Source organism: Platichthys flesus, chromosome 4, assembly GCF_949316205.1.
Source record: "Platichthys flesus chromosome 4, fPlaFle2.1, whole genome shotgun sequence".
Taxonomy (NCBI): domain Eukaryota; kingdom Metazoa; phylum Chordata; class Actinopteri; order Pleuronectiformes; family Pleuronectidae; genus Platichthys; species Platichthys flesus.
The window spans coordinates 17,697,652-17,769,387 of record NC_084948.1 but is presented as its reverse complement, the minus strand read 5'-3'; the positions used below and the strand labels follow the sequence as shown (position 1 = coordinate 17,769,387).

Below are 71,736 nucleotides of genomic sequence, written 5' to 3'. Positions count from 1 at the left end.
CCCTCAGTGTGGCCCCTTCTGGCTTTATGCCTATCAGGTCATAGTCAGGGTAAAGTAAACACACATTGCTGTTCCTATTGGTGGGGGAAGTGGCGTTGTGCCACCATTTTTAAAGCAGCCAAAGAATAAGGGATTTCCGGTAGTGTCGCTTTAGCCAGAGCTCGCTTAAATGTCACAAATTTAGCAAATATTTCATAGTGGAAGGTCCCACAAGTTAGTAGCATACAGCTGATTAAACATGCAGAAGCAGAAACACAAAGTGTTTAATGTCATTGAAAATACACAAGAGGAGGGACAAAATAAAATGCATGTTTTCAAGAAAATCTGAAATAGAAATAACCCCCCAACCCTGCTATAGGGGATGGCGACAGGGTTTCCTTGAACAAAAGACACATGAGTTAGGAAAGAGCACCAGTACAAATCATTTAGTGCCTTCATTTTGTGATTTTCTTCCCAATCTTTCTGTTTTGTCGCTCCTAATATTGTATTTGTGGTATTTACATGTGCAAGCAACTGTATTAATAAACAGCACGTTTTATCTTGAGGAGAGGCTGCATATGACATACATTGTATTTTCAACTTGACAGCAGAGATGTAGTCAACAAGGATGAATGAGCTGTAGTGGGAGCACTCAACTGTCAATCTGTACTCATACACAAGAGCTTTGTCCAGGAGAGTGGGGAGGGGTATGGAGGGGATCTGTACTTGTGCTTCTATTGTCTATCTTTGTAAAGACTGGTTTGAGTTATAGATCTGATAGATTAGCCAGCCTTTTGGCTGTCCTCAAAACTTCACAGGTGTATTGGAGTGTTAGGACTTTGTTTTAAGGATCAAATTAGAATTTGGGGGGAAAGAAAAATCTCACAATAAAACAGTTGTTTCGCACTGTCAGCAGGTTTTAAGTCTAAATGATGATAAAAAAATTAGAATATGATGAAGGTGACTTTGTGCCGGTCCTCACTTTGTGCCTCACTGTGACTCACCTTTAATGGACTGTTTAAGGGTTAAGACTTGGTTTTAGGGTTAGGGTTAGAATAAGGTATCGTTTTAGGTATTTGTTTTGGAGGGTTAGGGTACGGGTAAGGGGCTAGTGAATGCATTATGCCAATGAGTGTCCTCACTAAGATAGAAGGACAAACTTGTGTGTGTGTATGTGTGTTTGTGTTTGTGTTAGGCCAACTCCAGAGAGAATATATCAAGGCGAGAATGACTTTCAACTGAAATGTATATGAGATTCAAATTTCATTCTCTTTTTCCTCCATACTCGTTCTACCCGCTCTCATATCCTCCCCTTTCTTTGTCTTCTGGGAGCTTTAGTCAGCTAAGCTCAGATGTAAAAAAGATGTTCTTCTCTCCCTGTCTTTCTCTCACATACGCAGACAAACAAACAAACAAACACATTTTAGTCAAAGGGGCAGGTGGATGTGGGTGTGACTAGTGGTCAAGTGAGTCAGGTTTCTATTTTGACACAGGTGATGAGAAGAAGCTTCCTGTCAGCCACAGCAGCTTGTTACCTTACTTCAAATGATAATGTATCCTCGTGATTTTTTACATTCTTGACAAGAGTTAGATGGGGAGATTGAAACCTCCTATATATGTCCATTAAATTATGAGGCTCAAAAACTCATGTCTAAGAATGAAAGCCCAGTATCTGTTCAACAACATCATGTTTTACCAGCACCTCTCAGCCTCTCTAATTTCTCAGAGATGTAAAAAAAGACGTGGTATATTTAAGGGGTTATGAGTATTTCTTGGTTATGACTCCTGGATGGCATGTCATCATCATGAAATGAGTGTGGACACCAAAACCTTCTGTGAAAATGCTGGATATAAATCCAACAATAGTCGGCTTAGACCAAATCCAAATATAACTTATTCCTCTCTGAAAACTATTAAAAACACATCAGTGAGTCACACAGTCCAGTCACTGGACGCCATGTTCCCTGATTAACATGAACACTGGCACTCCAGCTACTTTAATTCCATCCGACACATATCACCCTGCTACAATGAGATCTCATAAGTCGCAATCACATACATGTGGGCCTGTTGAAATATTTAGATACATGAAAGTAAAAATTATCCATTCATTTTTAAAGATGTGTATCTTTGGTGAATGAATGTATGAATGGACCTGGAGATGGCAGCAGTAAAAGGCTATGAAATCCACACACAATAGCAAACAAACTTTGAGAATTTAAGTATATGGATAGATTCATCGCAAAAATGTGTAACCTCGGCCAATAGTGGTCTCAAAATAAAAACAGTAACAAAACACCTTGAAGCAGCGAGGGATCATGGGAGTTGTTGTCTTTACAAACTTGAGCTGTAGGCTTGTTGAGTCACTTGTTCTACTGTTTATTTGCACATTGCTGGGAGAGTTTCAGTGACAAAACGAGGAGCAAAAGAATAATCAGGATCCATTACAAGTTACCAATACACCAGTGGAAGGAAAAGGCATCCTGCTAGCTAACTGGCTAGCTGTGTGTTTTTCCTTACAATACAATCGTGGATTTCACTCGATTCGACCACTGTTGGAAACATTTTGAATGATGTAAGTGCAACCTCATCAAAATGTGTCTATTTTGTCCGCTTTAATGAAAGATTGTTACATGTTACATCTTTACATGTGTTTTGAGGAATGATATTCATGCACATAGCACAGAATGTAAAGAGTGTGCCAATCGCTCAGAGAGGGGTGACTAAGAAGGAGAGGAGAAAGGTGGAGAATTTCTCCCAAGATGTGTTTAAAACTCACATTGCTGTTTTCAAACATGTCTCCAGTGAGAAAGAGTGAGAGGAACAGAAAACTTGCATTGCCCTGGGCATTGTAAAACAATGGCTACGCTATGCACATCAACAAAACAGACAGGAAGAAAAAAAAAAAAGACTGCACTTTCAAAATACCGTACAGAAAGTGAGAGCTGAGCGGAGAAAATAAGTAGGTGAGGGAAGAATAGGAAGAGGGCAGGCACACTGGAAATAGCAGAAAAGGGAAGGAAAAATAATGATGCAAAACAAGAAGTGGTCAGGTGGTTCTGATAAGGGCTTGAGAGGAATAAATGTCAAGTCAAGCAGCAAGAGAACCTTCGGAGGCGGCGGTAAAGGAGAGAGTGAGAGTGCATTTGAGATGCAAACTAAACCAAATTAGGGATCATCAAGGACAAATCTGAAACTGTCTATTATGGATACAAGCTGCCCAATCATTTTGATGCAGGGCCAGCATAGAAACATAATGAAAAAATAAAAACGAGTGGCAAAATAACCTTTACACATGTTATACTGGCTCCCATATGAACTATTGGTTTGTGTGTGTGTGTGGGGGGGGGGGGGGGGTGGATGTCTGTGTGTTGTGTGTGCTGCTATGCCGGCATATGTCTTGTGGGAGTCCTCAGGGCATCTTATACATCCCTGAGAGCCCATTGATTAGTTCTTAATAAAGCATAGAGATACCATTGCTCACAGGGGAGGTCAGAGAGGGCTCATAGACACACACACACACATACACATACACATACACATACACATACACATACACATACACACACACACACACACACACACACACACACACACACACACACACACACACACACACACACACACACACACACACACACACACAAACACACTCACACACTCACACACACACACACCTTATTATAGGTCACTTACAACATACAGGTTTTCATTCATTTCTAGGAGATTTACTCTTAACCCTGAACTTAACCTAACACTAAAAATCACTTATTTCTCCAATTGGGATCATACTTTTGTACTACATCGACTGGCCCTTAGCCTTAAAGCTGACGTAAGCGACTTTAATCCACTACACACTTCTTTCAAATTCTGCTCATATCTCCTTGCAGTCCTCGAGCTGTATACGTGCCGTGCGTGTGATGGAAACAGATACAGTTTAAATATACAGGCCTAGTTTTGTACTTGGGTAAGAAAGAAAGGTGGATGCGGTGGACCCGCACCGCACAGCACTGTTCCACCGTCAGCACCAAGGGGCAGAGTGGGTTGAAGGGGCAATGGGAGCAAGATGGAGGCCTCTGAACTAAGAACCCAAATTCTTGTGTAAGTGTAAAACTGTCCCTTGGAATATGTTGTGCTTGAGAGTGACTATCCTGAGCGTGCAGCCCCGTTCCAACCATAGAATTTTTTATTAATAAATTTGAGGAACAAAGTAATATAATCATCCACAGACAGCGAAATAACCTAAAGACCTGCATGAGCATCGGTGAGGTGTTTAGTTCACCTTGACAATTTTGCTTGTGCATGAATGTGGCGGGTGGAGCTTCTAAGAGACCGATGAAAGGAGGTGTGTATTTGTTTTTGTCTTTAGTTTAAATATCAACACCCTGAATCACCTGCCTCACCGCCTTTGACAGACACAATCACGCCTCCACAAAGACACACAAAGGTAGCGACTCGGTTTAGATTGTGTGGGGTGGGAGCATGAAAGCAGAATCGGGTAAATGTAGGAAAAACTGCCTCCGAAATTCATTTAAATAAAAAGACCGGAAAAAGGGGAGAGGAAATTTAAGCAGAACTCAAATAAAAAGGGGAGCACAGGTAATTTGTGCCAATCTGTTTCACCTGTCCTCAGCTCACTTCCCTACTGAGTTATTCTACTTCCATCCCTCTGTCCTTCTTTCACTTTGAGGCTCCCTATCTTTCCCTTGCCGTGTCTGCCTTTGTCCATTGTGCGCTGAGTGTCAGAGCTCTGTTGGCTGTCTCCATCCTGTCTTTGATTAGCTGTGATCTATGGACCCGTTGAAAGAAATGAATAAGGAAAAGTGGGTGAAAGATGGACAAAGAGAGGTAAGAGGCAGAGCACCGGCGGCTGATGGATATGAATGTCGTCGGATAAGGAAACATCCCAGAGAGAGAAGAAGCGACAGCAAGGGAGAGAGCGAAGGGAGAGAGACTGATGCATTTGCATCTCTCCTTCGTTTCATTTGCTGCAGTTTTCATCCATTTTGTTCCTGTTTCCTCAGCCCTCTTCCTTTTCCTCCTCCTTCTCCTCCTTTCAGGCCGTTTCTCCTCGGCTACCCTCCATTCTTCCCTAGCATGTACTGTACATCTTCAGGTCACGGGTCATTAAGTCGGCTCCAGAGGGGATGTGTTGGAACAGGATATCTCTCATATTACCCTGCCCCCACCACGCCACTAAAACACAAATATGCACAAACACATGCATGGCTGCGACCACACTAACACACACAGACGCTCCAGTCTGTTTCTTTCTCTCTGTTTATTAGTGAAAGGTTTCGACCTGTTGGTCAACCTCTAAGCCTGGAATGATAAAATCCTAGTCCTCAAATTCATTATTTGCTTGACATTGCAGTGTCTGCGATGCTACTTGTCGAAAGCTAAATATGTCTGTGTTGTAGTTATCAATTAATCTGCAGTTTTTTTAAAAGATATATTAATGAACAACAATTAATCACAATTTACCTAAGCTTGATATGAAGCTTTCAAATTACCTCTTTTTGTTCTACAAAAAGCCAAAGATATTCAGTTTTCATGAATAATAATAACTTTGCTGCATAAGGCTGGTTTTAATTCGTTATGTATTTTGGGTGACATATTCATCCACAGCACATTGATGTTTACTCTAAAAAGTTGCAATTTAAAAATTATAAAACTGAGGAAACTGAGTAAAATTGAGGAAACACATTTTTCAAGGGTGCTTACAATTTAATATACATGATGTATAATATAATAAAACCAAAGTATGGTGGACAGTTTATCTGGATCAACTGACTGAAAGCTAAAGCTATTTTAATTTCACAAAACAATTTCACATTTCAGCTCGAGCACATGTGACAAACAGTGTCAGACTCTAACAGATGCATTGCTGCAAATTCACACGCACACAAATCAATGCACACACATACAAAAGTGCATACACACACACCACACACACACACACACACACACAGACACACAGACACACCTCATGGATGCTGTGCACTGTCAAACAATATTAGATTGCAAGGCGGTGTCAGTGGGATAATTAGAATAACACATCCACTGTATTCTTCATTATGTGTGTCATCTTCACTTACTGGCTCTGCTTCCTCGCTGGCAACACCTCCCGCCCCCCCTGCACACACCCACCCCCGACACACAGACTCAATCCTACCCCGCCCTACAAGTGACGTGCTTTTTTAGGCAAGTCATGATCCCCATTAGTGATGGCCTCAAGTATAGATCTGATTGTCTGAACCCCCGTCATGTATTTTCCCTAATTAGTTCCTAGGGCTGGGGGGAGGAGGGGGAGGACTGAGCAGTGATACACAAAGTTGAGGCACAGCCTTAGCATTTGAGGAAGTGGGTGTTGGCGAGGAGATCACGGTGGGTGATGAGTAATGCTCTGACGTTGGTTCCGCATTTGGCAAAATATCTGACGGCGATTCTGTCTGCTGGCATGTACTGACAATACCACTGTAAGTGTACATGCAGGAGGAAACGACGAGGCAGGTATTCATTTCGCTTTGAGGTGCTGACGCACTGCCGCGCTGCAAACACAGCAGGCAAAGCTCTTATGCACAAATCACAGAGAAAATGCAGTATTAGAAAAGGAAAATGAAATCAATCAAAAGCGTGTGGTCATCAACAAAACAGAAGCACAGACTCAACTTCGCATGCATGCACTCGCGCACCTTGGCCGCATGTGGTTAATGAATAACTAACTAGCAGAGAGGAAAGGGAGCCATCTTCTCTGAGTAAGGCCAAATGAATTCGCTGAAGCACTATGCAAATGTTCCCTGGGCTAACGAGACTGCCTGCATGATTGGAGTGCCATTGAAATTCTCCTCGTGCACAGCCTTCTCTCACTTTCCACCTCCCTTCCTTCTTCAATATCCCTCCATCTCTCCCACGATTTCAATCTCTACACAGAACATCCATGTTCCTGTGCATGTGTATATGCAGTGTGTGTGTGTGTGTGTGTCTGTCTGTCAGTCAGTCATATGTCGTGGACATTTGTGTCTCAGGGGACCTTGAAAGCTACAAATCATCAACACTCAAATCGTCCACACAAATAAACATTGCGGCCCTATCAGGGCCTGGACAGAAGTGAATGCCCCTGTGTCTTACTCTCTGTCTGTATCTGTGTGTCACACACACACACACACACACAGACAGAGCGGTCCGCTCAAACAGAGCGAGCTCAGAGTCGCTCTGCACCTGTTCTCTCTGTAAAACATCCAAACACGAGTGCTGAATAAATAACCCAACCTAACACGCATCACTGCCAGGTTCACACAAACTCGCACAAACCACAGCCCATAAACACACATCAATAAGTAAACACCACCCATTTCCCCTGCACGGCCACCCCCTGCCCCCCTCTCTCACTCGAGGTACAACCTCCCACCGTCCCAAAGACAAACACACATTGATGCGCATGATGTGTGTAATGGTTAATGGTCAAATACTACCAGAGATGAATAAAAAACTCGAAAGGAGAAAGAGAGATGGAGGAGAGAGTGTAGGTGGAGGGGCATTAAGCACTTGTCAGATGCATCTTTAATGGCAGGACACAGCGGCTTTAGAGCCCCATGGCCTCCTCTTCCTCCCTGGGGTGCTGGGGACAGCAAGAAAGCCACGCAGACACACCTCTCTCTTTGTCCATCTTCCCATCCTCTCACATGTCCTCATATACCTACCCACCTCATTCCATCATCCTTTCCATCCTATGCCCACTTTGCCATCTGCATAATTCAGCATGTCATGCTTTTGCGCCACTTTGTCTTTCTTTTTCTGCCTATTCTGCCATTTTTTGGGGGGCCTGTCCGTTGTTCACTTTCAGGTTTGATGGAGTGGAAGGAAAAAGACGATGCTTTGTCACTTCACCGTCGCCTAATAAGTGCCTCCAGGAAAGGAGGCTGAGAGAGGGATGAAGTTAAGAGAAGAGTGGATAAACAGAGGGGTCTGGCGAGAGTGTAGGGCCTCTGCAGAGTGGCGACAAAATGGAGACTGGGACAGAAGCTGCAGCAGCTGTGGTGACGCTACACTTCACAGAGAGAGAGAGAGAGAGATAGAGGGAGAGAGGGAGTGAGAAAGAGAAAGGGAGGCAGTGTGTGTGAAAGAGAAAGGGGGATTAAACAAGCTCAGTCAATGAATTAAAAAATAAGGACGTCACATGTTTTCCACTCCCTCTTTTCCCTTAATTCTCATCATATGAACTAATCAGTGACTCAATTATTAGATCACTGATCAATAAATCCATCCACCTATCACTTTGTATCATTCTAATGTATTGTGCTCCAATTGCCGAAGCGCCTTCATGTGATGTAGCAGAGGATTGTGAGTCATCCACTGTCTGTCCATAGAAACTTTTTACAAAGTTGTGATTGAAATTGTTAAAATCTATTTTGTATTATTTTATTAAAATGTAAATAATATTATAATAATGTCAATGTTTTCCATAACATGTAATGAAGCATGACATTCAGTTGTCCCCAGTTTATTATCTTTAACCACAGCATGTTATGTGAATCACAGCAGAATTATGTTTGTGTCTATGGAATCTAAGAAAAAAAACATAACGTACAATTAACAGTGAAGATTTTTTTTCTCATTCATGTCAAGCTGAGACAAAATTAGACACAATGTAAAGCAACCATAGGGAGAGATTGATTGATGCATAACATCAATGCATCTGCAATAGCATCATCAGCCATGTATTGGTGTTGCATATTCATAAAGTGTAACCAAAAGACACACTCACCATGAAATTATGAACTTATAAAACTGCAATCAAATAAAGAAGGATGCAAAGATGCAGATATGTACTCTGTGTGTGTTTGTCTGTGTGTGTATGTGTGTGTTTGTGTGTGTGTGTGTGTGTGTCAGAGTTGAGCCGTGCTGATGCACTAATAAAAATCAGGCAGCGATGCATCCTCACACCTTCCTCATTCCGCCCGCCGGTTCGCACCCGTCACCATGGCGACCAGATAAAACTCACACTGTTTTAAGCTCCAGCTGGAGGAGGAGATGGATACCAACAAAGTGACATGCACACGCATGCACACACACAGCCACGAACACACACAGATGAAGTTCCTTCATACACATCCGTCAGCGGAGCATCCTCTTTCAGTTCCCTAACTGACAAGCAAACAAATGCTAATTCTCTAACCGACAGCAACACCAGCAAACCATCAATTAGAGGGAGAGACATGGCGAGATAGAGAGATAGCAGGAGAAGGGGAGGTATGACATGGGAGTAGAAAACCAGGAGAGCCAGTCAAAACACAAAGCTCTCCCCTGTTTGACTGTCTGTCTCTCTCTCCGTCGAACCCCCCCCCCCCCCCCCCCCTTACTGTCGCTCCTTGAACGCAAACAGATCAGGCTGTCAAATAGTGACACGACACCCAGGCAGGGTCGTCTCGCAGCGAGGCCAGCTGTCAGCAAGCACCCTCCTGCCTCTTCATCAGAGCCCATTCAAACTCAGCTTTATTGACCAACACGGCCGTCGGTATGACATGTGTCATCCTGTCAAGCCAATACCTTGGCATGCACTGTCCCTAATAAATGCAGAACCACTAGAGCATCTCCAGTGCCGTCGAAAGAGATGGAGCTGTGCATGCCACCAGCAGCTGATAGGTAAAGTGGTTGGATGGATGGATGGATGAATAGGTGGATGAAGTGTGTGGAGTTTAGTGTGGTGGGAGGGGATGGACACGTGCACTCTGCAGTCCGCGTGTATACGTCTAAGTGAGGCCATGGTTCTGACACAGGCCACCAGTCTGTACCAGGGAGGGAGAGAGAAGAGAGGAGGGTTGGAGCCAAAGACGGATGGAAAGAAGAGGAGCACTGTGTAACTAATAAGACCTATTCATCAGCACTGCGGAGAGGAAAGAGAGAGAGAGAAAACAGAGAGGGAGAGAGAGGATGAAAAAAGATCTCAAACATTCTCAAATGCAAATCCAGACGTTGCGGTGCAATTAATGGTATCATCGAATAACCTGACGATCATTTAATTAATTAATCCATTAATTGTATCTTTAAAATATCATATCAATAATGCCAGATATTTCTGTTCTTGTAAACCCCAAAATATTTATTTTAGCCGATTCTTAGTACTTATCCCATACCAGTACATTTAAAATTAGAGTTACTTAATATGCTTCCACCAACTCTGTATGGAATTGATGATCGTTATCATTGTCGTAAGACCTGGTTCAGGTTATTGACAAACAATTAAATTCAGCGATAGGATGACATAGAACTTCTTTTATTATCTAAATAACTTAAGAAAACACTAAAGAAATCTAGAAATACAGAACTATTACTTCCTTTTAACAACTGTCTAAGTGCGGCTGCAGTTTATAAAAATGAAAGACCTTTTAGGTTTTAAACTTAACAGTAACAGTTTAAATTGGTGCAAAAGCAACTGAATAAATTCGAGTGCCACCCCTTGAAACTTGGAACTTTTCAGTGTGAAACGTTATCAAATTGCTGAAATTGGTTAACGCTGCACTACTGGAAATCACTCCTTTTTCCCTGCTCTGACAACAGTGGCAGCAAAGCACAACTGCTGCTTCAGGGCCGCTGCGAAGAAATAGAAAAAATGTTTTCTGGAAAAAAGTAAATTGCTGTTTTATCTGGGTAAACTATTAGAGTTTCAAGAAATGGAAGTGGATCGGTACATAGATTTGCATGCCTGGCATTTTCAGCATTATCTGAGGCCTTTCTGATGCTATTATCTCTATTTACAACTATATTAAACAGAGAAAAGCAGCAAATCCTCACACTGGAGAAGCTGAGAAATGTTGGGACACTTAATAATAAAAATAAATTATTAATTGATTATTATTTTTCTCCTTATAACCAATTATCATCTAACAACAGTGTTAAACAATATATTTCAGAATAAACAATTAGAATAGATAAATGTAGTCAAAATCAAAATTACTTTTTAAATCTTTACCTTATTCTTACATAAAATGATTACTAAGCATATTCTGTAAACAAACTTTATTGCATTATAGACCCAGGGTTAAAAATATCAGAAAGCCTTTTGAATTAAAGCTCATCATAAACTGATGAGCTTAGAAAGCTACTCATGTAAATGTGTGTGTGGGCTCATTCTAACACACACGCTAGTTCATATGTGCATGTTTTACCCAACGTGTCCAACAGCTGATCAATAACATACTCCCACTGAGCTCTTACCACACAGCCATGATACAGTGACTTGTACACACACACACACACACACACACACACTCTGATGCACAGAGCTATCAGTCAAACAGACTGGCTCGGTCTCACCACTCTCACACTGAGGGATCCGTGACAAGAGCGAGGGGAATCCAACAGCAAGCTTTATCGATCCAGACTGGAAACCCCCCTCAGGCCACACACATACACAACCACACGCGTATGCACGCACGCACACACACATGCACAAACACTACAGCTGTGCTGGATCAATGAGTGCTCCCGTGTGAAGGACAGAGCCATACAAAGGCACACAAATGCAGACGCACGAACACTATTGAGAGAGATGAAAGGGCTGCTCGGTATCAGAGAGCGAGATAAGGGGCAGAGGGCGCAGTACGTATCATCTGACCTAAACAGTCTCATCTGACACCCTGCAATTTGCCATCGCTCCGCGGAGCAAATGTTAACACTGCACAAGCCAGCGCACACACACAGATATGCACAACACACATAAACACCAATACACAGACATGCATCAGCATGTAGGAGTCTCACTTTCAAACGGATATTATCATTCTTCAGGGAAACAGCGAATGATTTGAAAGGAGGAGAACAGCTCCAGACACAGAAGAGCCCTCAAGGTGTGGCTGCTCTCTTTTGGGCGACTGTGATGAGCAGTTAAACAGATCTATCACTCATCAAATTAGATCCCCCCCAAGCCCACCCACACACACACACGTTTGTACTTCTATCTTAGTGAGGATACTCATTGAAATAATACAACCCCTTGGCCCTTTCCCTAACCTTAAGGATTCAAAGTAAATGCCTTACCCCAGCCCTAACTCTAACCTAAACCCAATTGTAACCAAACCCTAAAATCAAGTCTTAACCCTCAACCAGTCCAGTGAAAAAGTGAGGAACGATCCAAATGTCCTCACTTTTTATGGTCTATGCTTAACATGGTCCTCACAAAGATATGGATACAGGAACACACACTTACTCACTCACACCGCACATGTCTACTAATGTCTGATTTATCCCTGTAACGCAGCTATTAACCACAGTGGTGTCAGTTGGTGAGTGAAGAGCCATGTGCCAGGCAAAGGCCATATCATCAGACTTGAATGATTGGACCTTTTTTTTAAAACCTTCCTCCATCTTCTCTCAGTGACAAAGCAGGGGACGCCGGTGACACCAATAAATTGATTAGTGTCGATTAAAGGCTGTCAACAAATGGGGCAAATGAGGAGGAAATCTCCATTACGATAAGATTGGAAAGAAAAACACATTTCTTTGAAGACACTGACAGGGCTCGGGTTATTTGTGGTTTGGGACAAAAACAGGAGACGTTTCTCATTTCTCTCGGGGCAAATGCTACAGAGTCCGCTGAGATATCGGAATGACATTAGATCATTTTGCTTTCCAAATAAAACCTGCATGGTGGTGCGAATGGGAGTTTGAAAAGAGAGAACATTTCAGCAAGAGATGCAGTACGGCAAAAGGAAAGTGTCTGAATTTTCCTACCTGGGATGATGGAGACAGTATCTTTCTCCCAAGACACCACACTGACGTACTCCTGGACAGCTGAGGGGATGAGGCACTTGAACACAGCAACATTACCCCGCATGGAGCGCTGGTCGGCCACACGGACTGTGTAGGGCTCCCTGAACACTGGTGTGTGGAGGACAGAGATAAAGTTAGTTGATGGAGGGATGTTTGTTGGTGGGATGTTACAGAAAAGGGATTATCATTCTTAGCAAACTCAGATCTTTAGTTTTCAACAATGACAAAGTGATTAGAGTGCAAATTACTAACAATAGCTTTGAGTGATGAAAGTAGAGCGGCAAGTGATGACTACTTTTGATCAAGTCATTGTCTGAGAATAATCAAAAATGTCTATCACAGTCTCCCAGAGCACAAGTCTTCAAATTGCTTATTTTGTCAGGCCAACAATGCAAAACCCAAAGATATTCATTTGATATTGATGGAAAACATTGAAAAGCATCACATCTTCACATTGATAGAGCTGGGAACTGCTAATGTTCAGCTTTTTAAGACCTTTAGAACACCAAACCATTGGCAGGTTGCTATGGAGAAACGTGTGTACATTAAAACATCTTCCTATCTAGAGCTCAAAGTGACAAGTTTTATGTTTTATTCAAACAACAGTTCACAGCCCAAAGATATTCAGATTTTAACAATATTAAAGAAAACATGTAATTGTTACTGGAGCCAACAAATATTTGGCCATTTTGCTTATCAATGGTTTTCAAATTTGTTGCCAGCTAATTGATTTGTTGACTCATTATTTCAGCAGCCGAGGTTTCTGCAGTGATTTTTATTGCCATAATGAATGAAAATTAGGACAAATTTCAAGTGCGACAGATATGAAGTATTATGAGAGTCCCAGAATGACTTACATGGAGACAGTGAAATATGTGTATGAATGAAAAAAATAACTCAAACTTAATTGAAACAGAGGTAGCATTAAATTAATGTTAACATAGTCAGGATAACATATTTAAGACTTTTTATGGTCTGTATCTCAGATTTTTTCTTCATTGCACATTGTGACACATTACAGTTAACATCCTTGGGTCCTGTCTAATCTGTGGTAAAAGCAGGGGCAGGTCTTGTAAACAAACTCGTCTGGTATTGTGTCCCACCATGTTAGGCCAGCGTTTCTCTCTTCAGCCGCAGATTTGACTATGAGAAGGACCGACTTGGAGCCGCATTGAAGAGGATCCGCAGTGAGTGGCCCTCGGCCTTTAAAGAACAACGCCACAGATGCTATGAGACAGCGAGGAGCGGAGGGTTGCTCACGGCCGACGGAACTGTCACATGCAGGCGCCAGGCAGCACAAAACATAGCCCCTGCACATGGCAGGCCGAGCACTAGGCTGCGTGTCTGTGCCAGCGTACAATAGGATGGTGGTGATTAAGACGGGCTTAATGATGAAAACAGTAGCCTGTAGCTAACCAAATTATCTCTCCAGTTAACTCTGTCACATCTAGATTAGTGAGAGATGTGAAATTCTGAATCGGAGCATGAATTTTCATTACATAAATGAAGTAAAGTGAAATTAAATTAATGGATTATTTTGGTGGGGAGGAGAGACAGGAAGTTCCAGGGCAATGTTAGCTGGACTGAATGAACAGGGACGTTCTAAAGTGGGGCTCCCGCGACAGCCTGATTTGGTTTTCATAAAGGGATGTTGCCAAATGTTTCCCCAGTAACTCCGACTCGGACAAAAATGTGTCTACTTTACAGGATCAGACGACGAAAAAGAAGGGAAGACAATTACAGAAATCAGATGGGATCTCGGGCTGATGTTTCTGGCAAGACAATCTAACACAATGCATCAACCAGGCTTCCCTTGGAAATGAGGACAGTAATAGCTTAACAATGTAAAACACACACAAACACACACACACACACACAACACAGGGAATGGCCCCACCCTCCCGTGTGCTCACTCTCTCCCCCAGCTCTCCAGTGATATAATTAACGCCTAGCCTGAAGGCCAGTTTCCTTGGTCATTAATAATGCTTTATGCCAGCCGCCACTGTCACTGGAACCCAGTGGAACCAAAGCACAGTGTCCTTGTCCAATTGGTGGGACTTTCACCTTAAAGTTCGGGGTCTAATCTCCCTAGTCTTTGTCTGATTCCGTCCATTGCTTTATCATTGTTCTACTTTTTCTGAGCTCACTGAACCTTGAACCGGTCTTCCTTCTTTGCTGGCTTGTGAAGGACTTAAGATCGGAGTAGAGGCGGAACAATTCCGTTCGAAATTGTCGATATTTATCCTTGGATACCGTATATGTGACCATGGCCTTTAATTGGGTCATGGTGCTAATTTGTATCCCAGCTAAATTCATGGCTGCAGTGAGATATCCTCTGGAGAGCACATCACATTGGTCACCTGACACACAGGCCGCTAATAGGAGCCGAAGCCTCATTTGTAAACACATCAGAGCTAAAGGACAAAATTATTCCGATCAAGTCTTCATTTCAATTCTTCATTTAAACGGCTGCTGCTTCTCATTGATGCCATCTTCCTGCAGATCAATAGCCGGGATCGACTGAGTAGCCTCGGCTGTTGTGGCCGAGCCAATTCTCTCAATCATTTATTTACTCTTTGATTGACCCTGCTGCCACTTCTCAATAGCAGGGGGAAATCCCCAGTGCCCACTGAGCCTCTCGGAGAGAGCTTAAAATCCGCTTGACAGCTTGTAAATGTTTGGTGCAATGATGACTATCGTTACACGTCAGTTCAGCGCAGGTTCGAATCCAGTCAAGGTCATGTCAGGTTTGTTCATCCCGTGCTTTGACCCCCAGCTTGTCCTGCACTTGCGATAACCTCCTCTAGCCACTCCTCTCCTCATTAAAACCAGTCAAATAAGCCCTGTGTGGCAACATGCCCCGGTACACAACCCTGTTACTGGCTCCAATAAGAGGCAACTGTTGTGATAGCATTGTCATTTAACACACGTTCCTCTTCCAAGATATGAAAGACACAGGGGGAGAAAAAAAACATTACATATTCATTCTCCTAAGCCTGGTGACAGGATGCAAATCGTAACCCAACTGATTTGTGTGTAAATTGCACTCCCCCTCATCGCATGCGCAGCAGAATCATTAGGATGTTACTGATGCCTGACTATATGCAGCCTGGTTGCCTAGGAACGAGCTAAAACATGGGTCTGGTGCACTGGGTGCACTGGGAGGCAAGTCCTGTATCACTGTCGCTTCAATAATTAACGACGGGGAAACCAAATACTGCATTTACTTATTCATAAAGCGAGCGGCAAAAACACAAGAGAAGGAGAAAGAGAGAAGGAGCTAAAATAATGAAAGACACAAATACTGAGTGGATGTAGGTTTCGTTATTGAATGGATTAGAAAAGCAGTCGATGTGTATCAGGTTCAAGGAACATACAGTACTTATTGGACCAGTGAGGAAATGTCAGAGAAGGGACGAGGAGGGCAGATTGAGGGAAAGGATCTAAGCGCCTGCTGTCTTGGCCCGAGCACACACTGGTTTGTGTGTTGTAGTCAGGACAAAGGGGAGATGAGGTGTCATGGAACAGGTGTCCTCATTTAATTTCATGAAATTGCTGTAAGGAGGTGTTGGGTGCCCCAAACAAAAGGTTTCAGGCGGATCGCTTGCGACAAAGTGATAATGATGACTAGCTGCGTGTGTGAGAAATGTGTGCTTTCATTTTTAGGGTTAAGTCACACACTTGTTATAGAGAAGAGGAGAAGAGGATAAAATATAGTAAATCCTCATTCCTGAAGCAATAGAAGCTGCAGAACTGCTGAAGGATATGTTACACTAACAGAGAGCTGTGTTTAAAGGCAGGGATGTCAAACTCAATCACTAAAGGTGTTATTTAAAAAACACTTATTTACCCAATGTGATGGTTCTGTTCATCAAAAATAAATGTTTACAAGTAAACAAAATATGATTAGAGTTGAAATTGACATGACGAAAGTCCAGTGCATCATGTCTTTTTTCTTGTATAACATATTGCTTCTTAAGGTCTACAAATGGTTTCATGCAATCAAAACATATAACTGATTTGCTGATGAAAAATCTATATCATATCTTTTTTTTCTTCTATTTATGACTACACTAACATTTTCCCATTAAACCAGTATCCTAGTGACAGGGCACTTAAATGGGGAGCAGATACGTATTATTAGTTATTATTATAAGTTTGGAAGAGCACATGCAGTACGTGTCTGTGTACAAAGCATGTCATAATTGTACATGTTAAAGAACAAACTACTACATTTGTTTGGTTGGGCCCATTTTGGGGAAGATAAAGGATAATGTTAAATATTCCAATGAAAGCTGTTTCTTGGTAAAGGACAGTAAGTGTGATACTTGTAAGAAAACATATTAAGAATTAGGTGGAAGAAAGAGCTTATACTTGTAGCAATATTAATATACAAAACAGACATCTTTGACTATGTGCACATAGTTCTGGTAAATGGATAGAATTAGTAATAGAATAAGCAAAAGAAAATTCTTCAGAACGTGTTTTAGATTCTTCTTTTTTTTTCGATCCTCCAAGCATCAATTGGATTCAATTAAATTCAATATAATGTAAGAGGGGACTCTTGACGTTTCAGTCTATCTATCTATCTATCTATCACTCAACTCAAGTTTGCTGGTTAACCTGATACACAACAGTAGCCGTTAGACTCCTAAAATAGTTATTGTAAAAACATAATCATTATTCAATGTCTGTTTGGTTGTCGGTCAAATCTCATTCAGAATTTTTTTATATATATATAGGCACAATAGATCCACAATAGCTGGAGGAAGATGTTAATACAGAAAACTGGATGAGTTGCACTGAGAGAGCCCAACAAAAACATGCAGGGGAAAAAAACGCAGCCCACATAGTGATTTTCATAAATGTAGAGCTATCCAGACAGGTGCTAGTGCTATTATTGGACCGCAATCAGCATGCATGGGAGAGGGTGAGAAAGAGGGGGAGGGATTGAGAGAGATGTGAAGATGTGAAGGGAGAGAGATGGATAGAGAGATAGAGAGAGAGATTGAGAGACAGAGAGAGAGAGAAGAGAGAATAGGGAGACGGATGGCGGTGGGGGGTAGGGGGTGTGGCAGATTTTTTTTGGGGGGGTGTCACACTGCGAACTGTCGGCTGTCATCATTCTCCTGTGCCACCTGAGACGGGGCATGCCACACCCTAGTGCTCACGCCTCTGTCGCCCATGGCAACCGCAGGGTTGTGTATGTGTGTGTGAGCGTGTGTGTGTGAGCATGTGTGTGTGATGTGTAGAGCTCTGGAGGTAATGAGGTGCACACACATGCACGTGAGCCCTGGCTGTGGAGCTGTGGAGTTGTGGTTGCCTCAGCATTTAATTGATTAATTGTTGTAATTATTTGGGAGGGAAGGTCGAGCCAACACTGAGGCTGGCTGGAAGGTCACTCTCACGCTGGAGGGACTGTCTCCCTCTGGGGACCTCACAGGCCATATGGGTGTGTTTGTGTGTGCGCTGGTGAGGAAAGAATCCAGCAGCATTTTTGGAAAATCATTTTGTTCACATATTTGTGTGTGTGCGTGTGTGTGGGTAGGGAAGTGCTGACTGTTTCTCCTTACAGGATTGATCAACACAGTCAAGATATCTGCCTGGCTATTCCCAAGACCTGAAAATCCACTTTGTTCCTGATTCTGTTCACATCTTTCCATGTCTGAAGCTGACTCTCCAAATTCTTTTTTTGCCAAACACCCTGACAAAGAGCTGGCAACTAAACACCGAGAGCCAGCTTGATGAAAATGGCTCTGTGTGTGTGTGTGTCTGTGTGTGTGTGTGTGTGTAGTTAGGGGACTTTCCAGTCCATGGACAGATGGAGAGACTGGGAGACAGGAGGCTTGCTGGCATGAGCTACGCGCAGGCTGGTGTGCATGATATAGTGTGTGTGTGTGTGTGTGTGTGTGTGTGTGTGTGTGTGTGTGTGTGTGTGTGTGTGTGTGTGTGAGGTTGTTTGTGCGTCTGAGTCACGCATATGCATGTGAACAGTGCGAACATACATGCGTGCGTGTCTGTCGTATACACGTGTACCCGGTGTGTATCACATTAGGTCATGTGCGTGTGTTTATGATATGTGTGTGTGTGTGTGTATGTGAGAGCAGTAACACCTTCTCTCGGTGTGTTCAGCGCCTCTCTCCAGCTTTGACCTTGGCACTGAGTGCGGACAGGTCACCATGCCAACTGTCTACATGGCCGTGTGTCTTCCAGAGGATTTTTAATCTGGGCGGTCGAGACGTGTCCCTCCGAGACGCTTCACCCCCGCTGAGAGAAGTTGATGGTGTAGTATGAGAATATGACAGCTGTTTGGGTCGCCATATTTACAATATTTACACATGCCGGGCCATAGCTAGATAATACTGTTATATAGTATAAATAGTATATTATACAGACATCGTGGAGTGAAATATTTGGGATTGACCAGGAAGTGATTATTTTAGGTTTAACCTTTGTGCTTGCACCAATTGTACACATGAAGATCAGTTCACCTGTCTCAAGAAGTTATAATCAGTATCTGTAATGTATAGGGATAGAATAAATCTGAAAATATAACACAACTGATGTCATCAGGGTTAAAGTCTTTGCAACAAACTGGAGACATGGATTGTCAAAAGATCTGTGCTTTATTCCTGGAGTGGGGGTCTAATGAAAGGCAGTATTGTGTCGCTGTAGGATCCAAGTGTTTTTTTAGGCATTAATCATTCCACGGTTAAAAAGGTTTGGGTATCTCAGCCTCAGATGCGCTGATTTTGGCCATTATTTTTTATTTTTTATTTTTTATTTTAATGTACCTGTCGTCAGCCCCCAGTCTGAATAAGAGGTCCAATGCTAAATTACAGGGCACCCTTAAAGACTGTGCTAGTCTATGAATTAGTTAATACCATTGCAGAAAAATGTGAGGAATCCAGAAAAGGCACCGGTGTCCCACCTTATTTGTTGTGACACAATTTTAGATTGTTGTGAGTTGGTAAAACTACATTTATACACACTTTATATGAAGGGTAATATCAACAGAATAAATGTAATTGGGGTGCTGTGTTGTCCGAAGGGATAAGGTGCCAAAAATGATAAAAAATTGTAGATCAGACTAAAGACTGGTAGTCAGACATACGCTGGTATTCAAAGTGTTGAAATGCTAAGTTGGAAGAACAAAGTCAGTCCTCTGGAGACTCAACTATACCTTTGACGTTGTCTGAGTTTACATAGTGTCCAGCACTCACCTGCTTTGATGTGGATGCTGGGACTTCGGATCTTTCCTGCCTGGTTCTCAGCAGTGCAGAAGTACTCGTTGTCGTGGATAATGCTGTTATAGGCGGAGGGAGAGAAGGAGTAGAGCTGGAGGGTGCCGTTGGCATGCACGTGGCGGATATGGGGCACATCGTAAATGTCGTCTCCGGCGGCCAGGTACCAGCGCAGGACGGCATGGGGGGCGCCGCCCGCAGGGCAGGGCAGGGACACCCCCACCGAGCTGGAGAAGGTCACCCGCTGCAGGGAGGCGTTCACAAAGTACAGCCGTGTAGAGACAACATCCTCACTGTTGACTGTTGGGATGAGAGAAAGGGAGACAGGGTTGGTTGAGTGGCCCGTTCATGTCAGGCAGGTATGAGAAGAGAGCATGTGCTCCATCACAAAGCATTGGAGAAATCTGCCTCAATAGGTAAGAAAATGGGACCAAAATGTTGATCCCACCACCACCGCCTTCATTTTTTTCCCCTTGGCATCGTTCGTGAGGCAGAAAGATAAAGTGATAGTAAACTGCTACATGTCTCAGGCCTACTGAAGGCCTGTCACATCCCTGTCTGAAGGCCTTCATGTGGGGAACAGGCCAGTTTGCTGTGTAGAACCACGCTGTATGTTTTGGCACATATGAGGTGCTGCTGCCAGATAAGTAGTCCTAGGGGAGTCTGACCACCACATATCCTCTCTCTCAAAGAAAGCTCCCTCTCCGATTAGGGTTTCCAGGCATCTTTAAGAAGTGTGTTTTTCTGTGTGTGTGTGTGTGTGAGTGTGGGTGGGGATGGGGGGTAAGGAGGGGGCAAGGGTGCAAAGAAGTGCTGAGCTCATCTTGGCTGGAGGCCAGGGGAAGAGGCTGTGCCCCAAGCCAGAGAATTTTCTTCTCAGACAATGATACTTAATTAATCCCTTTTCCTGGATTGTGTCAACAATGCCTGGATTAGCTCAATCTCTTTAATTCTCCCTGCACTGGGGAGGAAATAGGGTGTTGGCTAAAGCACATCAATGGAGATATAAAGACACTATCAGACGTCATTTAGGCTCTTTCTACAGATCCTCTACATCAATGGGTGTCATTAGCAGGCAGCTATAAAATGAAACACACAATCCCATTGGCTGTCTTTATAAAACTCTGAATACACAGCATGGAGTTGGAAAATGGTTAATTGTTCTTTGAATCTGTTCTATCCAGTGTAAATAGTGACATGCAATGACAAAATTACCTTAATAAAATGGCATTAATGGGAAATGCAAGGATTAGGGATCAAATCCAAACTGTCATGGGTTGATTTCCACTCTATTCATATATCTGCTTCCCTCTATCTACCCACTTTCCCCAGAATCCACTTTTCCTGCCACACATAGAGACAGTCAATGTTATGCGATTGGAATTTGTATGCCAGACGTAGAGAGTTAAACCCACATAATCCCCTCTCACATTTAACACACACGTCGTCTATCCACCCTGGAATCGCACTGCCGTGGGAGGCCAGTGTCCGACTCCCCTGCATGTTCTTCTCCGTGTGTGGGTGTGGAGCGAAGGCAGTGATCGGGGAGCCGGGCAGTGGTGCAATACTACAGGATACGGGTGGCTGGTTGAGGTAAAGGTGCTTTGGATGCAATGAGTTTGTCCGTGAGAGGTAAGGGCAAAGGAGGTGGAGGGGTTAACGTTAAATGACTGCATCCGTTCTAGATGTCAAACAGAGCCAACACCGGGGCCGAGGTGTGCGGGAAAAGCGCTGTGATCGCTGCTCGGGTGCACGTGCACACTGTAAGTACATGTGTGTGCGAGGGCGGCGGCGATGCTGAGGAGGAAGAAAGTTATTGTTCTCCTGCCTACCAGCTAAAACTGGAGCAGATCCTCAGAGTTCAAACATCCAAATTCAGGTCAAGTTCAATCCATCCTACCATCCGAATCCATGTCAATCTCGCTCACAGGCTGTGAGGCAGACTGATCTGCATTTTCAGCACCGAGGAGAGCGCCACACGCACACAGACACACGCGCAGTGTTTCCATATCGAGCAAATAAAAAGGAAACTATAATGTGATGACTGTGACCCTCTTCTGTCTGATGATAAATGCTGTTATTCAAAGAATGTTTTAACGTAAAAAGGACATTTTGTTCCTGTTTAAGCCGTCACTAAAGGAATATTATCACTGTATAAGACTTTGTGATCAGAATATCATCATGTCAATAAGATCATGACTTATGTTTATATTAATGTCTTGGTCACTACATATTTCTGTTATTGGATGGAGCGACCAATGAAACCCGACATCCTCCAGGATCAATTTAGTATTTCTGATTCTGATGTCGTCACAAAATAATTTTGTGGTTCAGACTAGTGAACATTTTTGGATGAGGTTTCTTGATGGAAGAGTGTGATGGTATTTCATCACAGAGGAAACAGTGGTTGCACTGGATCTGTGGCTGCTTGTGTGAATGCACTGAAGACCAAGTGATCCTGGAACTGCATTCAGACTGCTACAGTTTGGAGTGGCAGCAGACGGATCTGCATGCCACTTATTTTATTATTATTAGCTATTTATTCAAACTTTTCTGCACACAGGATTAAAAACAAACATGACAATTTGTCATCTGATTTATGTTCAGATATCCTCCTAAATACAAATATGTGGACATGTTGAAACTATCTGAGTCTTTACCACTGCAGAAGTACACCTGTTTGACCAGAGGCGCCCAACCTCTCTGCTTGTGTCCCAATTATATGAATATTTAAATATCAACTTTTCTAGATATTCAGAATGGGATTAGAAGAAAGTCTAAATAAATATAAATGATTTTATAGCATGAATATTTCTTTCCTGTTTTTCCTGAGCCTCACATTTGCTTCCTGACAGTTAGGTTGGGAACCGCTGTTTTCACTCTACACCTGAGTCATTTGCTGGTAAATAAACACTCTTTAAATTGTTGTTGTGACGTAATCAGAAATGGTCTCTAACTAAAAATTCAAAACAGCTCAGGTGCAACAGCTCAAACTCAGAGGGGGTCGATCCTGCAGGGGCAAATTAGTGCCTCTGGAAAGCAGCAGCAGCTTATGATGCGATGGCTAATCGCATTGTCCTACAGAACAAATTCAGGTCACCGAGTACACAAACACACACACACACACACACACATGCACACTCATGCACGCAAAGATGTTTGTAAACAGCCACACGGAGGCAAACTCGAGGCCACTACATGCACATGGGTTGCGGCCTGTAGCGAAAGACACCATCGTGTGTGTGGTCACAGTCGTGGTTCAGAGTTTTGTCACTTGACATCAGGGGTTCACGGGCTGCAGCTGTCGCTGATGTGCGATATGACACAGACATAAAGTTCCTGGTTTCCTGCTTCTCTTCAGTTTTGACCTCTGCAGGGTTTCTGACAGTTGAAATGGTTAACGAGAAAACAAATCTAATTAATTATAACTATCTGAAAATGTAGTAAGTTGCATTAACATGTCTGAATGAGGCCATAAAGAACCCAGACCTTTCATGAAATTTGTATAAAATGTGCAGACGACCACAGGGAAACTGAAACAAACAATGCTATCAGTCAAATATTATCATAAACTGCCAATATTTTCTGTGAAGCAAAATATAAAAACAAGGCGAACATTAACCTAGTTTTTCCTCTTTATTTGGGCAACATCTAACCTCAGATGGTTATCTGAGTCCTGTCATAGCCCCAGGCTGCCTTTGCACCCGTTTCTCCAGCAGAGAAATAAGGAGCAGAGGAGCAGCACTCATCCGCTCATGAAGAGTATTTTGATTCCCTTCTTTCAGCCTGAATACGTTGATTACGATGAAGAAGGTCAAAGTGATTTTGGGTGAAACGCTCACAAACATTTTTCCTGTCAGGTTGAATCCTTTTTCCATTTGTTCATTGTTTCCTCTTCTTTTCTTAACCTTTACTATTCTTTTTGCCTGCGTTTCTTTTCTTGTTTTTCTTTTTACTCAAATCATTCTTTGAGATACAGTCAAATACATTTGCACCTTTTCTTCCTATTTTGGCAATGGATATGAAAATGGAGTATGAATATGTATGCTGGAGGAGCATGGATATTGCCTATGGTGAACCGCTATGCATAATGCAGCTTTTTTCTGTCTCATCTACATTCATTCAGACACACACACACACACATACACACTGAGATTCATACCAATACGTGCATAGAAAAACAGGGCTATAAATCCCTCTCCTTCTCCCTCCCGCTCTCACTCTCTCTCTCTCCATGAAACACACACACAGACATAGAAACACACACACATAGACACACAAAGTCAAATAAATACATTTCAGATTGCACATATACATTCATAATAGCAAGTAGATTTCCTATTCGGCGAACCATGTAGCACTACAGATAACAGCACACAAAACACATTCAGGCCAAATAACAGCTGAAGCATTGAAGTCAATGGGAATACAGTCTTTGTAGTGATGCTACAAAAAAAATGAAAAGACATAATGGGCAAAAGATATGATCGTGTTTGATAGAGGGGGGGGGGGGGGCTGCTCATTTACTATACAATGACTCCAGATTGAGATATGCATTAGGGTTGTATGACAATATGTTTCTGCTTTTGTGTGCAGTCAGAGAGGAAATAATTTTCTAACATGGTGTCATATCACTGGAGTGGAGGAAGAAAAGACCGCATGGCATGATACTAGGGACGTGAATACATGCATGCACACGCACACACACACACACATACATACGTGCGGGAAGTTGGGGGTAGGAGGGGGTAAACAACCCCTATGCACAGTTTATGCAGTGTCAGTAAAATATTAGGCAGCCATTTCAGCATCTGAAAATTCACATCTCCCACTTCAGAAAGATGATTTCCGCTGTTGAAGTGAGTGTCAGATTTGAAGAGATTTTTTTCCGTCTTCTATTCTCCCTCAGAGACAGGGCCATAAATTGTTTGATAGTAAGCAGAGCAGGAGAGAGAGATAGAGAGAGAGGAAGAGGAGCGCATGCAGTGAAAGAGAAAGATGATTGTGAGATGCTGAAGTATGATTGTGCGCTTGTTTGATTTTGTTTTTGTTTTGTCATCCAAGAAGCAGACATCAATCTTTCCCTCTCTGCCTAATGGAGAGGTCACTGGGGCGACCGGACACCACTGTTGTGCATAAAAACCTGTTGAGTGAACGGTCAAAACCAACTTGTGTTTCTTTGTGTGTGTGTGTGTGTGTGTGTGTGTGTGTGTGTGTGTGTGTGTGTGTGTGTGTGTGTGTGTGTGTGTGTGTGTGTGTGTTTGTGTTTGTGTTTGTGTTTGTGTTTCAGCTTGGTGCCATTACAATGCTGTTGCTATGGACCGTACAGCTGTGTATGACATCTGAGCCTTTGGGATTGTTTTATTGTGAGTGCTTCTTGACATCTGAATGGACTCAGTGCAAGATTATCCTCCAACCAAGTCCTGTCATGCACCCTGTGAACTTAAACAATCTGTTTTCACTCAAGAGAAATTATCAAATCAGCCTGTATGCAGAGATGTTTCATTTAATGCGCCCTCGAGGCAAAACCACAGCTGACAATATTATCTAACACCCATTGGCCGACGTGTTTCAAGACAAACAAAATGTTCAGACTGGTTGCGAGACCGGATGACTCGATCAGATGGACGAGTTTATGCTACACCGCCTAACTGCCAAACGCAGAGCGCCAATAACACCCCGACGACGAAAACAGGCTTTGCTCGCCGGAGCACAGCGAGGGAGGCGAAGTTAACGCGAGGGGTGACATGTAGCCATTATACTGCGGGGCTGTCTCTCTCCGAGACAACTGACGGGCTGCGCAGGCACAGTGGGACACAGTGGGAGCCGGGGAAGTAGGGTTTGCCTTTCAGTGCGTTTACTTTTTTTTGTATTATTCTCGTGCGTAATTTGAGCTGTGCGTCATGGGTACGAGGAAGAGGAACTGCAACCAAATCAATGTTCTCAACTCTTTGCAACAGTGTTTTATGATCAAAAACAATTAAAGGAAGTGTTTCAAAAAAGATAGAAGTCCTGTTTACAGTCCTTCACTGGCACGACTTGGTCTATATGTATAATTACGCATGTACCCTCTCTCATTCCATGTTCTGGATATTCATTGATCGCTTTTACTTTTCACAAAACAAACCAAAATAATGAAGTTTGAACTACATAGGCTATGTCCTCTCCATCTTCAAATGAGAACAAAATCCACAACATGTAATTAAAGTGAGAAAGAAAACTCCGGAGTTGCTGCCATAGACGTCCTCCATGCATGCGCAACCGAAGCCTTAACCCAGACGCAACAACTCATCGTGCGGGTGCAGCCGAGTAGCCACCAGAGTCTGACTCATACCGCAATTACTGGGCTCCCCCCTCCACGCACTTCTCCTCCAGTCGCTATCTGTTTTGATTCACAATTTACACACAGCCCGTGGTCTGCAACATCTCCGCGGATCACACGCACAGGTCTCGGGAAAACAAAGGGCTCCCTTGTAAAGGAATGAGAACTCTGAACTGTGACACGCAGGTGATCAGACGAGATGCAAACACACACACACACACACACACTCACACACACACACGCGCGCACACACACATACACAGACAGACACCACACTGCACATACTTTACACAATATTCTTTACTGGAATCAGGAAAGAAAGGTGACATAACATAACCTGCACGCACAATAAATTCATACAAATCAAAGCTTTTTCCATCAGATGCACAAATATAGAGCATGCATATGAAGCAGTGTTTTACATCCGTGCAGAATCAACACTATAATCAGTTGAATGTGTATTGCAGGAAAACTGGATAAAACCGGAATCACATTAATTGATGAAATAATTATAGGAAGAGGTCTCACTCCACCTCCTTCACTCCACCACCACATTCCCTTGAAATTTTGCACATTCACTGATTAAAGCTCCTTAAATTCAACGATGAATCGCGTTTCCCCTTTTCCTCGCCGATGGTGAAAATACGTATTAATCATAATAATTATTAAATCCTTTTCCAATTTCTCAGGGCCTGCACGTTCTGGCCTGACGGGCCTTATAAAAGCCTGTATTCCCCACACAGTCCTCAGCTGAGTTTGTCTCAATTTTATTTCCATAAAATGACAACCAACCTCCCAAATCATGACAAAGAGGAATGGGTGTATTCTCCCCCTCCTCTCTCTCTATCTATTCATCTATCTATCCATCTATCCATCCCTGTGCTCCCCCCTCCTCTTCACACTCCATGGGTGCAGGTGTGCTGATACGCAGCCAAACCAACGCAACAAACGCTCAGTAATGACTGAATGAATCTCGAATTAACGATTAAAAAAAATGATGAAAACGACATGCTCTTAAAGAAATGCAATGGTGTGATGGGAAATATATTTCCATGCTGAATCATAAAAAGAGAGAAGCAGAGGACTGTGTGCCATTCTGGGAGGCGCGGCCGAGCCAGGAAAATACGCAGTACTAATGCATATGCATGTATGATAATAAAGCCATCTTTCGCACCGTTAAAACAAAGTTTATCAAAAAATGATATGGATCTAGGATACACATCTGCCACACGAGGCAACAGATCACAGCTGGTTCGAGCAAAACGACTGGAACATGGCGCTGAAAAGAAACGGAAAATGGAAGTTTGTTTTCCACTGCGTTATCTACATCTCTCCCATCTCAAGCACTCTTTCCGCTCCAGTGGCTGTTTGCAGCCCCCAGCCCTCCTCCCCCCTCAGACACACACACACATACACAGACACACACGCGGGCACTCACACTCACAGTACATCTCGTTCAGTCACGGGACAGGACGATGTACAGTGTGTATAATCGAAATAGAGCCTGTAATCCAATTACATACAACAATAAGAGCGCAGAAGTCCTCGCCGCAGCTGCAGCCTGGCAGAGGGCACTGCCAAAGCCAATGATGGAGAGCAGGACCATGAAACACACGTTCTGCCCACAATCGTAAACAAATGATTAGGATTATTTCAAATCGACTGTCAGAAAAGGCTCATAATCAGGCATTTAGCTTACAGCACGGTGCGTAAAAGAAAACGTGTAAATTTGAAGTGGGGATTTAAAATATTGCCTCTTTTTATTTCTTTAGTGGAGTGACAGAAATCCATATATAACAAATTGAACATTTAAGCCTTTTCATTAAAAGAGAAATAACAGAATCTTCCACTCCCATCTGCAGCATTTAGAGCGAAGCCAATCAGTGGAATCTGGTGCCACAGAAAATGGTGGATGAATAATTAGACCAGGGATGATAACAACTGAGTGTGCATGCACTGACACTCTGTGCGTTTTATCAAGGAAGGGAAATAAAGGGATATCAATGGCCTCGTCTTTCAAATGTCCAACCGGGGCACATTATCCACAAATTAAAGGCCAGCGCTCAATACCCCCCCCCCCAGCATCAGTTCACACGTATCTCATAAAATGCATTGACCCTTGTTGCCTCACAGCAGCGCGCACTCTTTCAACACACGCACAAACAGGCGTTCTAACACCATTTAAACGTGGCCTTCCACATATAATTAACTGACATATGAGGCTTAAACCAAATACCCCCCCCCCCCAAAAAAAACATCCTTGTCACGCACACGCATATGCACGCGCGCACAAACACACAATGGCATCTTGTTTGTTTTGAGGGGCCAAAGAACGAGAGTCAGCGAATATACATTAAACTCCAGTGACTCTCTTGGACTTTTGCGCGTAAACATCCGACAGCTGTGGCCAGCACCAGCGCGCGAGGTCGCCCCGTTCCTCCGTGCGCGCGCGCCTGCAGATCCTTATCTACCTCTCCTCCTATTCAACAGCCTCCATATTCACGACACCTCCACATATTCATCATGCAAAATGCAAATGCCGTTGTCTTTTTCCATCTCCACGGTTTTTAGTTTGGAGTTCTGTGCCGTTTTCTCCGTGCGCATCCAAATTAAGTGCATATTGATTTTTTTTTTTATGCTCGTGATAAGCCCCTTCATCATTTTTAAATCATATCATCAGCTCATCATGATGACACAGACGGAAGATGAATGCGAGCACTCCTTCAGGAGGAGGAAGACGAGGGCAGACCAGGGAAAGGATCCTCTCCAAACATTAAGAAAAAGTTGTCAGTGCTCCTCCAAAGGTGATTCAGAGTTTGATCCCACGTCCCTGTCCCTCCTTCGTCAATGTGCCCAGCTCCATCCATCAACATTCATCCACCTGAGAGGATGATCATGATAAAGACGCACAGCCAACTTCAGATGGCAGTGACGGTAGACGGGCATGCAGATAAGCAAACACTCAGAGACATGGATATCCAACCTACCTTCTTGCAAAGAATACAGCAGAAGTAAAGTTACAAGCCACATGCCATTAAAAGCAGTTATATTTCACAGGAATGTTGTGCAGTCCCCGAGAAGAGTGCACGGCGCGGCGGGTCGGCCAGGCGAGGCTCCGTGCTGGACTGGTTCTGCTGATGCTCCCCGGCGGTCTCTCCAGCCCTGGTCCCACACTCTCCGACGCCGAGCAACGAGCCGCGGAGCAAGTACCGCCTCTGCTGCCCGCTCTCTCCTCCCCTTACCGGGACAGGCTGCCGTCGCCCCACCCACCCCCCAGTATCCTAGTGATGCGCCGTGATGGAGAGGTGAGCCATACGCGGGACCAAACGAAACGCACCTCGGTTTTTACGCGCTCGGGATAGGTGGATTTCTCCGGTGCGGCTGCTTAGTTGCCAGTGCAAACTTCAGACAAAAAATACCAGTCATACAAGTTATTTCCTTTATGTTCGCAAAGCAAGTTCAGAAAGCAACCGTTGGAGTAACAATGCTTGCGCGTATTCTCTATGCAAATCCACAGAGGAATTTCCATAAATCAGTTGCCATTGTGTGCTGTCTGCGTAAAAATGTCCGAGCAAACATAGCGTGCCCATGGAAAGATGGAAAAGACCGTGCTCATTTTGCAGCGTGAATTCCAGGTGAGGAGCAGGAGCACAGAGAAGCTCCAGCCTCTGTTAACTTTAGTGGGAAAGAGGTGATGTGCACTTTGCACCTATGTCACTAAAACACTATGGTGCTGAAGTTCACTTCTTTTTTGGAACAGAAAATTGTTTTGACATAAAAACAAAACAGAACTATGTATGTCACTGGAAAGATGTTTATCATTCTTTGATGGTGAATAAATGACCTTTTGCAGTCTTTCTATCTTCCTCACATATATAACATAACTAGGCTATTCAATTTCCTGTTACTGAAATGTTTAAGGGCACTGTCAGTTAAACTTCCTGAAACAAGTCAGGACAGAAAACCTGAATGTTCTGCAGCCGGTCTGTTTTGCATGTTTTGCACCTGACCAGGATGCAATCTCAACATTGCATGTCAGTTCTAGGATGGCACTGTTCTATGTGTATGTTTTAAATATCCAAAGTAGTTTCACTCTACATGTTTTAGCATCACTGGGTTCACAACCTTATCCATTGTCAGTCTGTACCAAAGGAGTGTCCGGACTTGGGTCACGTCCAGTTTATGCCCGAACTCATCCGATCTCAGACACGAAACAGGGTTGGGCCTGTTTGGTACTTGGATGGAAGACCACCTCGGAGTAAATGCTGTGGGAGGCTAGAGCGTGTTTACCACTAATGAGAAGGTCGGCGGTTCGATCCCAGGTTCCTTCAAACCCCAAATTGCCATTGACAGCTGTGCCGGCAACGTGTGATAGAGAAAGTGCTGCACTGTTTGAATGTGTGAGAATGGCAAAACTTTAGCGGTCATAGGAGAATGGCATAATGTAAATTTACCCGATATGCTACAAAACATTCTCCCCAAACTAGTTTTAGGTCATTATATTTCAAACTAAATCAACAATACAATCAACTGAGATTTCAGCGTGCCGGATCAACACACAGTAAACACAATTCTGATTGTTGGTCGAAGCCGACTTGTTGTCCATGAAGTCACACAACTAATCTGACATCATCAAACACCTTCGACTCGACACACACCACCTTCTGACCTCCACGTCACTCTCCCCGTGCCTGGTTCTAATGTGGTGTTTTCAGTGTGGACACCAAAGACAGTCCTGCCCATGTAATCAAGCTGTGGCCTCTGGCTCCCACTGAAGAGACGCTGCAGTACGCCATGAAGCAAGGCAGCATTCGCTGCCTCCACTCTCGATTATGTAACAGGTGGAAATACACACACACCCACGCACCCTCTCTGTCTCTCTCACTCACTCAAACAGACCCACAAATGTGAAAACACACACAAACATCGCACAACAACGGGGGACATGCAAAGAGTGTGCACAGGAGCACTTCCATAATATATTCTGCTACATCCAGATGTGTTGTTTAAATTGTTTCTAGATGAATGCATGTTCGGCTCTATGCACTTCCCCAGCTGCAAACTGTAATTCAGTGCAGCCTGTGGGGCATGCTGAGTGAGACAGGCACTCTTGTTTAGAAATGTGACAACTCTCAGGGAATATAAGAGATCTCTGCAGCGGGTTTTCTGCACCTCAATACTCTTCCTCATCTCCCAGTGACAAACTGGACATGTAACATTATCCAACACCTTGACACACATAGGCTCCACCCAGCAGCCGAGTATGGCAGCACCTGAAGTCTCCGTTAGGAGTCTCCGTTAGGACTTCAAAAGCAGCGTGGCGAGCTGGTTAAGGGGCTGACGTGAGTCGGCCTGACAGCACCAAGCAGGTTGTACTCTATGTCAGCCAGTGATCATCATGGGGACTGACAGGCTGAGCCTGGCCAGCCAGGCCAGAGAACAGGCAAGCAGCTCCCAGACAGCTCGAGTGACTGTCACGGCGGACAGGACCCAGGACAGGCTGCCACCACGCCACTAAAAACCACCGCGACACGTGACTCCCTCTCCGTCACTCTGCTCCGGCGTTGCCTGGAGATAGGGAAGGAGATAGGAAGCGAGGAGCCGGGAGGAGAGTGAGGGGAAGAGAGTTTGTTGACAGAGGAGGAAAATGGGTGAGCAGGGCAGGGGAGAAACGGAGAACGCGGAGGGAGGGGTGAGGGGCGGGCGGAGAGAGTGATGAAGCAGATAAGTTAATGTGGATGTTAATGTTAATGCTCAGACAATCACAGCTCCCCTCGGGCACTGGCTACATGCGAGGATCATATTAACAATAATGTATCCAGTATTAATGCGCAGCCCCCGGCCCAGATAACATCGTCAAGGTCAGAATTAGGAGAGGGTGAGGGCAAATGGTACCGCTGCCGAGCTGTGTGCAAGGTCAGAGGGAACGGACGGGGAATGGGGAGAGAGAGGCAGGGATAGGGATGATGATGATAATGGATTGTAGTCAGAGGAGCTGCAGAGTAAATCATTCGCTGATGGGTCAAACGGAGTAGTTGTGACTCTTCTGAACCACATCACGTTGTTGGAAATGGACTTTAAAACACAAAAACCACCACTCGTGTCAAGAGTCAGTCCTGAGCCCAGCACCGTGCTGCCGAACCCCCCCCCCCCCCCTTTCTTTTTGGGGGGGGGGGGGGCGTCTGTACCAAACGAGCCTCTGCATTAAGCTAAAATGAACCACACACCACCGTGCTGCAGAGCATCCACAGGACGGCGCCGAGCAATGGAGTGTGTTTATCTTTAACCAAGCATGCGTGATGGTTGTGGCAGATGTGTGAGAGTGTATCAGCACATCAGAGGACGTGTGCCAGCGCCAGCGTGTGCCTACGTGGCAGCAAAGCGTACACTTCTGGCTGCTCATCCACCCTATACGCTCGAGTGTGCGCGTGCATGCGTGTTTGTCTGCTTGCGTTTGCATGTGCTCGTGCACGTGTTTTTTTTTTTGCAAGAGTACATGCACGTGCACAGTAGACATCAAGGGGTGTTAATTTATTCAAATGAGCTGGGGGGAGGATAATGAGAGGATGAGGGTGAGGGGCGGAGGTGGCGCGTGTAGGGGTGGGGGGGGGGCACCTTCTTCGGCTGTAGGTTCATCCCTTACACCAAACCCCCCCTCCCACCCACACCACTTGTTTTTTCCACATTTGCAAATGAGACTATTTGCATGGCTGATAAGGAGGGAGGCAGAGGAGATGGGGAGGCAGAGAGAGAGAGAGAGAAAGAGAAAGAGGATGATATAGAAAAAGAGGAGGACAAATTTAAGATTAGACAAGATGTGATTCCGCGGCAGACAGAACTCCTGCAGTCAAACAAAAAAAAAAACACTGTGCCAGGGCGATACCACCGCTTCCAAGATGGCTGCTGCTGGAGGCGTCCTCGGTGGGACCAACCCAGAGACCGCTGCTCTCACTCCGCTGGGGGTGACACACAAACACACTTTCTGACTTCGGCTCTGATCCTCCAACGCAACAAAGGGAAGGAAACAGCTTGGCGCGGGATTAACATTTATCATTTGTATTCGAATACATTAAATTCTTAGTCAGACGAAAGTGGTGGTTGTGGCTTGTGCCGAGATATTGATCAGAGATATCTAGTGACACCCAGTGGTAGCAATTAGAGATGTTATCATTAGAAGACCACATAGAGCTGTATTTCCTGAACAGCAACTTGTTTGTGACTGTAACTCCATAGATCAATAAAGCTGAGGATCAAGTCAAAGTCTCCGTCTCTCTCGTATGGTTATCCAAAAATAGTTGATTATGACTGTAAATGTTTGTTTAACTATGTATATTTGTAGAATTTTGATAAGAAGTCATTCAAAAGTGTCTCTTTTAACAGGTTAATAGTATTTCTATCTTTCACGTTGAGTTTCTCAATAATCAAGTGTCTCTGGTTTGTATCTATTGAGGCTTGACAGGCTGGGCCCCCGTATTCTCAATGTTAAGAACGCAATGGCAAACCTATACCCAGAGGCCCACTTAAAGAGTAGGGGTGCTCTGATCTGACTTTTGCTGTCCCGATACCGATACCTGGACGTTGCATAACTGCTGATACCAAGAACCGATCCAATTGCAGTGTTAAATTCATGAGCTTTGTGTCGGAGGAGACTGGGATCTTCTTTTGGTGCACAACTCGCTGACCCGTTGTTTTTCTCATGCTGAGTCAGCTCTCCTTCTAACAACGTGTTCAAGTCTACCTGTGCACTGCTAACTCTTTAACTCAGTAAATGCAAATATACATATCATCTTCAGTGTTAGTGACAATAAAAGTCTTATCCCACAAAAATGAGTTGGTTAAAAACTAAAATAATTTACATTAAAAGGGCTCGTCCTTTTCCATTTCATACTTCCCTGCATCAGACTTACGTCTCACTGGATATTTAATAAACTCGTAAGTATGCAACTCAATAATATTGTGCATGAGGATTCAAACTGTAGTAACATGTATAAACAAGGGGCAAAACGAAAATAAATAAAGTACTGTTTACACTCAAATCTGTGGAGTTCTGCTCTGTTACATCACATCAGGTCAAACAATGAATCGATGCGTGAGACACGGAAAGTCATGACAGGGAGAGAGAGAAAGAGAGCGAGAGAGAGAGACATATATGCAGAGAAAGAAAGAGAGAGATTCAGAGGGGGAGAAAGGTGCAGAGAGAATGAGAAAGAGATGAAGATATACAGAGATATACAGAGAGCAAGATATACAGAAAGAGAGAGAAAGAGAGAGAAGAGAAGAGAAGAGAAGAGAAGAGAAGAGAAGAGAAGAGAAGAGAAGAGAAGAGAAGAGAAGAGAAGAGAAGAGAAGAGAAGAGAAGAGAAGAGAAGAGCAGAGAAGAGAAGAGGAGAGAGGAGAAGAGAAGGAGAGAGAGAGACTTATATACAGAGAGAGAAAGAGAGTGATACAGAGGGAGAGAAAGATACAGAGAGAATAAGAGAGATAAGGATATACAGAGAGAGAGAGAAAGAGAAAGAGAAGAGAAGAGAAGAGAAGAGAAGAGAAGAGAAGAGAAGAGAAGAGAAGAGAAGACAAGACAAGACAAGAGAAGACAAGAAAAGGAAAGAGAAGAGAAGAGAAATGAGAGAGAGAGAGCTGGCAGGTGAGAGAGGACATTACAGAGCTGAGCGGAGGGCCGCACTTTCCATCTTGACCCTCTGAGCCTTGATCTTATCGTTTTCCCACAGTTTAACTCTCCTGTAACCGTCTTACTGCTCTCTCACTCACACACACATGCACACACAAACACACACACAATGACGACAACTTTGTCGTTAAACCGCTAAGGGGACATTCATTTGAAGAATGATTCTCAGCATTTTCTCTGCATCATCAAATTCCATTAGAAGACCAACCCAGCTTTTCCTTTTTTGTCATGTTATGTCTAAATTAAGTTTGAGTTGATGCCGTAAATATTATTTATATTATAATATTATTTTAAAAACAAATGAAATGACCATTCTTATCATGAGGACCTCAAACAGGTTAGGGCTGTCAAGAGGTTTTAACAGACAGACTAAATAAGAAGTACGGGTAGGGGAGAACATTAATGCAAACTGTGGCCCCGAGACAAAGGTCGGTCATGTAAAGTTGAAGGTCAGCAATTAGCATTAAGTGGCTCCTGTCATATGCAGTTTGTGTATTTTCAAAAAAGCCTGACATGAACGAGCGAGTCCAGGTCACCAGTAAGATCAACGCTGAAGGGCCGAACCACATTGAAGTCTGGCAGAGCCACAGCAGACCCAGTTTGAACCCATCGCTGGAGAAGCAGCTTGTTGTTTGTTGTTGGTTTCGCTGTCATGAAGGCTTCTGGTCACTTTGTGCCCTCGGAAGTGTTTGTGTTAAACCATGCGAGGAAAACACACTTCAGCCACTTGTTTTCCCTTCAGTCACCCTGACACTGAACGCTTATGGGAACAGCAACCGATCAGCCCTCTCACACCTGTCCAGCCCATACGCAATTGTTTGTGTGTGTGTCTGAGTGTGTGAGTGTGTGTGTGGCTGTGTGTGCGTGGCTGTGCAAACCTCCTCCTGGTGCTGTGATGTTATCAGCTCTAGTGAACTGGGTGATAAATGGCTTCTCATGCTTACCTCAACTGGAGCCCTTATGGAAAGCAGCTGACCTGGGCCCTGAGGGGGATCCAACCGGTAAAACTGCCTCGGCAGCTCACTGCGTTAACTTTTACAGCTCGCTCCCTCTTTTTCCCACACATCCAGGATGCTGAGGGGGAAAGGGAGAAAAAAGGGAGGGATGGGGGGATGAGGGAGAGAAGGCAGGGGGTCCTTGGGACTCGCCCGGCTGACAGCTCCTGTCTCTGCCTGTAACGACTTATTTACTCAGGGATGATTAATCAGGCGCAGTTTTCTGGTGCTGTGATTAATGCACTTTGTCATGTGCTGCTGCAGCAGGGGAGAGACACGGGCCTGTGGTGCAGCTGCTCCGAGGGGACGACAAAACCGGGACATCCTGTTTCGGGACGAGGAGTTGGTGTCTGTGCCGCGGAGGCAGGCCCCTCCCCCTGGAACCCACACCCGGTGAAGGCATCGAGTGTCACACGCTGTGAGGGAGGAGGAGGTCCAATGGTGCCGATGTGACGAGTACCGGGAAAACGCCCGATTCGTGCACCAGCGCATCCACTGCGCCATATTTATGTTTTGAGTTGCTCTCCCGTGTGACGTGCAGCATCGTCACCCCTCACATCAGTGTCTGGCTCGAAGTGTCCGTCACCTTCCTTCAAAACGTGTTGTCATCACTTCTCCACCCACTTGTTTCTCTCCCACAGTTTCTGCAGTGTTCCTTCAGCACCTGTCACTTCCTCTGGGCTCCTCGGGGGGAGGTCGGGACCGATCAAGTTCATCTTCCTGTTGTCCTGCTGGTCTTATGGCGCCACCTGGCGGCTGGTTTTGATAACTCGAGATCAAGGAAGTGGTAAAACAGTGGAGGTGTGAGGAATGTGTAAAAAAACCTAAATATGATGCCTCCTTTCATCCTTTAAAGTGCAGTATCTCAAATGGAGGATGGTTATCATGCGAGACCATCATGCACTATAGATTTAGATTTAAAAATAAACTCCCACTGCATATTAGAAATGCATTGTCTGTCCACACGTTTAAAATGCAGCTAAAACGTATGTTCACATCTTTCTTTGTCTTCTATTCAACCATGTTTTTTTCTTTTATTACACATTATTTGTTGTTTTATCCTCCTGTCTGTTTTAATATGTTCAGTTTATAAGATAATGATATAACTTCGTTTCTCATTTAAAGCTCAGTGTGTAGCATTTTTATGCCATGAAAAGTTATAATAAGAATTATTATTATTATTATAATTATCATTATTATTATAATAACAATTTATTTTCTAGGAAATGTACGAATTTGACAATGTAGATCAAGGATTTGGGTATTACCTTTCATTTGGAACCATCACTCTGCATGTTATTCCTGAAATATTATGTAAAAGAGCTCTGATTTGTTTCTACATTGAGGCTGCAGACCCCCAAAATGATGGAATTGGAGAAAAAAGGTAAAAGAAGATTTTTATTATTTTAAAAATCTCAATGAGACAATCACACAAACACGGGTTTGCTAAAAGATGTTCACAGCTCTTTTGTTGTCTAAATTTCATTGACTTGTCATTTATCAGAAATGTGCTCGCATCTTCTAGCTTCTTGTATGCTATGTGTTATGTCCATTCACATGTGTGGAATAAATAAACAGTTGGTATAATAAGTAAACACGGAATAAGTTAGTAAATACTTAAAAACCCCATTCTATATGTTCCAAATTGCAATTTTGCACATAAGATGTATTATAATTATTATTATCTTACATTTCCATATATATTTTCACTTGAGTTCCATAACCTTTCATTGTGTGCAGTGATATTTGTTTAAGTAAAATAAATATTACTCTAGAAAATCAGGATTAGTTGATTTTGTTGTGGTCACATCTGACAACAAAGTGTTAACATTTGTGCTATCTATTAGATGTCTAACTTTATTCATATATTGAGCACAATTTTCTACAGAATATTTGGGGGCTTTATATTGTTATTATATACACTTTAAATTGTTACATTTATGTTTTAAAATGATTTAGCACTTTACTGGAGGTGAAATTATATATTTTTTTGTCAAACAAACAAAAATATGCAAGGGTCACATACACTTTATTATTAAAAACGTCTCATATTTTGAACACACATAACAGTCGTCAACACTGTGGCAGATTGTGGCACTTCTCAGGATTACTCCTCTTCAGTTTTCTTCGGCTGTAGAAACAAGAGTCTTTGTTATTTTCATATTCATGCAAACTAACCAATGCCTTGTTTAGTTTTGTATTATTTGATGATGAGCTGTTAAGAGAGGAGCCTGTAACTTGCCAGTGTGCGGAGTTTAAAGGTCCAGTGTGAAAAATGTAGGTGAAAGGGATCTATTGGCTATATAAAAGTGTGTTTCATCTAAATTGTATGAATGGTTATTTTTTCTTTACCCTAGAAATGGCTCCTTCATATTGAAATACTTTATATTCACATCAGTAGTGGGTCCTCTCTATGGAGGCTGCCATGTTTTTTACAGTAGCCCAGATTTGACAAACTAAACACCTCTTGGGTTTTTGTGAGAAGTGAAGGCTACCACAGGTTCTCTTTTATGTTTGGAAGGGGAGGGTGAGGTGAGGGGTATTCAGCTGCAACATTTCTTCTTCACCAGAAGATGTCACTAGATTATACACACTGAACCTTTAATCGTTTAGCAGAATTTGTATTGTCCCAAAAATGGCCAGCAGGTGTCACAATTTAGCCGTGATTTCCCTCAGCTCTTTATCATCAGCCTTCTTACCTTGGATTTGCCACAGTTGAGGATCTTGTTGCCTTTAGAGGAAAAATTAGAAGATGAAGTATCAGTCTTTTTTCACAATCTCACAACAAAGATACTCTCATAAGAGCAGTGAAGAAAACCGCTCTACGGAGGGAGTAGAGATAAATGAATGACAATATGCTTTTATCATAATTACTATTATTATTCAGGGTCAACACATTTTTTTGTGCATCCACCCAGTCTTTCCAATTATACACTGTAAGATAGAAGCTGCCCACATTCACAAACACACAGTCATTGAATGTGGCTGTTGACTCACCTGCCAACAGGATAATGGAGAGGAACACGATGACTCCAGCGAACACCAGACCTCCCACACGTAGTGTGTGATAGTCTGTAGATTCACAAATGACATTGTCAACACATGTGACTCTTCCCCTCATTTCTCTCACACTTTCCATATTCCTCTTTCACTTCTTTTTCACACCCTTTCACTTCCTGGCGCTCTGATGTCTCTCACGTGGCTCCTGTCATTCCTCTTTCTCTCTCTCTCTGCACATGACAACTTTATTTCTCCATCTAACCTCAAGGCATGCTGGCAGAAAAGCCCACGATCCCGTGCACGGTGTCTCTATTCTCTCTTTTTTCAGAGCAGTAGCAGAAGTTCAATATTTACTTGTATTTATTTTAGTCACTTACCATATACAAAGTCTGCATCTTGGTCAATGTCCATACCTGAGGATAGAGAGGAATGCACAGAGGTAGAAAAGCATGAGAATCCGCCGCTGTTGGCTCAGACGAGGTGAATGATTATGAGAAACCATCAAAAACGGTCACATTTCACTGAGCTTCATTCATCCTATTAATGGATTTGGAGAGGGCTTTCAGATTCGAGTGAATGAGTCACTCTCTGACTCTGTGCAAACTGAGACAGTAGGTCATAGTCAGTATTGCTCCATTTCCTGAAGGTGGTTCAAATGCGGATGTCATGCCATTTCTGAAATTGCATCAGATTCAAAAGTGTTTTTCTACAAAGGTAGTTTTTTTATACTATTGCGATGACCCTTTAATGTCTGATACCACTGCAGGGGCACTTGTACCAATTGTCCACCGTCTCCTCACTATATCACCCTGACAGCAGCACAGACAGAATCATCACCAACGGCAGTATTTATGGATTTCTGTGAAGATGATAAACTCCTGCAGAAAGCTGTCATGTCAAACTATCAGGGTACACTTTGTGTAACCTGTGTTCATAAACCGGTATGTTACTCTTAATAGGCAGTTATTAAGTCAACCTCATGTCACCATAGTGCATGATTAACACTTTGCAGTCCGTGGTTGTAACCTTGCCGGTCACTCAAATTGTTGCCAAGTTAAAGTGTAACTCACCTTTAGGGGACGACATGTTGCCTCGTCTGTTTGTGTGTGTGTTCAGGGGACGAAACTGGAGGGACACAGTGGAAACAGTTAACAAAAGACCGGTGACAGCATCAGCCTCCAGCAGGTGGTCCATCCACATCTGCTGTTTTATTAAGTATTAACCGTCACATCTGGTATCTGGAATGCATTGTTTAAGGATTCGGTTTCTTTGTCAGTCTTTCCATTTTAATAAATTTGAGATTTTGTGTAGACGCTTGTTTAAATCGGCTTATGCGATTTCAATGAGAGGCGGCTGAGAGAGTCAGAAACTCAATACGTGCTGACAAACGGCCTCTGTTCGGGGTTTTTTTCGCCCGCAGACTTAATGGCAAAGTGATTGCTGTGATCTTCACTGAGAACTTTAAGAGGCTAATAACGTGATTGATCCTCTCTCCCCCACCCCGTCTGTCTACACACATACACACACACACACACAAACACTCGCTCACAGGAGGCTCTCATTTGATCTACATCACTTGACCCATAATCATTAACTTACACAGATTAACAGACTAAAAATTTCCCCTCTCGCTCTCCACTTTGTAAAAGGGGTGCCACTGTGAATTGTGGACTCTTTTCACTGCCTTCATTCATCATGTGTCTGGGGCCTGTTCGCTGCACCGCTGAGCCGTGAGGGCACACCAGAGTCAGACAGTTACTCATTAATATATTACAGCTCCAATATTCATTAACCTTGAACCTTGCGCAGCCTGATAGAGGTTATAGATGGAGCGAGGGAGAGCGGTGGTGGTGACACCTGCCGAATAATGCAGAGCTAATACTAATGATTTAAATGTGTAATCGCCCCTGAAGCGCAGCGATGCAAACAAGACCACAACAACTGACTCTTTGTCTGTCCTCTAAACCTACTTTTGCAGTGTTTTTTAATTGGGGCATGTGTGCTCTTACATTGTGCCTCATAATCTATCAAAATTTAGACAAAAAAAGGCCAATAATCACTGTTTTTACACAGAAATACACTTCAATTAAAAATATCCCTATCAAAAAGTCCACCTTGGTCCAGAATCGTAGCCCGATACGATCCCACAGTAACAGTTACACAAATTTGAAGTGATTGCCTATCCCGCAACATATTGATTTTCATGACCATAACATTTTAAAGTGTGCACTGGTTTATAAAAGCATGTGGAAACTCACCTGAGCTGCTGAAGGCTCTGTCCAGGTGCCGTTGTGTGTCTGTGGGTGTGTGGCCCCGTCTCCGTCTGGGGCAGGTGCAGATAAAACTCCCACCCCACAGGTCCAGCCCCCCACACACACACATACACTCACACACAATACCCAATTTTACACACGCCCACATGGCATATTTCAATCCAGCCGCTCAGTTACATATTGACTTGTCTCATAAATGTTGTACTCTGAAGCCAATAAAGACAAGATCTGTCAACCTTTGGAATCACAGCAGCATGCCACTGACTCTGCTGGTGAGAACACTCACTTCCTGTTGAAGTTTCATCGCCCCAAGACTAACATATAACCTTGACCGACATTGAAGGGACATTCTGTTGCTTGTGGAATCTGAATGTTCTTTAGGTTTAAATGGTCAAACACACACATCTGGCATTCACTTAGATAAACGCAAAAAAAAAACACATTTACCTTTTGTGTATTCAGACATACTTATATTTATTGACGCTAAAAAGCACAACAGTTTGCTACACAACAAGTGGTCACGTGTTGAATGATCATAGCATGCACTCGTACAGCAGAACAATTGGACTCAGACCCACGACTGGGGAAAGCCTGACCTGACAGGACTGGTTATTTGTTTCTCTCGCTATGATTTGTCTCACATTAGGCTACTATTAATGTAGTCACATATATATCATGTGTGTTTTTTTGGAGTGTCTCTGAAACTCTGCACTGCACACATGATCATTCAAGGCATCGTGACATTAGAGAGACTCTGTAACAGTTAAAAGACACAGACCCCTGGTTTCACAGATTTGTGGCAGTAGTGAGTGTGTGTGAGGAAACTAATCACAGTCTGCTGGAGACTGGGTAATCCTGGCGGCGCCGGCGGCGGGGGGGGGGACGTGTGGTAGAGAAGGCAGTGAGACAGCTGGTGCAGGAGCTTCCTCGACTGTAGACAATGCAAACGCTGCAGTGGAAGAGCTTGTGCAGAAACCTGCAGACCATCCCAGTGCTCCAGTCCCAGAGCGGCGGCAGTTGAGATTGTCGGATATAACGCTCATCACATTTACACGTAGAGAAACACTGGCACCCGTGATGTACACACAAACATAGATAAACAGAATATTCACATGTGCACACTCAAGTGTTCAAACATAAGACTCAACACAGATATTCAACTGCATACGTTTTTCATAAATGATCTGAACTTATATATATACCGTATACTTATATATGTGTACTGCTTATACTGATATAGTTAATATCTAAACTCACAAACATTATCCCTGACGAACTGACAGAAAGTTAATAAACAGCCAAATGTCAAAATCCTATAGCCTAAAGGCGATGGAATTACAAAACAAGGAACAGCGGACCACACAACATTTAAAACACTTCTAGGGTTTGAAAAGACAATCGTGAGTCTAAGGTGCTACTGGCGAGAAACAGAACTGGAGTGAGCGACGGTCACACGAAGGCGCAGGGACGGACGAGAGAACTGAGGGACTGGCACGGTCACAACGGAGCACAACAGGCTAAAGGTTTGTCTTCAGGGCACAAGATTAATGTACATATGACCCTCTCCCTCCCTTATATACCCTATATCTTATCACCAGTTAGAGTTATCACCATTGTTACAGTGGCTTAATATCAAATTAAAAGTGGTCGTCGTTTCAGAAGGCAGTCTGGTGCCGCGGGCGGTTGCCTCAGTTCTCTGCCGGAGTCTCTTTGGCGGCTGCTGCAGCTGAAAGGTGACAAGAAGGAGGGATTTAGTCGAACTTCGAACTTCCTCACGGTCATGACCTCCTGAGCGTCAGCCCTTCTCTCTCCTTTAATCACTCATCGACTCGTGTGCAATCACCTCGGGGGCCGTGCAGCTCATTTTGAATGCATTAAGCAAGTCTTTAACTCAAATAACTTCAACCTTCATGTATTAAAAAAAACTTCAGATCTTCATATCTAAAAAAAAAAAATCCCTCCAATACCTTTCAGATCACCTTATAAAATAACAACTTGCAAGGAGATGACTCCTCAATCTGAGATTATATAATAAACACCCAATATTTTTACCAGATTGATGTTAATACCATTACAAGCCGGAGCTGTTTAGAAGTCTGTGTCTTTGGGGGGTGTTCAAGCATGTCAGTGCATTCTTAAACGGATTTGAAATGTGCTGCATGAATGAGCAATATTAACAACTTAATGAATTCTATGTTAGATTCATTCTCAAACCAATTAAAACAGTCCAACATGAGTTGTGTACGTGGGAGTCACTTTACTTTGAAGATCTTGATGATGACCTGTTGATGATCCACTCTAAGCTGTTTCATGATATACACTATCGACGGTTTATAAAGACTGTCCAGAAATGAGGCTGAATTTTGAACAGACACAAACTCCAATGTCCTCCTACACTCGAGAGTCAGTCTCAGCTGTCAATCATTTCTCAGCTGTCAATCATTGCGTTTCACACTGCTTTTATAGCATCAAATCTTTTTTAGAAACCAAACTTGCCAGAAAATGAGCAATTAAACGTATATCAGTGTGATAACAACTGTCTAAAGTGACAGATACCATTTTGCGAAAAATTTGACCTCTCTATTGACTTTTAAGTTTGGGCCTAACTGCAGCCGGCCACCAGGGGGCAATTGAGACGCTTCGGCTCCACTTTTGGGGACTGCAACTGCTTGAATAGGTCATTTTTTATTATAAACTTAGTCTGCATATTGAGGTTTAGTTACTTCCCATTAAAAACTCTTGTGAAGGACCCCACAAACCAAACCAAACCAAACAGCACACATATGGTATAAAACTGATCATCTACTTAATTGTTTCTTTTATTGCCAAAGATGCCAACTGGGAAAGGTCCGATGTGGAGATGAGGAGAGATTTCAATAAGCTGCATGAGTCTCACCCGGTTGATTTTATAATAACTTTCTTTTTTTTATGAAACTTGTATATATGCCTCAATTATGGATGTATGTCAGGAGGTGAGCCGGAGGTTAAACTGTACATCTTACCCTTGGAGACAACCAGGTCCTCCTCCTGCACCTCCTCCTTTCCAGGGGCCCTGAAGAGGATATCAAAATGTTGTCATGGTAACCGAATCATAAGATGACTTTCAAAACCAAACCTTGATTCACGGACTTACATGGGTTTCTGGTTGATACTGCAGCGGCACCGCCGACCTGGAGAAATAAGAAATCATTAGCTGTGCCGACCAGGAGCCAATTAGTGAGATATGAGAGTAGGTCAGTGAAACCTGATCATTAAAAAATAATTATCAAGTAAAAATAACCGTATGAAACAACAAGGTGCAGCACTAGTCTGTGGAAATTCAATAATGATTTCATTCTTTACCATTAATTATTTGTTATTTAATTGTAACACTTGAACGCACAAATCATATAAACACACAGAGAAACACACACACACACACACACACACACACACACACACACACACACACACACACACCGAGGTGGACTTACTGAGGATGAGCAGAATGCCCAGTGTGAACAGCACCACTGCAAATGCCAATCCCCCAATCCTGAGACTCTCATAGTCTATAGAAGAACAGGAGACAGAAAAGTTAACAATACACCATTAATTGCAAATACTCTTGAGTGGTGTGTTCCTGAATCACAGATTGCCCTTAACTTACCATAAACAAATGGATTTTCTTCTTTCTCCTTCACATCTGTAAAATATAACAAACACATAGAACCAAGATGTTCACATTTAAAAAATGCTGTTCAAAGCATCACTCGTTGCTATCTGTCCTCAGTGTTACCACTTGGAGGCGCCAAATTTGCTCTAAATTGGCAAATTCATCAAAAACGGACTCGAAAACGCTGAAGAAACCAGAGCAAAAAACAAAGCTAGTGTTCAGAGGGCCAGTCCAGAACCAGTCTTTGCCTCAGTGCCTTTATAAATCATCATGGTTTACATTAACTTAAGGGTTTTAGTTCCTTTATCTTAACCAAACTTAACAATAGTTTGTTTGCCACGTTTCCCTGATCAAAACCATGTCTTAATTTGAATGTACTGATAATGCTTGATTTCACTAATGCCAAACTAAGGGACCAGTTATTTTTGTCATTCAAATATCAACTTTATTCATCTTATTATGGATATTTTCATTAAAATAAATATCCTGTCATCACCAAGTTATTGTTGATGAAAGCAGAGACAGAGATCCTTGAATCAAGAGATAACTATGCCTGAAGACTTCAATTTAACTTAATTCAGTAAAATCTACTCCCTCAATTAAAGATGGTGGCCAACGTGCAACAAGTGTCAATTTAAAATCAAGAGTAGTTTAGTACATGCTACATGCACACACATTATTCTCTGTCGTACCAAACAAACTCTCTCATCACTTGAGCACTCAATAGTAAGTCTCGCTCTAATCAACCCACAGTTGGTCTGGTAATTCTTCCTCTTAATCCATTCATCTGCCACTGTTCGCTGTAGTGGGGAAATCCATAAGGCTTTGATTGGATCTGGACACCAGCACACCCGTGTATGTGGCTGCTCTGACTGAGGTGTTAAAGATTACATGGAGGCTACTCACCCTGTGCAGCGGGGTCCGCTACAGCTGAGCGGCAGCGGCGAAGGGAGGGGGGGGGGGGGGGGGGGGCGTCAGAGTCGGGAGGTGAAAGGAAATAAAAGGAACACAGGAAATCAGACGGGAGGAAAATGACTCAAACAAATCTCACCCCCTCTGTCTCTTTGTCCATAAATCTATTTATCAGTGGATGTTTTTCCTAACATGAGACCCGGGTGTCATCCAAATATTTGCAGCGCGGCCCACTGTATTTGCAGTGTGTGACAGTGTGAGTGTGTTTGTGCGTCTTACATTCAGTCAGACAGTGTGAACAGACATCACGCACGCAGGCAGTGACACACAGCCGGTCTGTGAAACCCACACATGGAGCCCTGAAGTAGTAATTGATGTTTTTCTCACTAGGCCACACACAGAGTGCCTTTTTCACATTGCATCACTGCCTGCCCCTACACTGCCGCGCCATGGACAGATACTGTGTGTGAGTGTGTGTCTGTGTGTGTGTCTTTTACCTGACCTCTATCTTTGCGAGGACCCTTGTCAAGGGTGTCAGGGTTTGGTGAAGATATGATTGGTGTAAGTGTGGCGGTTGTGTCAATGCTGCACATTGGTCTTTTTGGGGATATTTCATAATGACTGTCCTGTGTCACATACAGCTAAAACCCATAAGAAGGGTGGTAGATAAATAAATGAATGAATATGTAACAAATATGCAATAAATGTGTAATAGCATAAATATACAGAAGTCATAGGAGAGAGCTGATATTTGAGAACTAAATAGCAACTGTGGAGGGAGTTAGGGTGATGGGTAGGGGGCTTCCTTTGGTAGTTTGTATGGGCAGGAAGGGTTAGGTGGGGGAACAGGCCACGAGATAAGGGTCAAATGCCGAAAGAGGGGTTATATTACCCTGGTTATAGGTTTAAACAAATAATTAAAATGTATGCAAAATAAAAGTATGCCTTATGCAAATGAGTGCCTCCCTAAAACAGAAGAATGAGAATATTTGTGTGTATGTGTGTGTGCTGCTCGAGAATAGGGGGGCACTTACCAGCCACACAGACCAGAAGTGAGGAGAGGAAGAGCAAAATAGTTTCCATGGCAACTGTTGATAAAGTAATAAAGAGGGAGGATGAGAGAGAATGAAAGAGAAACAGAACAGGAAAAAACCCACAAGCGTGCAGTACTCCAGCACACCCTACGGTTTGGACCATAACAATGAACATTCAGTTTATGTTCACCACACAGGGCGCACAGTAATGGACGTCTGAAAAGAGGAAATCACATCACACAGCACAAGGCTCTGACCGAACCCCTCGGAGAGCGCCTGCAGATATGGCTCATATCTCGCATAATGATCCATGTTCAGAGTCTGCATACATGTTCTCTTTTTCTGGCGGAGATTACTCCTGCCTCCCTGTGGACGCCACACAACCTTGACCCAAATTTATGGTACGGTTTATAAAAAGGGCTCTTCCTCTAGCGTCACCACGAGGAGGACATTTAAGGTTTTAGGTGGAATCCAACTACATTTAGTACACACACACTCATGTCCTGCTGCAAATCTCACGACATTTCCCTCAGCTTTACTTAGCATTGAGTGCTTGTTAAGATATTTGAAGAAAACAAACACATGCAGCATGTTGAAATTGTCATGTTAATATTCTGGGCGTTCTCCAAGGGGCCTGGCATGGCTGCAGTACAATTAATCAACATAGTCAGGAACTTTGAAAAATATTTCATCCCTGAATGTTTTAATCTAAGTAAATTTACTTGATTATAACATTGGTATATCTTCCTTTTATTCAGTGACCTATTTCTTCTTACTGGCTTTAAATCCGAGATTGATTTTGAGACCTTGATTTCATCTGCAACATTTTAATTCTCACATATGAAGTTACAGTTATATATTTACAGTTTGATTGGTCAAATGTAAGTTAAGGTCAACAGCAAAACAAAAAGTATTAGTCAAGGACAGGTCACCTCTGCATTGCAATAAGATAAGATAATTTCAATAAAGTAAATTTTAATTAAGTAAAAGAGCTGAATATATATTGAAATATCAAATACAACACCATACACATTGGGGAATGCAAGTGTAATCTGTATGTTTTGTATTTGTCTGTATACGTTATTGCACATTTTTTTAGAGGTGAGTAAACAAAGATGCAGGTGATATCTTATTGTTTTTTAATTTTATCATTGTTCCCAATTGGTTTTGTTTTTTGTATCCTGAGCCTGTTCAGCCCTCTGGTGAACTGTGATTGTTTTAAAACGTCCACATCCTCACATTTATAAAACTCCCACAGTTGTAAAAGGTTTATTTTCTCTCTCTCTCTGCCTGTCGGTCTGATATGTCAATAAAATAACTGACACTTCCAATGTCAACCTGACAGCAACAAGTCATTAATCAATATTTTGAACAGGTCTAATTCCACATCAAATCAACTGAAGTGTCTGATAATGTACGATCTGTCTCCAGGAGGCAAACAAGCTCACAGGGTATATTGAGAGGAGTGTTTGGATATAGATCAATACAGGTGTAATGTCTCGGGGCTTCAAGAATCCATTTAGCTTTACCTGTCTTGTTTAAGAGCGCCACCTAGCGTCCGTCTGTACCGTCATTTGTATCCGTCCATCGAACAGACATGCTTTCTGACTGACTGGTTCCATTTATCCTTTAAGCTTTTTGTCTGTCTTCAGCTGTATCACCAGTGCAGGATATAATGCTGATGACTCCATTATAGTCATTAGCAGAGGTAGCGACTGTAGCGTTTCTGCTTAGTTGCTATTTGTACGGTGGTTGATCCTCATATATTTGATTTAGTGAGCCAAGCGTTCCGACAGACCTGAGCGACAGATGCAACTAAGACACTTCTGACACGGGATGACAACTGCAGAACAGATGGTCCATGGCATCCATTAGATTAATGGTACCCTTAGAAGGAAAATCAACACTGTGTGACCTTGGAGAGGGGAAATGATCTTGTTTAATGGACTGTTTCACACAAGAAAAAATTCAAAATGTTTGCATCGTTGTTAGTGAGCAGGAAAGTACTGACCATGACATAGAACTGTAAATATACATATTGTGCTTTGCATAATTACTGAGCTCATATCAGCACTTCCATGTCTGACACCTTGGCTGACAGATTGTCTCTCTTCCCTTTCTTCGCTAAACCCTCCTCTTCATCGTTCAATAATCACGTTCTGCCTGACTGGAGTGAAAACTTCTATATGTCGGGGGGGAAGTGGGGAAAACAGAGAAACGGGGCCGGATGGAAGGAGATACCACTTAACTCAGCTATAGTGTGTTTTTAAAGATGGTCGATGTGTCTCCGCTTCCTCCAAATATCCAGAAATTAAGCTAACATAATCCCAATAGTGCTGCCATCGTACGAATTTAAAGAAAGAGTCTGTCCTGTAGCGATCACAGGAAGGAGCCTCAGAATCGAGGTCCCGCCGATACGCATCCTCCACCAATCAGGAGTCAGTCTCAGCTGAAAACCATGATGTTTCACCCTGCTTTAGTATCAAATAAGTAATTCAAACCAACTTACTAGAAAGAAATTTACAATTGGACAAATATCAGTGTGATAACAGCAACCTAAAACGACAGACGACCATGCAGAAAACGTTTTAGCTTGGTTCATGTCCCGTCCGCCAACATGGAGGAGGCAGGATTCATGACCAATACTGCAGCCAGCCACCAGGAGGTGATCGGGACACTTTCACTTCACATCTGAGTATCTGTCATGTTGTACATCTTTATGTGTATACAGAACTTCACCAGATGTGGAAAGAATCTTAACCTTACAATTACTGTTCTCCATAAGAATCAAAAAGTGTTCAATCAAAACTGACGTGTTTAAAATTAACAACAAAAAACCTCAGTTGAAATATAATTGTGCATACGGCATCTATTTTGCCATTTGCTACTTATTCCTAGATGTCCTCTGTCTTCATATGTAGCAGGAGCAATGGTGAATGATGCCGTGGTAGTGAGAGACTAATGGAAGGGCAGAGTGTTGGACGGATGGAGAGAGTTTGACCTTTTGTGGCTCTTCTCCAGTGTAAGACTTGTTAATACCATAGATATGAAAGTAAGTGTTTGGGGTTAAGTGGCTCGTTGGACAACCTCCTCTGATTCTGGAGCAAGCAAGAGATAGTCAGGACAGACTCAAAATACAAAATGCCATTTATGCCACAACACATCCCTATTTTAAGGGGAAGGGAAGCAGAGTGTCTTTGTTTATTGACTGTAGTCATTGCAGCTTTCGTTTTAGAGGGTTTTTCGATTGAGTCCACAGGGTCTGGTTCCTGTCCAAAGGAGAGTTGGGCTGCAGGAGATGATTGATTACAGATTGACTGGTTTGGGAGCTGAGCTGAGCTTCACTCCCCTCCTTCCTGAACATTCACTCCATCATCCCTTAGCTCACACAGTAAACATCTTTACAAGCGATCCAACCCTCAGTGTCCTGGTATTGTGTATAATACCAACTTCCGGCTGTGAGGAGGATAAAGCTCTCTCCCCTCCGCAACCATAACTTACCCATTCTTCCCTTCCTCCTCCAACAGCTCAAGCAAACGTCTTCTAACACCAAACACATGCTCATACCTACACTCATCAATAGCCGCTGCTTTTCATCAGGTTTGCATGATGGTCTTTATTTGTTCTCACATAAGTTTTGTTGTTGATCTGTGTTTCTTGTTTCTTTTTGTGCCCTCTGCCCAGGAAGTTATGTTTTCACCCCTGTCCGTCTGTTTATGGGATGGTTTGTCTGTGAGCATGACTTTACAACGACCAGTGAATGAATTTCCATGAAACTTGGTGGAAGGATGCGGAATGGGTCTGTGAAGAACCCATTCAAGTTTTGTGTAGGAATTTGTCTTTGTTCACTTTCTTTAACTTTGTGAGATTGTGTCATTTTCATCATTTACCTCTAGGGAATATTTCGATGAAGGAAAATCAAACATGTTGAAGGGACTGATTGTTCTATGAGTGAGTGTGATTTGATGCAGCTTGATTGGATTTATGCTTTGCCTTGGCAGAGATAGTGCCATCGTACTTCCTTCCCTTTTTTAGAAAATGCCCCTGTTGAAACCAAGCGGAGGCATGTAACTGACCCACCAGTGACAATAAACCAGGGCTCAGTCTTCCAACGAGTGTTATCAGACTTCGCACAAATAAGGAGAATAATTAGATCACAGCAAAGAATATCACTTTTTTTCACAGGGCCATATGAATCTCTTTCTGTGGAGGGGGGGGGGGGGGGGGGGGGGTATTTGTATCCGTTAGTGGGTCAGTGTCACATGCTTGTCCCGAGAGAATCCTTCAGGGTCTTTGGCAGCTTGCCCCTTCCCTCTGTAACGTAGCAAGACGTAAGTCAAGCCTCTCCCTGCCTAGGCACATGAGCAGAGTACCCCGCCAGTTTACTTCTACTCACACTGTACTTCTGTTTGGCAATATCAAGTTCCAGAGCCACACAGGCCCCCATTTATCTAAGAGAGGACAGCAGGAGGGAAGACAGGGTGACTGGAATCTGTCTGAGGAGGGCAAGGGAATATGAGGGAAGGAGGCGATTTTTTGTGTCGCGGGTACAAGGAAAGGGCAGAAAGGCAGACAAGTGAGAATGGGGGACAGACAGACAAGGGGAGACATTGTCTGGCAGGATAATCTACAGACGAGGGGCACAAGGAGGAGACACCGTCTGAGGGGAGAAGACAGGGGAAGGGCAGTGTGTTGTGTGATGGTGGCACTTACACCATAAAATACACAGGGTGTGAGAGAGAAAGGTCAGAGGATGCGTTGAGGCAAATGTGATGAGAAACAGGTAGGCAAAGAAACAACAGGGAGTCAAAGCAACGAGCCGATAAGCAGAGTGCTCAACGCTCTCACCTCTGACATCATGTGTCTGCCATATAGAACTCGGAAGATCAGAAGACCAGCGTGACGCAAACGGTTGTGTAACGCAAACACTGGGAGAATCTGGCAAGGTCATTGAAGAACGGTGTATCAAAACGATGAGTATGGACACAAAATCTGTTATGTATGTGATTCTACAGTAGAAGATTGCACCCCCCCCCCCCCCCCCCCCCACATCTCTAACCGTGTCATTTGTGTGTTCAGGATCCTTTATGTGTGTGACGGTAAATTGAAATTAGACTTATAAGACATGGTTTTCTCGGACACCTTGTCCATGTTTTATCGTCTGATCGCCTGTACACCCTGAGACGCTGCTCCACCTGTCTGTATCTCTGCAGGACGGTGTGTCTGTGTGGTTGGATCTTTGTGTTTAATTACCTAATAATGTGTGTGTCCCTCTTTAAATGCAGGGTTTTAAAGGTGAGGTGGGCTATAATAGATGGTGCCATTTCTCCCGTTTTCATGCAGGTCTCTCAAACGACCCAAATGCCTCTGCTAATATAAATATGGAAACAAACTAAAGTTGTGACATCAATTAGAAAACGATATTTCCTCTCATTCAGCATCCATCAAAACATATTGGGCAGATAAATAGGTCATGCCACAGGTCTCCATAACCTTTTTGGAAAAAAACACAAGTTGGGCCACCTATATCTGCCATCATTATGATCTTCAATCACCATGGCAACAATTTGCGTCGCTCCATAGTGTCCAGTTATCTCTATGGTAACTGTCTCCATTTGAAAAAATGAAATGGGTGAAGATGACGGGGCTCGCACGAGAACACAGGGACACAGATAAACAGGGGGGGGGGGGGGGGGGGGGGAGATAGAGAGGAGGGGTGTGGCACCGAGCTTTCAACTCAGAATGAGTCGGAGGGAATTCACTGTCTCATTGACGTCAAACCCCCGCGCATGCATTGGATCAGAAGCGCTCAGCTGAAGGGGGGGGGGGGGCGACTTAAATAACGCACCGGTCTCCTCTCCATCACGATGCCATGGCACTGCCCAGGTACCGCCGCGCACTGCCGGGCTTCAGCCTCGCAACAACAAACCCATTGGAGCGATTTGCTTTTACATATGAGGGATGACGTCTGCGCATCCATCCACTTTGTGTGCGTCCCTCCACCTGTGGGTCCTCTGATGGAGGGGGCTGGAGAGCGAGCCGCCATCCACCCATCCATCCATCCATCCATCCATCCATCCATCCATCCATCCTCCGTTCCAGTGGGAGCAAGTAACCATTTGCAATAAAAGAACTGGAATCACTCACGGCACTTAATGGCGACGCGAACCGGTTGCGCTCGTTTTTACGCATTGATCCATAAACATTTTTTTTGCCGCGCATTCAGTGAGGGTTGGAGTGATCACAGCCAGCAGACACACCCTGGTGATACATCAGACAAGTAATTTAATAACCACGCGCACGTCGGGAGCGGTGTTCCTGCAAGTTAATGACAGAATATCCAACTGTGCGTAAATATCTCTAACAGCACAAACGTTTGCGTAAAATAATTTAAGTGAAAATCCCCAATAGCCCCAGGAAATAACTTGTATCCTAAGAAAATCTGCGTTTTGCTTCCCACACACATCACCCACCCTGCAAATCATCTAGCCCTAAAACATCATTATTAATAAGACAACAGTGACATATTGGAACACATGATAAATGCGCCCTTGTCAACTTACCTCCTCGTTTCTCCAGCGGACCGTTTGGCCAACAAACTGATATCCACCCACACAAAAATATCAATCAGCTTGTCTCACAAGGCTCCAGATATTCTCATCTGTCAATATAAAGTGCTCACTTCTCTCATCTGCTTGTCCCGGAAATAACAAAACAAAGATGTGATGGATAACAGAGTGACTCCTGGAGTGGCAGTTCAGTCAGTCAGTGTTAAACCCACTGTGGCTCTCTCTTGTTCGCTCCTTCTCACCCCTTCACACTCTCTCTCTCTCTCTCTCTCTCCCACTCTCTCACACACACACACATACACCATAGACCACTCTCTCTCCTGTGTGTGTGCGACTGACAGCCAGGTTTATTCTGTAATAATTCCACACCATTATCAAGAATTTCCTTCATCTTTATTCTTTTTTTTAATGCTCAGTGTTAAAAACTCATTGATCCCATACATTAGACAAATAGACGTTTCCGATAGACAACATGGCCACTCCACATACATACGACACAGACGACACACACCCACACACATTGACATACAACATAAAAGAACAATTTCTGAAATTAAATTCACAGTGTGAGCGCCAGCCTATATTAAAGTCAGGTTCGAGGGTCACACTGCTTTCTTTCTTTTCAAGTGAATGCATAAAGTGTCAGTTTTTTTTTATTTTAGTGTGGTAAACAACAATGAACAAGTAAGAGACAGGAGCCGTGTCCCGGAGGAGGGAGAACACACCTCTACAATCATGGATCATTTTGTAAAGTGTATCATTATCACACCAGCTTTGGAGATCACAGTGCAGTGGACAGCTTCATTGGCACAGAGCACGGGACAGAAGGTCCAGCCATCCTTAGGTTCAACTGAACACGTACTGTAGGTAAACATAAGTATACACTGTAGGATGGAGACACCGAGGAAGGAGGAAGAAGGAATGAAGAGAACGGGTGTCATTGTATGGATTATGGTGTGCAATGATAATCACGGTCAGGCGGTACACAAGACAGTTGGGTGATGGAGAATGAGTGTAGAAAATGGAGAAAGATTGAAGTCCTGTGTTGAGCTTGTGCATTTCGCCGTGTTGCTTCTCCCCCCCAGCCCCTTCATCTGCCTTCCTGTCTACAGCATCTCCTCATCAATTCATTACCTCAGCCAGGGAGGACACCTTTTCACCCAAGTGCATTGTTTTGCATTAAACTCGGAAGGATGGGACACAGACTAAGAAAGAACCCGTTACATTTTTGTAGAGAAAAGGGCGAAATACAGGATATTTCCCCCCACATTGTATAGCATTGGGAGATATGACGTTTGTTTTACAGATTTTAGAAATTTCCAAGGCAATAAATCATGGATCTTGACATATTTAAGGGATTGATTTCTATGGGTTCATTTTTCTGAGGTATAATGGAATATAAGGGGACTGTTGGGCCTTAGTCCGTACATCTCCCTGAGACGACTTCATAGTGCAGGGTTCATCGGTGAAAGGGGGACATCACGGCTTCTCTTGCTGTAGGAGGCAAAGCAAGAGTTCAGATGAAACAAACCTGCAGCCTTTTGTTGATCTCATAGTTAATGCTTCATCATTCGGGTGTCAAACTACACAATTTATTCACTGCTACCCCTTTTCCACCAAACTAACTCTGGATCAGCTCAGGATTCCTGATGGTTCAGTGAACCAGCCCACGTTTCCACCACTTTTGAATGGAACCATTGTAATGAAGCTATGAATCATTAATAGAGAGCATTGCACAGTAAACAGTAGTAGCAGGATACTGTGAATGTTTGCACTGTGTGAATTACTCTGTATTTCTGACAATTTCTCACATGCCGCCTTCATCTTCTCTTTTCCAATTGGTAGATTATGACACACCCACTGATGTTGTAAAACCTGCTATTTCTTCCATTCCAGCAGGGAAAGGACTTTTCGGGTTTCCATTCAATTCATCTTTGGTCAAATTGCCTCTAACGGTTGAATATGATGTGCGTGAACTGTCAAGTGGAACCCGTTTCATGAGGGTGGAAAAGGGGTCGGTCTGCTCCATCCATTCTTACCTGCATCTTGCTATAGATCCACGGAAGAACACTTTTGACGTCGGTATAAACTCCGGGCTTGTTTTTCTCTCCACAGCCAGACCCCCAACTCGTGAGGCCCATCAGGTACCAATGGCCGTCAGAATCACAGACCAGAGGTCCACCACTGTCCCCCTGGAGAAGACGGGTCATTCTTGGTTAAGGAACTCCTTGGTGTTAAAAGCAAACTGTATCCTCTCACTCTATACCTGTCGCTTGACAGTGACTGCTCACCTGACAGGAATCCTTGCCTCCCTCCAGTTTACCAGCACAGAGCATGTTACTGGTCACACTGCCTCCGTACACACCGGGTCTGTTACACACTTGTCTATCAATGATGTCCACCATCACTTCCATCAGATCATTAGAGACAGCTAAAATATGTACAAAAAATTGCAGTTTAATGCAGGTGAAATTTTACACTGGGCATAAAAATATGACTATCTGACGAATGTGAATAGGAAGGTGGTCTCAGACTTTTGTACCCCTCTGTATATGCCCTAGCATCGCAACAGTCAGTCCTGTGTTTCTTCTGTCTGTGGTTTACATGATTAATTGTGTCATTTGACTTCCCCTGTCAATCGGCAGATTCCCATCAGACAGTACTTTTGTATCATGTCCATCGTTCTCATTTCTCTATCAGCCTCCTTATATAGAGGACAGAGACTACTCCATGTTCCCTAAAGTGGTCTGAACGTTATTCTGTTGTGTTCTGCCCGCCTGTATTTCTTGTGATGACTATCTGCCGAAGTGCCCAATAGAAATCTGGATTTGTTGTTCTATTTGTTGTTTTGTCTGACAGCGTTCTTGTTTGTAATTTTTTAATCTTGCTTTTAGATCTAAAGACCCATTTTGGTACTAGATCCATATATTTCTCATTGTATCATGTAGTTTAATGATGATACGAGATGTTTACAACATAGTTTCCTCGTTCATTCAGAAAGACACAGACAAAACTAAATGCATGTTTGCTCTAATCTGGTCAAATTGAACATTCTCTATTGTATACATGCACCTTATTATATCCGTCTGTCTCTCCACTACAATGAAAGCTTAGGAGCTCCAATACAAAAAACACGCTTGGTGACTCATTAGCTATGCTTACCAGATCCTGCTACAGTGGAGCCGAAGCCAGTGGTCCAGCATTTGGTTCCTTGGGGAAATGTCTGGCCAACTTTTGGTAGACAGACTGGTTGAACTTTCTCTGGTAAACAAAAAAAAATAAAAAAGTAGAATTTAACTTCTGCAAACACACTGGATAAGACGTAAACTGAAATGGATGGCACTTTAGACAAATGTAAAGCCATTTCTGGAGGTAGTAAACATTTTTTAAAATGTTTCAGCCTTTTGTTTAATAACGCTGGCGTTTGAACCCAGTGAATGGAGAGAATTTGTTTACTTACTGCTGAAATCAACTGGAGATTTAAGTGTGATCAGAGCAACATCTAAGTCGTTAGTGTGGTTGTTGTAGTTCTGGTTGAGCAGGATCCTCTTCACGTGATAAGCCGTAGGCAGACTGTCCAGAGACACCGTTCCAGCATACACTTTCCAGTTCTTCGCTACGAGAGTCTCTGAGTTGCTTCTGCAACACAGAAAGAGAGTGTTTACTGGAAAAGCAAATGTTTCATACTGATTTGGACATGGCACTTACATTTTAAGCCTTTCTATCTTTGCATTTGAACAAAAAAATTGGAAAGTGTGGACTGCATCGAAACAAAAATAATTTTGCAAGAATAAACAAGATGGCTGGGGCACATGTTCAGTGTCACTCACTGCGGGAAGCAGTGGGCAGCGGTCAGCAAAAAATCCGGGGAGATCAGGACTGCGCCGCAGACATGGGATTGTCTGAAGTGGAGCGACAACTGCCAAGGCCACTGACCTGTCTTGGCTGCAGTGCCCCCGATGATCCGGGATGTAGACTGCTGCTTACCACAGTCTGGGGAAGACAGACAGTGAACGATACGGTCCCACAACACAGAAAGAGACAAAACGTCCTTGAATTCTGCGCTTCAACTACGTTTCTGAGACATTTTGAAATCAAAGTTTATTATCTGGCATTGAATAAAATCTTAAAAACAGATCAGATTCTACATTTAAGAAACCAGCAAAACGTGTTTTGACTGGAGGTGCATGTCATTGGCACTGTGCGTGTGTGTGAGAGACAGAGGGGCAGAGAGAGCTCATGTGTAAATGTGTGTGACACATGACTGTATAGGAACAGATGGAGGCTCCTTACCCACACACTGCAGGGAAACGATCTCCTGGTTGGGACAGGAAGAACTGTGAAATGACACGTTGAGAAAATCATGTTCATTAACATGAGCAAATACAGAAGTCTTTTATATTTCTCACATTTAATTTACATTATGGCATTGAATTTATTATAATTGAGAATGGAAGGATAATAGATTAAATGTGTACCTGACATTCACCAGACTCTGGATAGGCAACGGTGCTTTTTCGCTCAATTCTAGAGCCCTGGACTCCTGAGATTTCAATGGTTCGGTGAAAAAGTGTCTGAAGAAAGAGACAAGGGTTATTCAACAAAGCATTAGTGACACATTTGCACTTATCGATTCAATTTTGTTGACGCAATGCCTGATTGGACCTGGAAACTAATTGTGGCTCTGTCACACTGAGAAAGCCCAGAGGGACCTGAAGAGAATCATTCAGCTCTAAACTCACAGCAGCAGGTGGCTGATGGATCTCAGTGGATAAATCACAGGTTGGAGATAGAAAGCTACATCTCTGCTAAAGCTGCTGTTGAAACCGGGTCTGGCAAAATGAGGAGCAGAATCGCTCCTTCATGGAGGCTGAGGCAGCTCTGACTGATGATGGGGAATGGTAATAAATGATTTGAGGCTGGAGAGCTGATCCAAAATGATTTTCAGCATTTAATGTAACTTCTCTCGTACATTTCATGGCTGTTGTTTCGCACACTTAAAACTTAGAGAGGAATGGTGAGTCCTTACTTTCTGAGACCTAGCTGAGCACAGGTTTGTTCAGCGTAGCTCTGGTCCCAGCCGCTGTAGCACACTGGTAGGAAGCCGCCTTCTTGAGCTGTTTTGACCAGCAGACGATTGTCCTTACCAAATGTCACTGGTGAAGAGACGAGACAGGAGACAAAACACAGAAAGCCATTTAGATGGCGTCTCCACAGAGGCTCATGTCTAACACAATGTGATTGGAATGTGGAATTGTTTTCTTAGCTGCTACAACTGCAGTAAAAGTAAAAAATAAAAGGTGAAAACATGAAAGCTTCACTTGACAAATGTAGGCTTCCTGTTGAAAGTCTTTTCTTTCATATTTCTTCATATTAGACTTTATAACTTCTTCATACTGAAATGTAAAGTGTACACATAATTAAAGTATGCTGTCTTGTCGAATGCAATAGCTTATTATCCCCAATATCAATTCAATGTTTGAGAACTTAAATTAAGATCAACCAGCCTGTTCACTACATTCTTTTGACTGTCAAGTGTCTTTTCCATCCTTGGTCACCATTTATCCTTAGTCTGGTTCTGATAAGGTCTGTCAGTGTGATGGTGCGCACTCACCACAGTTTGTTTCGTCGCTACCCAGTTGGCAGTCTTTCTTTCCATCACATTGGACAGTATTGTTGGGGCAGTTGTCGTACTTGGGTAAAGAGAGATCTTCCTCGTAATGATCGTCGTCATTGAACAGGTACGATGCTGTCGCCAGCCTGGTGCCGAATTGGACTGTTGGGGTAGAGTGATTAGATGGTGAGGAGTCTTGGCAGATTTACAGTGTGCCATTATTGTGCTCGTAAATTAATACTAAAGCTTGACATGACTCAAATCAAACTGAATTTAATTCCCTTGAACAAAAGCAACAGCCTCAAATAAAAAGAAGAGAAGAATGGTAACAGAGCTCAATGGAAATGAGGAAAATCAGAACACCGTTATTATTATTATTAATAATCTTATTGTTATTGTGTATTCTGTTAACACAGTTTTTGTCTGTGAGGTAAGCTTTGTGTTGTTGAGGCATCACAAGGGCAGAGGCAACATATGCTTTGCATGCAGTTACAAGAGTCCAGAATAAATTAAAGCAGTGATTGAATATTAGTGACGATGTCCAGTATCAGCATGAATAAAAACAATATACCTCCAAGCCAGATGCCCAGTGGCAGCAGAGCGAGCACCAGGAAAACTCCCCCTGACCCTCCGTAACACTGGGCCTTATTCTCACAGCATCTCCTCTTCTTATGGCTGCCGGCTGGACACAGACAAACACACACACACAAAGACACAGTGACGCACACGTTCTCCATTTGTTTTGCTCGCACACCTGCATCATTTGCATTGTCAGAAAACTGATGAAGCTGTGGTTATCGCTCACGCTTACCTGAGTGTGAGACTGGTGGAACAGCCACAGGCGGTGAATACTGGGGGCTGTACTGTGGATGGTTGGGGGGTGTCAGGCCGGGTCCCACCCCATATACTACATCGTCGTAGGGCTTGAGGGGGGGCAACGAGTGCACAGTAATAGGGTAGTAAGGAGGAGGGGGATCGTTCTGTGAAGACAGAAAGGACATAGAGCACAGTAAGTAAACAATCGTAAAGATAAAATCATTTTAATATCAAACAATATGATTTTAAGTCTTGGTCCGCTGGAAATAAGACAGTATGTGACGTTTAATAGAAAAGAAACCAGTGACTAGGTAGATAATGGAGAAGGAAGCAAATAGCTGTGTGTTTTTGGTTGCCAAGACTGAGCAGGTAACCCATTGTCCTCCATGCAGTCCTGACACTAGTATCAAGTCTGTGTTTAACACACACACAAAAGACACAAATGGTGTTTCCTGGCAACTGTGATTGAAATATCTGGCCATTTTCATTCCCAGTGGCCATATCACATAGTTCAGACCCAGTGTTTAAATCTGGGATATGTAGCTTAACATCTGCTAACAGGGGCGATGGAATGCGACTGAAACTGTAGGTTTTGATTGTAAACAGTCTCCAAAGGGATTTTACCCGACGACCTTATCGCTCTTTAACAAGTTCCCTTTCAATGACTCATGATAAGGAAACAAACAGGTTAGTCAGACTATTCCTGGTAAAATAATAGCCTCAAATACCACGGATTCCTTTTGTCTCTGTGTATCTTTCTACCATAATGACTAAACATTTTTTCCGCATTGTTTCACTCTCCAAACCACCTTCTCTTCCTGCTTCTCTGAAACACTGGTTTACTGTAAACGAGGATGCACTGACAGAAAATACACTGACAGTAAAGGTAGCTTCCGGTGGCTGTACTGTAAGTGATTAAAGAACAACCAGGTTTTCCGTGTGGCTGGGTAAGAGAAAGAAAGATTAATGCTGCTCTCATGTCTGTGTTCAAGGGTTTTTCCTTTAGGTGTGTTTTTAATTGTCATGAATGCCATGATGCCAAGAAATCCTGTAGAAACGTCATGGTTACCAGCTGAGACTGATGCGTGATTGGGTTGAAGTCTATAAAGAGGGATTATATTGTGTATTACTACTTGGCCAGGAAATATTCTGAAATCTCCAGAATACAACAAACAACATATAATGTTTGAAATATTGGGTTTTAGAAGTGTTGATGGTTGGAGGTCACTGTTGCACACAGCCAGGCCAGCTGTGTCCCCCCCCGATTTCAGCTATTATGCTAAACTTAAGCTAAAAAGCTGCAAGCACTCACTTTGCATATGACACAGACATGACAGTGGTGTTGTTCCTCTCATCTTGCTCTTAGTGAAGAAAGTGGGTAAGCATATTTCTGAAATACCTCTTTCATTTTCAGTCAAATTCAGTGAATACTTTTGTGCACGGTTATTACATGTACTCATTACAGTGCAGTGGTTGAGTCACGTTGAAAGCAATTACTCAAAAGTCCCAGACAGCTTTTAGTAATGTGACTATACTTGTTTGTGCACAAAGTTGCCTTATGAGCTGCTCGAACTCAATAACCAAACCAATACAGATGTGTCAAGTTCTTTCTCTTTTGCTTTCTTATTAATAAAAAGCTTTTGAAGACTTCAAACACACTCACTTGGAATTTTATGGAGCTTTAAATTTGTATGGTCACTTACAGCCACTCTGTTTTTAATAAAGTCAAATCAGTCTTGATGGGTGCGCACCATTGAGCAGAAACCTCAAGTGAACCCAATCAATCAATTATCGCTTCCGCGTAGGTTTTGGGAACCTTCTTCATTTAATCTCAACCTTCATAAACGGGGGGGGGGGGGGGGGGGCAATCCTCTTTCAACAAAATAGTGAAAAGGAACAAATCTCTTAAGGTCACACTGAGGGGGCTGTAGGTGGACCCATGACGGGAGGCGTTTCATAACACCACTTCTATTGCATGCTGATCTGGTTTCAAAACTCACCTATAGGAGGAACGCACCTCACTTAATTAAAGTGAAGTGGCCAAGTTGAAATAGGTGGAGGAGAAGAATCATCATATTTCCCACTGGAGTACACATGGATCATATTGCACAGTTGGCCCACTGGCCATTATAGTGGAAAAGTACTCAGAAATAAAAAGAACAGGGACTCGCATGACAATTGAAATGCATTGTTTCAATCTAACAATGACTTTGTTGATACAACGTTAAAAAGCTACCTGACGTGAAGGTGGTGTCCCTGTAGGTTTAGTTACTTGTCTACAGTGAATAAAATAAATCAAGGCCGGCCACTGCGTACAACACAAAACACCTTTTGTCCTTAGCCTATGGTTTTGGATAAGGAAACAACATTGTTCAGGGAAATATCCACCACCTCTAAAGCTAAAAAACATTTAATTACAGCATTAGGTAACTTGCGTGTCACAATCTAAAGAGCTACTAGTGAAGTATTAAAGGATTTCCCAATAGAAACTAAAGACAGAACCCCTTCATAACACTTTACCAGGATGTGAAGGCGAAAGCTACAGTCAAATTCCCTTTTAATTTGAATTACCTGCCAGCCGGTAAGTATATTTAAACAAGAGAAACCTATATTCAGCCTATAATCCCTGCAGTGAACAGCCACACAGCCTTTAAGACAACACACTGAAACTCAAACAGACCAACCAGAGGATCAGATGAACAGAAGTCTTATTGTTATTTATAGGAAAACGCAAACTGGCAAAAAGGAGAAGGGATTTTTTGTTTGGAGAGAAGGAAAAAGAAAGAACCTACCGGGTCATTTCGCTTTGCCATCGGACTCAGGGCAACAGAAGAGTGGAGAGTGCAGGTGTTTCCAGGTAGGTGAATCCTTTTTCACATCCAGGCGTTTCGTCGCGGAGCAGTGGTCAGACCATGGTGACGCCACATTGGAAACACCTTGATTCTTCCCCCTCTGTTCTTCTTCTGTCCTTTCTACCTGTGTTTGTCACTGACCTTCATCTGTGCAACAGGTAGGCCTGCCTGCCCGCCTAACACCTCCCACTTCTAGCCTCTATCATTCTCTCAACCCTTCATTATTTTCCTCACAGAGACGGGTGTGTCCTGTGAACCAGTCCCCCCCCCCCCCCCCCCCCCCGCCAGACCTGTTTGGTGGCAGCCGGAGACCGTCAGCGCTCGTTTCACAGTATGAAGCTCCATTACGGTTCATATGACACCAGCTGAGGGGGACTGGACTGAAAAAAGCCTTCCCTGTACATACAACTACGGGAACTTGTTTGAAAATGCTGCTAATGATTGATTGTCATGTTACAAGGAAATGTTTAGTATTTTGAGTTTAAGCCAGGATGTGTCATCTGTAAACGTTGCACCTAAATGTGCTTGTTGACTTGAGGTGCTGGGGGAATAACACGGCTCTGTTATTGAAACCTAGAAATAAAGCTATGCACAAATAGATGCTTCCGTTCTAGTGCCCTTTTACCTGCTGTCTGGCAAACAAATAAAACCTCTGATGTGAGGCTATAATCTCTGCACTGAGCAGCCCCTGGCAGCCTCCTGGAGGGCACATAGATTTACAGATAACACAATACACTGAAACTCAAACAGAACAAGCAGAAACTGGATACAAAGGATAAGGAAAGGTGGCAATGCCTGGTTTTTGGACAATGGTGTAGCTTTGGGAATGTAGTAAAGTAATGTTACTTTATAAATACGTAGGGATATAGAGCACTGTATTTAACTAGAGTGAGAGAACCTTTGTTTCATTTCCCCCCCCTCGGCATGTTTGGATGTTGTCACAACTCTATACTATTACATGAATAAAGTTTAAATGCACGAATAATTAGTTAGGGCAGCAACATCAACTTATAATGTTAGAGCCTAGTATCGACATTAATGGTGTTAAACCATAAACTCTAAACGTTATGAGGCTCTATCTAAATGTTGCCATTACTCAGATACTGCATGATTTTGATTATCAGACGGCTAGAGACTCACAGTGAGCAGACCCTCTACCACCACTAGAGGGGGATATCATGTAGAGTCTGCATCCTCTGTGCATCTAGTCACTGCAGGGAACTCCCCACAAAAAACCAAATGACTCAAGAGGAAAAATCCCTCCCCTGAATAAACACAAGCAGTAGAGCTGCAACTTTTCACATCCACTCCGCGGTTCCCTATTCTTCTGCGAGACAGAAACCAAAAGATGAGAGTATCAAAACCATGTTTGCATTCGGCAGGAACGAAAACTCAAAGGTCACATGAGAAGAAGAAGTGTGAAACAAAAGGGGAATTAATGTGACATATTTGGCTGTCATTAAGGAGAAAGTATTTTCTCAGAAACATAATGATATTCCTTCCAAAGCTCAACAGATACATTTAACTGACCTCAATGATACAGGTCAGTTGTTGACAATGTTAATGTGAGGGTTAAATTATAAAGATCAAATTAACATGATAACAATGGTACTTGTCTTTTCATGACGAAACTAACGTCACACAAAGGAGGTACACATTGCACCTAGTTATTAGAACAGTTCCTGGGGAAAACAGAGGCAGAACTGAAGAGAGTGAATCAATAGAGAACGGCCCTCTAGTTTAACCAACCAAAAGCGGGCCCATATCCCTCTAATCCTTGCCTCTCTTCATGGGCCACCAGTCAAATTGATGATTGATTTTAAGATTCTTATATTAACATTTAAAGCTCAGCCTCCATTTATGCTTCAAGCTGTAATCTAAGATCTTCCAACACTTGATAGCGGTTCCTTAGTGAGGGTTTACAACTAAAGGTGACCGCACTCTTGCCACCAGGGCCCTGAGGCTCTGGAATTATGCCTGAGGAGCATTAGACTAGTCACTACTTTACCTGTTTGAAAACAGTGCTTAAACAAAGTAAAGCTATTTAATATCAGCTTTTCAACTGGTTTTAACAGACATTTTTAGTCTTCAATATGTTTTTAATGTTATTTTCCTTATTTGAGTTTATTCTTGTTTTGTTCTGTGTTGTTTTATTCCCATACATCTTGTCAAGTACTTGTAACCTTGTTTAAGTAACTGATATAGAAATTAAATTGTATTATCATTCTTTAGGACAATTGTGGTGTAAATCTATGTTGTTATTGCAAATTTACTATAGAGCAGTAACCACCGGAGGCAAAAGGGGAAATCCAGATGTGTGTTGGTGTATTTAAGGCCTTGTATCAATACTGTGTGCATGATTTTATCTGAGCTATATAATGGAAATAATGACAATGTCAGAGAATAAAATAACATTTCTTATAACTAACATTTCTGATTACCAACTAACTAATCACTTACTCACATCTTGAATATCCACTCATGCATTTAAATCATGCATTTTCTTAAAAAACGTGTGGTGATGTTATCTCTTTTCGGTCAAATGAGGTAATGGAGATAGGTTCAGCACATGCTGTGGTTTGTCCAGATAAGAAACAGATATCCCAACCAACACACTATCAACACACTATCTCATAAGTTGATAAACTTATGAGATATTTTCAAACTCTACATGAGATCTAAATTCTACTGGACTCGTAAAGCATGGGGTCATGATCACATTAAAAGACAGTAATGTATATAAACTCATAACTTTACCAACAAATCATTTTTCAACAATAATTTTTTTTACTTGTAGGCAATTAGAAACATTTGAATTGAAGGGTTGAATTCACTGTTTGTTCTGAGTCCCCCTGTAGTCACTGTACATCTTCAGGTTTCCCGTGAGTTCTCACAGCCACTTTGCAAAAGCCACCTTTCATGTAGTCAACCGCAACTGAGGTTTTATGCAGAGACTCACAGGAAACCCCAGACATAGAGAAATGAAGACTCTAATATGTTAGAGGTCAGAATGCCTCCCCTATCCATCTCCTGTATGCCACTGAAAAAGCCAAACGGGGGTTAATTCACTTTTCCTTTCTCTAAAACTCTCATCAGACTAACAGTGATCTCTTCATGACAGCTCTCAACTGCAGTACCCTCTGCACATCATGCATTGGTTGAAAATGTTGAAAGAGGAAAAAGGTCTGATGAGAGTGGTAAAAGAGAGACGAAACTGGGAGCTACGTCACAGCAGGAAGCGTGTCACCCGCTGTCATCTGAAGGGGGGGGAGTTAAGCAAGATAGGAAGGTTATATGGGGAGAAGTAAGTACATCAAGCCGTTCGGGGGGAGTCTGGCTCGTCTTACTTCTTCCACAGACACCACAGGATCAACAGCTGCCTCCTCTCTATCTAACCGAGCCATTACACAGAGTCATTGAGGAGACGATGTTTCTACAGTTTCATTTGCCTCAGTGATCACGAGAAGGGATTTTATTGCCGACCAACTTGTGAATTATGAATGAATGATGATATTTCTCTGGACAACAAAAATGGATATGAGCTGCAAGTCTCTAATTCTTCTTTTCCTTGTCATCTGCGTGGACTCTCTGTCAGGTAATTAACAACTCTTCTTCTTTTTCGAATTGTTTTATTTGACAAATTAAACCCCTTTTGTTTTTTTAACACTGTTTATCCTGACATTCATTTTCATTTATCACTATTGAATTGTTACATAAATCTATTTATGTGAAACACTGTGGGTCAATTGAGGCGTCAGAAGAAGGGGAAACATTTTCTTTTATCGTAATGTTCTTGTTCCACTCTGGGTAAGGATTCCCGGAGTTGAAATTAGTAGAACTCTGTTCCCTTTTGCAAAACACCCAGTGTCACCGTGAGACGAAATCCCTTTAAGGATTTGCAACATCACTGTCTTTTTTCATAACCCATACTTCCTTTTCTCCACTGGACCACATCCTTCGCTAAGCATTTATCTAAAAAAAACCTTTTCAGCATGTTTGGAAAATGGTCTTTGGTTCTGTAGAGAACTTTTAAAATTAAAGAGGCAGTTTAACTATACTTAATTTGGAGAAATGTAAATAGTTAATAGATGTAAATCATGATTCCCCTCTTTTTTTCAGTGTCAGGACTGGACGTCCCTCGGCCTGATGACCTGGTGGTGAACATTTCGGATGGGGAGGTACTTATATATTGGAAACGTCCTGTGGATGCCCCCTTGAACTCCAAGTACAATGTACAGATGGGAGAGTAAGTTTAACTTTCAAAATATCAGTAACAACAGCTTTACCTAAGCGTTACCATGTTCTGTTCATCAACTTCCTGTTTTTTTGCAATTCACATTTCCCAGTGTTCTCTGTTTTATTTCTGTCCCAATAATCTAAATTAGTTTTCCTCTTAACCTTTGCCAACTATAATAATTTTCTCAGGAGAAATATTTATTGTTGATTCTGACTTTTATTTAAAGCAACACTTTATTTCGCCTTGTTTTGCCCAATGACTTGTCTTCTTCCAGTTGTTAACTGCTGTGTTTTCTACCCACAGGCTCATTGGGGACTGGGCCGAGGTGCAAAGCTGTACTGGGATCACAAACTGCCATTGTGACCTGAGCAGCCTTATATATGACTATCACCGTGTGTACAAGGTCAAAGTCCAGCTGGTCGCAGGTAACGACACATCGCAGTGGACAGTGAAGAGGGTTCGCCTTTTTGAAAGTAAGCACGGTTGTTACTTTGGTATGATTGGTCAGTGTGGCTTTGTTTAAATCTTCTGTTTTGGAGACAAACTAATTTATTTTGTTACCTTTCCTTCCTCTGTTCTTACAGGTGAACTGCAGCCTCCCTCCTTCACCTTGTTGGCTACTTCCAGCACTCTGTCAGTTAAGGTTCATCGGAAACTCGTTCTGAGAAAGCTCTTTTCCTATGGACTCACCTACACCATCTACCTGGAGGAGACGGAGCATGATAAGGTGGGTGTTAAATAAGGTTTAAAGGCACAATATGTGAAATAAAGTAAAACAGCAGCAACGCTATCCAGTAACCCTGTCACCAAGTTATTCGATAAACTAGATTGGGATTAATTCAAACACTCTTAATCTGTCAGGGATTTCCAAACACTGACAAACACACTAGAAAACAGTTGTGCAACATATTTGATAAGCGGAAAAATAAAGAAGTTAAACTCAGTTTGTATATGAATATTGTATATTTTAAACAATATAAACAATATTTTGATATTTAATGTCAATCTGATCTTCGTGAATCAGTTCTCAGGCATGCCCCTTTAGGTTCAGTGTTTGACCCATATGGCATTTTGATTTCTACCCTGCAGATTACCATAGCATACCTGAGCGATGATGACGCTGGGTTGGAGCAGAGGACCACGACTTTCGGTTCTCTCCAGTGGGGAAGAAAGTACTGCGTCAGCATGAAGGTTGAGGGTAAGGGAGCCCGCTCTGCGAGTGCTGTGTCTCCTAAACAGTGTCTGCTGCTACCGGAGAGAGGTAAGACAAGAATTACAGTGACGACACACAACAACAGACAGTGGCATGGAATACAATTTAGTTTAACTTAATTTATTTAGCTTAAAAGAATATAGCCGACAAATGTAATGACCGTAAAGACAAAGAACAAAGTCAATGGCAAATAGTTGTATGTGGCAACAATCAAATAAGATACATACAGACCTGGTGGTGTTTTACTGTAATTACAGCTGGCCTATCTATGGATATACTCTACTGTGTACATGTATATAGTGTATACTACACTGTTTTGCCACATGCTGTACATTTTATAGGCTTGACACACAAATGCATATTTTCTAGCCTTAATTAAAACAGTCCAACATTTATGTAAAAGTCATGAAACCTGTTCACTTTCTTGTTGAGATTGAGACGAGAAGATCAACACCACTCCTGTGTCACTCTTGTCTTCTATTGCTCTGATAAATCCACATTTATGCTAAAATATTTCTGTTTTGCTCCTTCCAGAGTGGTTCATAATTGCTGTATCATCCCTGTCTATTCTGGGTGTGCTGTTAATCGTCGTCGTCATTGCAACCATCATCCTGTGTTACTTGAAACTACCAGCGAAAACACCTGCTGCGTTGGTAAGTGGAGAAAATTACAGACAATGTTCTGTCAACTATGAAAATGAATCTCAATTCTCAAAGACCACCTTTGCATCACATTCTTAATTACAGCTTCATGACATAGCTCATAAAGGTCATAGCTCAATCTGATCACTCAAGTGACAATCAATCAATCGATGACTAATATTAAATCTTCCCCTTGACCAGAAATCCCCTGCAAGTCTCTGGCTTCCACTCGCAGTTGAAGAGGGCACTGTGGAGGTTGTCACAGACAGAGGATGGTTCCTATCCCGTTACGGAACAGAAGTGAAAAACGACATAACTCACCCGGTGACCCATTTCACACTGACGGAGGACAATGAAAAGGAGGAGGACAGCAGGACAAGCGGGGAGTCACACTCTGCCACAAACAATGGAGGATGTCCCCTAATGAGACAAGATGACAGCGGCTGCGGCAGCATGGGAGGAACAGAGAGCTCCACCGGCAGTCGGACAGATTACTCCCTGCAGGACGAGAGGACTGATGCTGACAAAGTTCGTAAAAGGGAGGACAGCGGAGTGGGGCTGGGTTGCCAGATGGATTCTTCTTCCATGGAACTGGATGGACCGGACATCAGGCCCCTGAAGGAGTCCGTCCCTGTGGGTAGCTACCGCACACAGAGCCCCCCTGCTGTGCATACTTGTGCTAGTGATGACGAGGAGGCGTTTAAACAGATAATTCCAGATACAGTTTTGGCCGAAGTGGTCAGAGGTTACAGAGCTGGCCCTCAGGTGTGTATCTGTTCGGGAGCAGGTCAGTGCACTTGGTGCCATAACCAGGGTCATAACGGAGCCGAGGTCATCAAACAGTACAGATCAACCTGTATAGAAAATGAACCACTGAGCAGCAAGTGTGATTTCGTGGACTCTTACAAAGCGGGGCTCACATTTTCAAGTTATTCTAAAAAATCTCAAATGGACACCGTCATGATGGACGATTTAAAAAACATGTTCAAACACCTTGGGGACACTTTCCCTCTGCTATCCACTTTACCCCCACTTGTGGAGGGAGGACATGACTTCAATATGAACAATGTGTGCCTCTCCCTCAATGACGTACAGCTGACAACTGACTGACACTGGGAAACAACAACGCTATATATATAAAACAACGTATCATGGACCGGTACACTCCCTTGACCCGACATGAAACACTCTTTGAGTCATGAGATGGTGGCATCTGTTAGTTTTGGGGAGTACGTTGGAGTAATTTCTTGGCCTCCAAATCTGAAGCACTTGTTGCTCATATAGAAAGGAAACAAGAACCACACAGCTGCCGGCTGATATCTGTTTGAGTCTCGTGAGCTTATACAGATGGAGCCTGAACTTCATGCAGTCGTTTCCCACTGGGTATACGCACAGCTGACTAAAAGGCTGCCGACCGGAAGTGAAACTGGCGTGGGGAGCAATGTGGAGGAGCGGTTTAACAGTTACACGCTTTTGGACATTTTGCTTTTACATCTCTGACAACATGAAATCATCTTTAAAGTTTCGGTCACATTTCCACTGTTTTTGTGAACTGGTTTCAAGAGAAGCACTGAATTAAGCACCAAACATTTCTTGTAATTTTCTATATTGAGCAGGATGTTTTTTTACATATTGTTTTGCTTTTTTTTCCGACTGAGCAAGTGACTTTCATGTTACATACTGCAGACCTGTCTTTAAGCTACTTCCATTTATTTATTTGATGTTATTTAAAGTGGTATTTATTGTGTATTGCTGTGAATTTACGCAGTTCCGGTTTTTTCCACATGTGATTAAAATAAAATCCTTTGTTGAAATGTTCAGTAAGTTTCATACACTCATAAAAAAAACCCGGGGGTAAACAAATGTCCTGATGTTTATTTTCAGAAACCATGACTCAAGCAAGCACAAAGACAAACGTGAAACATCCAACGTACACCTACTGTAAAAACAACTTTTATATCTATTAGCGGTACTTGGGGGATCCCATATGCAAATAAGAGAGCAATGGTTTCAAAGATAGTTAACGAAGTAAAGAAACACTTCCTCTCTCTGTCTTCCACTTCTTTGAAATGTCCTGCATTGCACAGACAGAAAAAGACAGCAGTTTTTGTTCAGAAAAGCAGATTTATCTATGTATTTACTGAACATTTAACTCTTCAGAAGTTGTGTAAATGACAGTTTGCTTTACTTACCAGGCAATAGTAAGGCCTATTTCTTCATGTGCAGTATACATATGGATTTGGAAGTGAGACAATAAAGTCAAAGCCGTAAGTTTGAGAGAAACAAATCATTTAGACTAAGCAGTACATGGCCAATGATGATCACAAAATGTTTGTGGGGATGGATAAACCTGTTCGGACACCCTGGAGTAAAATAAATAACTGTAGAGCCCCCAACCCCCCACCTAGAGCTCTCTGTGCAATGTGAACTGCATCTCCAAATCACCATTATGTACATTGATACAAGACCTTGTCACAAAATGTGCCTTGCAATTCCCAGACAAGATTTAAGATTAGACAAGATTAAATGATAGTTTGGGGTAGAAGAGATCACCAAAACCATCTGATATGCTGCGGGCCTGGTGCTTTTGAAGCCATCAATCAAAGACGACTAAGGACAAACTCAGGAAAAGGATTTTTAACTGTTTTAATGTTGTGGATGATCATCACACAAAGCCAGAATGTTGTCAAAAATAATTTCAACCATATTCAATGAAAACCTTCCTAGTCTCTCTACTTTTGTCTTGTGCTTGTATACGTTATGACTGTTTTTGACAGAATATACAAAAGTTGACCTTTGTTCACTTCTTTGGAAGCAGCTCATATCAGAAAAAAACTGAGAAACCTGAAACTGAAGTTCTGGCCACAATAGAGCATTAAAAAGGCATAAGAGAGGTGTGGGGGGGAAGTCACTCGCATTTTACAAG

The 71,736-nt window shown here is 42.9% G+C and overlaps 4 protein-coding genes across 7 annotated transcripts in view; 1 reads left to right on the top strand and 3 right to left on the bottom strand.

Annotated features, from left to right (window-relative positions):
* Positions 1-20,294, bottom strand: part of dscaml1 (Down syndrome cell adhesion molecule like 1) — an 81,929-nt gene extending 61,635 nt beyond the window's left edge. Inside the window, exons 1-2 of one of the 2 annotated variants that reach the window (XR_009920521.1) lie at positions 19,974-20,100; positions 12,712-12,858 (exon numbers count right to left, since the gene is read on the bottom strand). Coding sequence is in view for 1 of the 2 variants with exons in the window: in XM_062386488.1 (XP_062242472.1) it covers positions 12,712-12,814 (103 nt within the window). In the remaining variant the exon portion in view is untranslated. Of the gene's footprint in view, positions 1-12,711; positions 12,859-19,973 lie in introns of both variants that reach the window. The other variant, XM_062386488.1, reaches the window with a different exon arrangement.
* A 21,437-nt stretch (positions 20,295-41,731) lies between these two features.
* fxyd6 (FXYD domain containing ion transport regulator 6) lies at positions 41,732-53,649 on the bottom strand. Of its 3 annotated transcripts, none has more exons than XM_062386815.1 (8): positions 53,432-53,649; positions 46,869-46,922; positions 45,829-45,852; positions 44,917-44,952; positions 44,744-44,818; positions 44,404-44,440; positions 44,273-44,322; positions 41,732-42,996 (listed from the first exon to the last, which is right to left on the bottom strand). In XM_062386815.1, exons 2-8 carry the CDS (start codon positions 46,915-46,917, stop codon positions 42,959-42,961), a joined length of 309 nt encoding a protein of 102 aa, XP_062242799.1. In that variant the 5' UTR covers positions 46,918-46,922; positions 53,432-53,649; the 3' UTR covers positions 41,732-42,958. The 3 variants fall into 3 exon arrangements, with proteins under 3 accessions (XP_062242799.1, XP_062242800.1, XP_062242801.1); XM_062386816.1 differs by lacking the exon at positions 53,432-53,649 and adding an exon at positions 53,016-53,064; XM_062386817.1 differs by lacking the exon at positions 45,829-45,852.
* Positions 53,650-53,808: 159 nt separating this feature from the next.
* Positions 53,809-62,893, bottom strand: tmprss13a (transmembrane serine protease 13a). The gene is made up of 13 exons (XM_062386515.1): positions 62,660-62,893; positions 59,863-60,031; positions 59,623-59,733; positions 59,052-59,213; positions 58,467-58,593; positions 57,916-58,011; positions 57,731-57,774; positions 57,268-57,430; positions 56,898-57,076; positions 56,600-56,698; positions 55,729-55,868; positions 55,477-55,629; positions 53,809-54,931 (listed from the first exon to the last, which is right to left on the bottom strand). Exons 1-13 carry the CDS (start codon positions 62,678-62,680, stop codon positions 54,917-54,919), a joined length of 1,479 nt encoding a protein of 492 aa, XP_062242499.1. The 5' UTR covers positions 62,681-62,893; the 3' UTR covers positions 53,809-54,916.
* Positions 62,894-66,003: 3,110 nt separating this feature from the next.
* On the top strand, positions 66,004-70,620 carry il10ra (interleukin 10 receptor, alpha). The gene is made up of 7 exons (XM_062386484.1): positions 66,004-66,314; positions 66,839-66,965; positions 67,260-67,429; positions 67,541-67,683; positions 68,046-68,217; positions 68,704-68,822; positions 69,012-70,620. Exons 1-7 carry the CDS (start codon positions 66,224-66,226, stop codon positions 69,918-69,920), a joined length of 1,731 nt encoding a protein of 576 aa, XP_062242468.1. The 5' UTR covers positions 66,004-66,223; the 3' UTR covers positions 69,921-70,620.
* The last annotated feature ends 1,116 nt before the right edge of the window (positions 70,621-71,736 follow it).

What these genes read in the sequence shown, in the direction of transcription:
- fxyd6 (XM_062386815.1), bottom strand. Translation starts at nt 46,917, where the DNA reads ATGGAAACTATTTTGCTCTTCCTCTCCTCACTTCTGGTCTGTGTGGCT. An exon ending in ACTTCTGGTCTGTGTGGCTG is followed by an intron (nt 45,853 to 46,868) that starts GTAAGTGCCCCC and finishes GCTGCCGCTCAG; the next exon opens with CTGTAGCGGACCCCGCTGCA. An exon ending in GGGCATTCTGCTCATCCTCA is followed by an intron (nt 44,441 to 44,743) that starts GTAAGTCCACCT and finishes TTATTTCTCCAG; the next exon opens with GTCGGCGGTGCCGCTGCAGT.
- tmprss13a (XM_062386515.1), bottom strand. Translation starts at nt 62,680, where the DNA reads ATGGCAAAGCGAAATGACCCG. An exon ending in CGTTTCCCTGCAGTGTGTGG is followed by an intron (nt 57,431 to 57,730) that starts GTAAGGAGCCTC and finishes TGTCTTCCCCAG; the next exon opens with ACTGTGGTAAGCAGCAGTCT. An exon ending in CTCCACTGTAGCAGGATCTG is followed by an intron (nt 55,869 to 56,599) that starts GTAAGCATAGCT and finishes TACATATTTTAG; the next exon opens with CTGTCTCTAATGATCTGATG.
- il10ra (XM_062386484.1), top strand. Translation starts at nt 66,224, where the DNA reads ATGATGATATTTCTCTGGACAACAAAAATGGATATGAGCTGCAAGTCT. An exon ending in CTGCGTGGACTCTCTGTCAG is followed by an intron (nt 66,315 to 66,838) that starts GTAATTAACAAC and finishes TCTTTTTTTCAG; the next exon opens with TGTCAGGACTGGACGTCCCT. An exon ending in GAGGGTTCGCCTTTTTGAAA is followed by an intron (nt 67,430 to 67,540) that starts GTAAGCACGGTT and finishes CTGTTCTTACAG; the next exon opens with GTGAACTGCAGCCTCCCTCC.